This window comes from Epinephelus fuscoguttatus, linkage group LG14 (assembly GCF_011397635.1).
Source record: "Epinephelus fuscoguttatus linkage group LG14, E.fuscoguttatus.final_Chr_v1".
Taxonomy (NCBI): Eukaryota; Metazoa; Chordata; class Actinopteri; order Perciformes; family Serranidae; genus Epinephelus; species Epinephelus fuscoguttatus.
The window spans coordinates 30,996,999-31,069,087 of NC_064765.1; the positions used below are offsets into that span (position 1 = coordinate 30,996,999).

A 72,089-nucleotide genomic window follows, 5' to 3' on the forward strand; every position below is an offset into this window, starting at 1 on the left:
TGCACAGCATGCGCCTCCAGAGGTAAGTCTTTACTGGTGGAACAGGCAGCTGAGCTGAGAAAGAGAGAAAGATGACGACTGTGAGTGGTGGGGATGACGTCAGAGGAGCAGTAAATAAGAAAAATGCTTCTGCCCCTATTCGGGAGTATTGCCACATATAACTTAATCTTGATATGACTTCTTCCAACTGCAAAAGCAGTTAATTAGCCACATGATGTTATTCAACGCATCATCTCTGTTTGGGCGCACTGATGTGTCGGTATCCACTGCAGCAACAAGTGTCATCAGATCTTACAATGGGAGGGCGCTTACTCTCTATCTATTCATTATCACAGGCCATGGCCAGGTCTTAAGTAGCTAAATACATATTAGAAATAAAGCATAGTAAGCATGATACAATTAAGTATATCATCAGTAGCTCAGATTTTACATTTTTCTTTTTTTGATTTATACATATACCATCATATATCGTATACACTGGTGAAATATCAGGAAGGTATGAAAAAATAAATATTACTCAAGTCTAATTTTCAGTTTTTAAACAGAAACAAAATTATGGCTTCCATTAATGACTCTTTTCATATCTCATATATTCTTATTTTTGTCATTTAATCTTCCAGCTTTGGCTATTGGATTAATTGCTTGGTCTGTTAAATGCCAGAAAATAGTGAAAATGCCCATCACAGTTTCCTAAAACCAAGGTAATATCTTAAAACAGATATGTTATACAGATAAGATATTCAGACGACTTCACGTTAGACAAAAAATAATCAGCACATCCTAACAACTAAAAAGCTGAAATTGAATGAAAATAGTTGCCATTTATTGTCTGTAGATCAACTAATCAATTTATCAATGCTTTCAGCTATATTAATCTTCAACTTTATTGAAGTGGCGTATCTTGCCGTGTTGCTGGAGAAACAGCTTAAATGTTCAGTAGTTCTGCTTTTTATGTTTTAGGATCTGACATTTCTTCTTTTAGGGGTTAAACAGTGAGTCCGCCTTGCACTCGATGGTCACCATAAATTTGTGGTGACAGATCTCTGGATCAATCCGATAGTATGACTGTTTCTGCAAGTGCCTCTTGTTAGCTTTCAGTATCCTTTGGGTCCGAGCGGGAATCGAGTCCTTGCCCCGTGGAGAGGTGCTCCACTGTGGGAACTGGGAGCTGCCTGGTGTATCGTAACACAGAGTGGTCTCTGTAGACCCAAAATGGATGAGAAACTACCTTCACTGGGATCCCTCTGAACTAGGAGAGCCCTCTTTCTCTCTTTTTGTCCATCTCTCCCTCCATATCCCGCTCCCTGACAGCGAGGCAGCACTAGTCATCAGTGTGAGAACAGTTGCATCACAGCTTTCGCGGTTTCTTAGCCCCTGGCCCCTGTGTTTCTCGGTCAATCTGTGGGAACCCTGATTTTGGACGGCAGCCTCTGTTCCCACCACCGGTCTGGTTAGAAAATAGACTTCTGGTCATGTACCAGGCACCCAAACCAAGCCGGTTCTAGCCCGCTCCTTCTCACGGGTTTGGGGGAGGAGAGGTCAGTGGCTGCAGTAGAGGCCCTAATGGGTTTCGTATGCAGGTACCGCAGAGGCGACACGGGATACTGTGCTCATGAGAAATGAGAGGGTTTTAACGATTCTGTGCTCCTGCCAAAACACTCCCTCTCTCCTCTCCTCTCTCTCTTTCTGTTTTTCTCGGTTGCCTGCATCTCTTTCTCTGTCTGTCTCTCATTTGAATTTATAAATAGAGCTTTAATCTTTCTCATCTTTCTGATTAATTGTGGATAAAGTCACGTGAGGGACAAGGCTCGATTTTGTTACAGGAGAAATCAAAAGACATTGTGCAGTTCGTCAGAACACATGATTGACTTACCAAAATATTTTTTCCTCAATGATTCTCATTGTTTTAGTTTTTCTTTCCTGTGACGTTCACAATCATGCCTCCAGTTCTTTTTATATTTTATCCACTTAAAAAGCAATTTTCGATGTCGTCTTATAAACCAATTCATCATGCCTTTGACTACAATTACATCCAGACAAGCAGCCTCATCCAGGCAAACGTTTCCCCTCTTTCCAGGAGAGTTACAATTTTCGGAAGAAGAACAGCATAGGGGGAACAGAGAAAAGATGAAAAAAGCAACTCGGCTCATGTATGTCCATGACAAAGACGGAGCCAGATGAGAGCTCCTCTGCTCCCCACATGTGGACAAGAGAGCCGGGTCTCAGAGTGTGTGAAGACAGCTGGAAAATTCCCCTGAGCCCGGTCTAATTGAAAGCTTATCATCTTCTCTTTGTGCTTCCTGAGCGGTGGGGGATCAGCGGGGAGCAACGCAGAGAGCAACTCTGTGATGAGACCTGGAGGAAATAGTTGGGAATGTTTAAGACGGTGCAGATCTGTCATACACTCACACTGTGAAGTGGAGCTCGGGTTGTCTGGGCCGAGGGTGGTGTGAGATCTGTCAGCAGGGGGATTGTGAGTGTGCGAGTTTCTTGTGCGTGCGTGGAAATGCTTTGAATGTGCAGAGTTAATTAAATACAGTGTGTATCAAGGCTGCGTGTGTGCGTCCTGAGGCTTTGTTGTTCTGCCAGCAGTGCCCCCATAGAAGGCCTGACGCAGACACAGCAGAAGCCATACAGAAGGAAAGAAAGGATAATACTGAATGAGAAGAAAGGATGAAAGAGATGAGGAACGAGTAGAGATACACTACAGGAGGGTATAAACAGGGAAAACAAAAGAGTGACTAATTTGAAGAAGAAAAACAAAGCGTTTAGAAGTGAAAGCCCTTTCATCGTACATCAACAGGTGGCATTAGTTTAAGAGGGAGGAATTGTGGGTATTGTATTTCAGGTTAACCACATGAGACATCTGAAATCAGACCACCCCACAAGGTAGCATCTCAAGTGTTTAATCTTGTGGCTCGGCTTCAAATGGGCCAAACAGATGCCATCAGCGCCGCATAAATTAACAACCACATAGCTGGTAAAAGAGACGGCCGACATTCCAAACTTCTCCTGTATTGTTTTTAACAAGTGACAACTTGCCGACGTGCGCTAACATGGAGGCTGCCAGGGCGGTGTTGGATTCCTGAGCTGCGCTTTATTTACGCTCTGGGTACCACCGTGTTGACAGCCGAGGCATTTTCAAACCCCTGAGAAGTATGGGTAATTGCCAGTGAGAGTCTCAGTAATGGAAGAGAAGAGGATAATTATTAAAGGGGGTTATTGGGAACGAGCTTCCAATGAACTGCCAGGGTTATGAGACGGAGGTAGTGGCATGTATGGCATTTACTGTACAAGGCGAAAGAAGTTGGAAGAACAGATTTTGTTGGATCAGAATGTGCTGGCATGAGATTGGGTCCCATGAATGTTTATGGTGTTTTTTCTTTCCTTCTAATTTGTCAGCTGATGTGATGGTGTCTGGATTTCTGGAGGTGAATTACACCCTGCGCCTCCATGTTTAATGTTTTTACTCTCAACACCTCCCCCTGTTAAACCATAAAATACTTCACAATCCAGACTTTTTAGCATTGAGTTTCAAAATTAAAACACTATTATGGTATGCAATAGTTTTTATATTAAAGCGAATAATGTTAAAGAATGTGGCCATAAATGCTGAACTTAGATCTAATGTGGGTGTGATTATTCTCAAGAGGACAGGCGTTACTTTTAAGCTGAAAGAAAAATGTGTTGTCATAACTCTATCCTGGAGTTCCTTTAATTAAGATTTTATTTACGTAATTTTTGGTGAAGTTCCAGTGTGTAGGATGTAGGGTATATATGGGCAGAAATTGAATATAATATAATAAGTATGTTTTCTTTAGTGTTTAATCACCTGAAAATAAGAATCATTTTGTTTTTGTTACCTTGAATAAGGCGTTTGTATCTACAGAGGAAATGGGTCCTCGTCTACCAACATCACCATGTTGCACCACTATGTTTCCACAGTAGCCCAGTAGGCTACTGTAGGTAGCTGCCCCTCTGCTATGAGCTGAACAGTGTTGAAAAAAATGCTGATTTTTAACGTTAAATTACTTCATTCAGTGTTTTTACTGGTTAAATCTGTCTCTGGATAATTTGTCTCCCGGTCAAAACCTCCTAAGCGCCCGGGTCCTAAGTTACCAGAGCGCACATTAGCAGGTGCCGAACTAGTAGCCTGTCTATGATGAGCCAAACAGCGTCGGAGAAACACTGATTTTTAAAGTAAAACTGCTTTATTCAATGTTTTTACTGGTATTCATCCGTGGTCTGTTTGTCTTGGAGGACAAGACATCTGCAGATAATTCAGCTCCTGGTAAAAACCTCCTGAACAATAAACACTTAGGGAATCCTAACCAGGAGCTACCACTTGGCACATGGGAGAGGTTTCAGCTGGTTGCAATCTGCAATCACTGCTAGATGCCTCTAAGTTCTACACACTGTGTCTTGAAATAAACAGCAGGTTTGAAGACAAAAGTGAGACACATGGGTTTTTTTTTTAATTAAAATGATTAAAAACTACATTATCCGCAAACTTTACAAGCACTCAATATGGAAGCATTAATGATATCATTACATACATAGATGAGATTCTTAAATTAACATATCAGTTTCAGATGTACATGCTTTGAGCATAAGAGAAATGAAAGGAGCAAACATGAATTAAAGTTTTTGGTAAATGACAAGGGAAAGGGGCATCTTGTAAAAAGAAAAAGAAAAGAAAAAAGTATCATTGTGCTCTTTAATCCAATATACAATAAAATACAACTCACTTGTACATTTTGGCTTCCTAATTTTGCATAAAGAATGATGTTAGAGAGTCATCAAGACAGCATTTGCCACACATCGTTCACATCATCCTGACAGTATTACAGGCAGTTTGTGAAGGTCTTTGGTTTGTTTTTGAAAGAACCACACAAATATAAGTACATATGTGGTTTCTCTAGCTGCATGATTTTTTTTTGCCTATAATAAAGTAAGGTCCTCTACCGTCTAAAGGCTCCAGAGGAGACAGCAGGAAACATGCTTTTCCTCTAAATAAAAGGGAAATAGGAATGAGACATTGTTACTGATTGTTTTAAAAAGAACAATAAGGCAAAGGGTCTTTATCTGCAAAACACCTTGCATAATTAATTTCTTCCTGAGCTGCAAATGCAAGCCTTTTTGGATTCACTTAGAAATTAAATCTCACTTTTGTAGCAACTTAATCCCCATCATTCAGAGTCATGGATGCTTCCTTGTTGTGAAAAACTTTTCTAGTAGATACTAGACACCTGATACCTGCTTTCAATTCCTCAACACAGCTCATACCCAGATAATCTGTGCAGGCGTGTGAATTATTGGCAGAGCCGTGAGCCCCTGGCACCAATGATCAGTAAATGAGAGCAGAAAAGACAGAATCAGGGCCATAAAGGCTTCAAAGCACTCAGTGATTATAAAGAACAAAGAGACCTGTGCACAACAACAGAATTTTTTTTTTTTTTTTTTTTTTTTGCATAACTGCCCTTGGTGTTGGTAAGAAGATACCACTCTGACCCAACCTCCTCCTTCTATCCCTTCATCCTCACACTCCTCCTCCTCCAGGGATAGAGGGATCGCATGTGTAACTGCGGGGGAAAGGCCCTCCAGACAGGGGAATGTGCACACACACCTGTGGCGCAGGAATGTGTGTGTGTGTGTTGTGTGTCTAATCATGACATCATTCATTACTTGGCGAAGGATTTGTTAAAAGGACACTTTAAGTGTGTTCAGCAAAAACATGTGAAGGAATATTTTAATATTTAATTAGGCAGAGTTTCAGATATTTGTAAATACATAACCAAAAAAAAAGCGAAATGAAAATTCAAACATAGTGCAAAAATTAAGCGAATGGCTTATTTAGCGCAGGAAGGCAATTTGGAAATTGTTTAAAGGATTACGGCTCTAGATACACCATCTCACTAACAGAATCTGTTGGGCGTGGTTCATAAGGAATAAAGGTTTTTAGTGCATCAAAGCTACATTGGAAGACAAAATAATTACATTAAAGGTTTTGGGTTTTTTTTTATAATTTAGTAGCAATATATTACACAAATTCCAAATTTATACTTAACAACAAAATAAGGCTTATATACTGTATATATATAAAAAAGAAAAGGTAGAGAGAAATGCTTAAGGATTTTGGGTATATGCGCACATTTCCTCACAATTTGGCTCAAATAAATATCAAAAGTAAACTGTGTCATCCAGTTTAAAAATACCAGACTAGGACTTTTTTTTTCAAAAGGGCTTGGATAAGAAATATAAAGAAAAAGTAAAGAGAAGACATGACAGGACTTTAAATATTCCTGTGGAAAAAGAAACCAATAAACACTCCTCTGCCTTAGTCTTTTACATTCCTCAAAATATCAGCCATTGTCCTGTTGAAACTTGATACACTGATGACACAGCAGAGGAGAATTCATGTCTAACATGTGAGTCCTGACACATAAAAGGCTTTTCTCTCAAATATGCAGTGATTTTGTTGAAACATCCACTGCATACTGTAGCACCAAAGGCTAATGTGTCCATTTGGATAATAAATTAGGCAATAAGGTACTGCATGAGCACATGAAACAGCCCTGGATGCAACTGAAGATGTTTTCACAACTGACACAATATTTTCATGATATTCAACTTTTGCAGAAATTAAAGCTTAAAAGGGCTGATTGCTACAGCAGTGCAGCCATGCCTTGGAAGGTCAGAGTCACTCGGGGAGTAAACATCCAGTCCGACAGCTTGTCTCCACTGACCAAGTGAGTTGGATCAGTCTGAACAGTCTGTTTGAAGCCGTGTTTTTTTAGTTCATCACTGATCATACCTCCATTGTCTTTTGTTCTTTTGTCTTTCATGAGTACCTGTTTAAATCAAATGATCCTGAAACGTCACTATGGCTTCTCTGGTTTTACCCTTACATCTATTTACAGTTTCAGCTGAACATCCTCTCAACTTATATGGCTTTTATAGTCCTTTTAAGAGTACATGTTTTAGCACAGTGCAGGAGTTTACTCAAAATGTACAAAATACATGGAAGTCTTGAGAGAGTTGGTAAAACAGAAAGTCTTTAAAGCGAGTGCCGGAGAAATAAAAGACAAACATGCAGCATTTCTCTTTTTTTTTTTCTTTCAGTGTTTATCTTTTTTGTTCATCATCCTCTTTACTTTTTCCTCCCTCCCTCCTCCTGCACCCTCTGATTGTCTTGCTGTCTGTCAGTCAATAAGGCCTCCACACGGACTCATCCAGACGGCCCGAGGCGCTCATGGCAGTGGGGGAGTTGCTGTGGCTGCCATCAGCCTCCACGCCCTCGCTCTGGTTGTTCAGGCCCGGGTTCATCAGGCTGTTGGTCCCTCCAGCCCCTGTGGCCCCCGAGCAGGACAGCAGGCGGGTGGGGGAGCGCTCGCCTCCGGTATTCCCCGGTGCCACCATGGAGAACTGGTAGGATCCAGAGCCTGTGCCGTAATACAGGTAGGAGTTGGACTGGAAGTTCTGGCTTTGGTTATTTGAGTAGGGTGGCGGCAGATAGGTGTGGTATCTAGATGAGGCTGACATGCTGAGGCCACTGATGCCGGTACTGGAGGTGTTGGTGGAGTAGGGGAAGGCCCCGGGGTAGTGCATGCGGGGGTCTGAGAAGCGAGGGTCAGTTAGCGGTGCCAGAGACGGGAAGGTGGTTCTCTGGTTGAAGAGGTCTGTTGTCCCTGTTGGCAGAAACAAAGAAACAATTGGAAAGAGTCAACAAACATCGAGCCATGAATGAAAACTGCTGTTGTGATTATGAAACAAGGGACTCAGGGATTTCTCATTTTCTGTTATTCTAAAAAAACGACCCCCATCTCCTTAACAGCAAAACCTCTCCAAACCCCCAATTCTGAGCTCAGATTTCTTGCGATATGTCTGTCCATGGAAATGTTTGCTCAAAGTAATGAACTGAGACATTTTTTTGCTTAATAACAGTCATCAAGCACTGACAGCACATCATCCCACAGCCCCGTGCACAAGACTGAAGTTATGAAAAGGCCCCCTCGCCACAGCCCTCCTACCACTCCTTCTAAAGGAGAGTAACGTACAGTATTCTGTCTTTCTGAGAGCAATGAAAAGAGGCATTGTCAATGTTGTGGGGTGCTTTGTATAAACACCGATGGCTTGTTGTGCTGTTGTGCAACTCATAAATCATACTTGGAGGCAGTCAGTCACAATCAGAGACAGAGATACAGAGAAGGAAAAAGGAAAGGAAACAGGGAAGGAAGAGAAACAAAAAAAGGTGTGTTTCTCCATGAATATCCTCTAACCTAATGTGTATCACAGTCCAGGACCTGTCAGAGTTTACTGCTTAGTGTAATCTCACAGGTAACAGCGCGCTATGAACCCAGCTGTTAGGACTTCAATTTTACTGCACACTTTCTAATTTACTCAGCTGACAAGAGGGAAAGAGAAATATTGCTTGAGGGTTTGACTTGGCAGTGTGCTTCGCTGAGATTTGGGGCTGCTACTGTCACCAACTTAGTTCCTTAACTCAAACACCATATTGTCCTTCTTACTAAACTGTACTATTGGCTGATCTTACATCCTGAGCTTTGGATATGAACCCATTCACAGTTCTGCAGGCGTGTCAGACTTCTGAATGCCGCCTGCTGCCATTTTACTGTAGTATAATGGGTTTGTTCCATATTTCTGTTTTATTATGTAAGTTAGAAGGTATTATACTAATTTTACAAGTATAAAGTCACTAAGGCAATATTTAGTAAACATCTCTGGTATTAACCTCTCCTGATTTCTCTGGTCAGTTTGTAGTTTTTCACTGAAAAGCAACTTTCATAATACACTAGCATCATAGCTATTTGGGGTCCATAAACATTACTTTATAATTCTCATTTGGAGGTGTGAAAATTAAGTCTTGCCTGACAAGTTAAGTATGTCATGTCTTTCGCTTATGAAACTCAGATATTTTGGAAGAAGGTAAGGTGGCCGACAGCCAGGCCAAAATTCTCTGGAACTGTAAACGCCCTTAACTTGGTTGTACACCACAATGACTAGGCAGAGTTCCTCATACCTGATGTCAACATACAGTAAGCTCCTTCAGCACCTGCCGCTTGTACACATACACACTGATACACTTACACACACCTCTGTCTATGGTTATGTGTTTGTCCGCATGTGGCTTTCATGGGTCCAATGTGCCCACATGACTGCAAGTGTAAAATGTGGATTTGGATGGCAGAGAAAAGAGAGCTTGTATTTGTGAAATAGCAAGCGCTTGCACGCCACAGCCCTGAGGGGGGAGAATGCCAAACTTGCGTGCCACAGTCTCGTTGAAATGTCTTTTCCCTATGTCTGGAGAACTGGGTCCATTTTCAGCTGCAAAAAAATCTGTTCCTTTGCAATTTCCATGGCCCCTGCTATACTTTTTTTGACAACACAGTTCTGCAGTTGAATTTCCTCTTCTTTTTGGGATGAGGGAGTTTGGTGGTGGTGGGGGGGCTGTTTCTTTTTCCAGAGTCTACCAGGCACTGGAGTCGGCTCCATATCTGATTTCACGCGAGGAAAATCCAAGCCTTCAGCTGCTGTTGATTCGGGTGAAGTGGAGTCGGCCCACTAATTCCTACCGGACTCCCAAAAGCCTTTGCTCTCTATTTCTCTCCCTCCCCATCTCTTCATCTCTCTCTGTCTGCGCTAAATTTAGGCTTCAGGGTGAAGCTGTGGAGGGGATGTGTGGCGTGGGGACTTGATGGCTCTGGCTGCCACGGCCCACCCCGCACATGATCTCCATTTAATTGGAGTTGGTGGAAACGTGTTGGCTAAACTGCGGTGGGGATCGACTCCTGTGTTCTGTCAGGGGAAACTGGACTGGACACTTATCACAACACCTTAATGGGCTTGTGGAGTATCAAGCACTTGGCTCAGAGCCAGGAGGTGCCTGCTACCACCTTAAACTCTCTACAGTACAGTAGCTCCCTCTGGAGGAGAGGGCTGAACAAACTGTTTTGTAACTGAGAAGTAAAGTTTTGCAGTCTGCTTTTTCTCTTTCTTAACCATGTTGCATACCTTCCTGCATCCCCACCCTCCCCCACCCAGTATAAGTACAGGCTTCGCTGTTGTGGCTGTGGTAACAGTGGTGTATCTTTGGCAGAGAGGGTCTTCCTAACTGAGCCTGGTAGTAGCTGCCTGTAACCTCTGCGGCCCAAAACCACACATGATCTCCATTAGGCTCATCTGAAACGTGTTGACTAAATTGCAGGGACAGGAGAGGGGATGGACCCCAGAGGGCTCGCTGGCACAGTCTGCTGTCTGTGATGTTCCCAGTCTACGAAGTGGGTAGCTGGGAATCAGGGCTTTTATAGAGAACATAGTGTTCCAGCACTCTCTTTCCTCTTCTAGCTCTCAAGCATAGCGCCATGCACTTATTTAATTCTGCAACACCACGAGTGGAGTCTTCCTCCTCCTTTCTGCTCAGCTCAAGAAGTCCACTAGTCCACAGTCAAGCGTGTAACCCAGATATGACCGGAGGTTTGCCTCATTTGCATATGGGAGAAACTGATTTTGTTTGTTAACATAAGAGCATGTTTGAGGCAGCCACGTCTATGTGTGTAATTGTGCACGGAGTTATGAGTGTGTGTGTGCGTGCGTGTCCGCATGTGGTGGCCCTGGCAAAGGGGAGATGCAAACACAGACGCTCACCTGTGAAATGTTTACTCAGGCTTGATGCAAACTGTGACGGCCAGCGCCCAGGGAATGGTGTCTCAGGCAAATAAGTGGAGGGGAGGAAACGAGAGAGAGAGGGAGAGAGAGAGAGAGAGAGAGAGAGAGAGGGCAAGAGCAAGAGGAACCCTCATCCAGCTACACACACTGCGCTGTGCAGTGAGATTGTTTTCCTCAGATGATCCCTAAAGAAACACCGCTGCACTGCAACTCCTTTCAGAGGCAGAGAGCTTTCTCTTTGATTTACTGACTGGTTTGGTTGGTTTGAACAGCGTATGCCATTAGGATGAGTAATTATTGTTGATAACAGGGTGATGATGACAAGGCAACACAATGCCAGGGCAGAACTGCCAAAGAATAGGAAACTCAAATGAACACAAATGATCTCCAGGTGTTTTTTTAAGCGCCAAGGCTTTGGGCCGAAGCATCATGTCCAATGCAAATGATAATCACCTCTGTACTGTGACACCGTGGTCAACAGCCCCAAAGCCTCATCCATGTTAGGCACTTTATCATGTGAGCACAGTGAATTTTGCATGTCACCAACTTGTGACATGAGTACAAGCATGGGGAAAGGGTGTTTGTGATGACAAATAAAACCTGAGATTTTCCTAATGCATCAACAAACAAGGTGACATGATTAATATGTCTGTTTGTTAAGTAAATCCTTTTCTATTAGAGACATGAAACTTCCTCGTAAAGCCACTGATGTGATGTGTGTTTTGCTGACCCTAGACCATGCATACTGTTATTGTTAGGATAATGGTATTTGAATACAAGTAGCGTCATCATTTATTACACTTTCTTGCATCTCTGCCACATGTGCTTTACTGTCTAAATGTCCTGGCAATTCAAGTTTAGGCTGAAATGCCTCAAACATACGCTTTTACTAACCGTCACTGTCAATCACATTTTCCACCTTGTCATGAATGTTTTGCTCTGCAGTGAATCTGCCTCACACAAGTAGTAACACATGTAAATATGTAATTCCCCGGTCTCAGCTTCAGGCATTGTGCTATTTCTGCTAAACTGTAGAAAAGAGAGCAAGACCAGTGAGAATCTGAAAGTCTTTTTTTTCCTTTGTTCTGTGTGTGTTTGAATGTGTGTCCTCAGCACAGTGTGAGTGGATGACTCAGCATGTCTGGTGTTGTGTGGTGGTTTCTGGGTAGGGGACAGATAGAAGACTGTGGGGGCTGTTAGAAAGCAACAAAGGTCCAAATCTCCAAGAAACAAATAAAAGAAAGTGGGAGGGAGGGAAAAATAAGGCAGGCAGGGTGGTGGCGTTCTAGGAATGCAATGGGGTGTAGTAGGGCCCTACGGGCAAAACGAAACAGACTCCAAAATTGTCACAACGAATGGCACACCCTATGTTATGCCCGCCTTTCCCGCTGCTCCTCTTCAGTTTTGCTTGTTTCAATTTGAAAGGCTGTCGTAATGTCTAATTAAAATAAATACGTTTGGAGATCTTCAGTTTGTTCTGAGATGTTCTTGAAGATGTAACATTTGAAGGTGTGAACGCTCCTTGGCAGTCCACAGTGCCTCAATTATCTCCCCTGTATTTTTCGAGCCTGTTTGCTCACACTTAGTAATTAAGGCCATTACTTAGTAGTGACCTCACCTCTCATGCTGCTTGCTGATTGGGCCGCACATGATGATTACGTCTTAGCAACTAACAAACACCCTTCAAAACAATTTTCTAATTAACACACACAGAAGTACAGAGATGCATGTATATGCACTTTCCTCAAATTCACATCAAATTTGTGGTCAGACTTCATGTGTGGAAAGGCTTGAAAGAGTTGCCTGAAGCAAAGTTACACAGACGTCTATGGCGTGGTAAAAAAGTTAGAAAGAGGGGCATTGCGCTGTCTCACCTGGCCATGGTCTCAGGTCCTCCTCCACTTTGCATGTCTTCAGAGCGGGGGTGTCCATTTGCTCCTGCCACAGGGCTGTTATAAGACACAATAGAACGAAAGGTGAGCACTGGGATCTGCTTATTTGAAATAAATCAGTGAAGGAATTCTGTTTGTGCAGAAAAGCAAAATTCCTGTATTTTGTGGAAGGGAGAGAGAGTGTCGGATGTATATTTATGTGTATAGCAGGGGTCTTCAGATAAATTTGTCCAAAGGCCAGAATTTGAAAAAAGAATCTAGATCAAATTAGCCTATCATCATTTGATCATTTTATTAATAATTGTTTAACAATATAATACAGTTCTTTTAATGATAAACTAAAAGTGGATAAAACAAAATGTTACATAAGAGCATATAAAAAAAATGACAAGAAGATGTTCAAGAAAAGCAAGTGGGAAATTATTTTTTAGGTAAGAACTATTAGTTTGTCCCCATTGTTGTATGAAGATATGGTACAAGCCACTCCATTTAGAGGTTTCAGTTTTACCTATGCAATCTGCACTGTGCAACCAGCAAAAACATGGGTTAATCAATCACTGGACCCCATCCCAAGCTCAAACTGCCAGCTTTATGCATTATAGTAGCACAACTGGCAGGACTGAGGACAAAAATATGGACAGAGACACAGTCTTAGTGCAGCGGCATTTGTTTGTGTGAGAGTCGCAGAGAGAGGGAGAAAGGAGGTGAAAGATGGACTGTTCCATGCAATGTTTCTGTAAATAATTAATAATGAATGACCTGTGATATTTTCTAGTAATCTCACCTGAACCTGTGGGTCAATAATAAGCTAATTAGCTGACAGACTTATAAAGTACTTGTGGGTCAAACGCATTTATTTGGGGTTAGTAAATCACGACTACATTTTTTCCATCTCAGTTTTTTGGGGTGTGCTTTAATATAGGCAGAAAAAACACTAGATATTCATAATACTGAAAATCTTGTTTTCCTCCTCAAATTTTATTAATTGGTTAGTATTCTGTGGGCCAGATGTGAAGCTGTGGTGAGCTGTATGTGCCCTGTGGGCGGCCAGTTGATGATTGCAGGTGTACAGGGTGAGGAAGTTTCTGCCTGTGCCATAGAAATCTGAAGCGCGATCCAAAAAAAAACCTCTCTTTGTGACAGACCTGTCAAAACTGTCCTGACATCTGGTGGTTTGGAGATGTGTCTTCCTGTCACAGGTTGGCCTCTGCTGACTGAGCAGTGAAGATTGGGAAGAGGAGGGGATGGTTTTCTCACCAGAGTGAGATCAGGCTTGGAAAAACATGCTTGATGGGTGCATGAGAGATATTTTTGGGTCTTTCAGGCGAGACACTGGAGGGGCAGCGGAGACCTGTGAAGTGCAGGACTCTCGCTAGCCTGTCCAGCCGAGCTGTCAGGAAGCGAAGGAGGGTCGATGAACTCCTGGCCCAGCGCGTGGGACCCTGCTTCACACTTAACGGCCACACCACAGGAGGGCTGACACAAACAGAGGCTGTTTGCTCTCGGTCTGAGACGGGGTAGATGTTACAAGACAACTAGCACGGAGCTCTGTGGACATGGGCAGTCTCAGCATATTGGCTGTGCTGATATCTGGTCCCCAAGCCTCTGAACAGTGTTGTTAAGAATTTCTTCAAATGTATATCAGTATTTAAGACATAAACCTGTGTGTTATATAACCACATTTTTTTCTCATGATGCTCTGCCTTTAATGACAGCTGCGGTCAGTCATGTAGTATCACTATGACTCTGCCCTCCGCTGTTGAGATACCGCAGTATAGTAAACTCCTAACCTCCTGTAGTGGCAATTAGGATGGAGAAGGATGCCAGAAGCAGAGAGGGGGGTGGTGCTGGGCTGTTCACCTATAGCCGCACTGGGCTCAGCATGTGTAAGATCTGTGCTTCCCCTGGAGCTCCTCCACTTCCTTTGCAAAGGCCCAAATCAGCACTCAGTCACCGAGAGGTCCTGCACTATACCTCACAATGGCAAATTCTTACACATAAATGGCCTTATTCAGAAAGGCTTGCAAGCAGCTGGTGCGATTCGCTCAAGAAAATAAACATTTCCTTCAAATATTTTGATTGGCCGGCAGACAACGTCAATAGCAGAGGCACAGATTACCCCTGTTAATAAGAGGACCAACCCCCTGGGCGGAGCTGAGGAGCGGGGAGGGTAGGGGCTGGGATGGGAAGAAGCAGCGACTGCGTCACCAATAAGTAGCTTTGGGGTGGTGCCAGTGTAGTTTGGGGAAGGACACAAATAAACACATGCACTGCTTTTGAAGTGCATGTGTAGATGAAAGGACTGGCTAAGAAGATGTTTGAGCCAAAATGGCGTCCATCCTCGTGACTCCGGATCCAGCAACGCCTCTGAGACATGTAATGCGCCTGCCGTAATGAAGCGTGTCATTGAGACACAGTGAATGCCGGTCCTTGTGCTGGCTTCCTGTTTCGCTTAGGCCTTAGGCGTCGCAACGGGGAGAGAATGTGAGAGAGCAAGCAAGAGAGAAAGACAGACGCCAGCGAGGGAAGGAGAGAGAAAGAGAGCGTGTTAGAGAGGGGAGGAACACGGCCTTGGCTCAGCTATGTGGGACATTTGATATGTCTTTTGAGCCCTCACTTATAACGTGAGCAAAAACAAACACATGGGCTGAAAAATCCTATGTTCTCTTTGAGAGCTCGTCGTCCTCCCACCCTTCCCCTCTCCCCAGACTCAATAGAGACTGTTCATGGCACACATGTAGTTTCTGTAATTGCTGAAATGTAAAACTCAGCCTGACTCTGATGTGAAATTATAACTTACACAAACAGTTGAGTCTGGTAAAAAACAACTTGCTCTCACTTCTCTTTTTCTTTCTTTTTTTTTCACCAAGGAGGCGGCATCAAAAGATTCTTTTTTTTTTTGTTGAAGAACAAAAACATTTTCAGTTTGAATTATTCATCTCAGGGTCACAAAAAGAGAGTAACCACAAGTGAAGCTTTCAGGCACCATAACAAATAAACTCCGTGGCGGCCATTGACATATTATGTAAATAGTGGAGTGCAGAAGTAAAACAGAGTGTCTAAAGGACTGGTCCAGATTCCTACTCGTTTTGGTTGTATTGGCCTCAGAGGGCCAGCTTCCTGCTTGGGTTTGGCAGAAATCAGCATGAAACCCAACTAGCGTGACGGCTATACTCTTAAGTCCACACCACAGCTACCTGACGGTGCTAATTTCCTGTCTCGCTCTTGCTTCTAATTGGCTGATCATGTCATTCTGGATGTGTGAATTAGTGTGAGCCTCTCGGCCGCAGCAGTAGCAGAGTGCCGCCTCGAACCTGGGGGGGCCGGCCAGCTTGTTTACGTGGTGTAAACAGTGTGGTCACTGTGGACGAGGCGGGAGGGGCACGGCTGCATCGGGCTGGTCCTCCATCAAACAGGACTTTCTCAAGTTAAGTCCAGTCCAGATGCCACAGTCTGAACGTACTGGACAAGAGGGCCAAAGCACAGCTGTGGCAGATGTGTGCCAGTTGTGCAGGAAGAAGCCAGAGATACCAACTCTTGTGGAAGTGTCATTAATAGAAAAGGTTTGCTTTTTTAAAATAGAACTTGCCGGATAAATGCTGAGCACATTTCAAAAATGAAACGTGTATTATATTATTTCTGCGAGATTTTACTGACATTTTTAATAACATCACCACATGGGTGACACATTCAGACAGACAGGCACACACACACACACACACACACACACACACACTTCTGGGCCCTCATCAAAGCATTGAGCACTTGACTTGATGGCGGAACGTTATGCTAGTATCTGATATTCATCTTCAGAGAGGAACACACAGGTGTTGGAACAAATAACATGTTAAATGATACCACCTCAAAAGTGCCAGGACTTTTTTTTGGATGGTTAAATTGCTGCTGTATTTCTTTTTTTCCCCCGCTCTCACTGTTAAAACACATTTAAGTTAAAAGAGCCGCTTTCGTCTCGGCTGTCTGTTAGAGGCTGTGCCAGGGGCTTGTTGAGTTTTGTCTGCATTTAAAATGGAACAAGGTAAAACTGGAATCTGTTTTCCACTTTGAGGAAAATCAAATTTTCGTTCTTCTGTTTGCTTTTCTCAAGAGTGGAAAGAAAGAACTGTGTGTGTATTATGAATGCAGTGTCACAGTTAGATATTAAAGGATGAACTGCATTCTGTATCAGCGGTAGAAAAAAAAACACTGCCACCCACAGACACATATAGTATACACATGTACCTCACTTGAGGTTTTGAAAACCAGAATAACAATTTAGTACTTGATTGTCTGAGTGTCAGATTTGCTTGACTGCACTAGTTGAACCACGCATTTTCAACCACACACACACACACACATACACATACACACTCCCTCCACCCTCGCTGAGAATCATTCCACATGTCTAGCAGGCTTACCTGTGGCCACAGAAGAACAAAAACAAGCAGCGTATGCAGCGTCTGCCAGCGTGCAGGAATCCTGTCACTGCATGCACTGTAATGAGCTCTTAATTACCCTGTCTGTCTGGGGCACTAGCGGAGAACTTGCAACACTAGCGCACAATTGTGTATGTGTGTGCGTGTGTGTTTTGTATTTTCAATGTGCCTATGGTGCAATCGTCTGTGTGTGTGTGTGTGTGTGTGTGTGTGTGTGTGTGTGTGTGTGTGTGTGTGTGTGTGCGCGCGCGCGCGAGATTTAAGAATCCAGGGTAGCATTGAGCAGATGTCTGGAGAGGCGTCCTGTTGACAAGAAAACTGAGACAGTATTTCATTGCTCAGACAACAGTATGAAGCAAGGAGGCTTTAGGAGGAGATGACACTGTATTTTCTTATTTAGCTGTCTTCAAGGGGGGAAATGCAAGGTTCCAGCCGCAGATAATGGAAAACATCTTTTGTAACAGTGAGGCGGGAATCCATTTAATTATAACGTGTTGATGGGCGATCTATCACCCGGCAATTCTCAAACAAACAGGCTCCGGGATTTAAAGTATCTGCAAAATACAACAGCGTCTGGCATGGCTGCCAAAAGCAGAGACGTGTGTGCTGTTGATATGTAAACACTTCCCTGTGTGTCTCTGAATGGGATTTATTACAACAAGTCTATTTTTGTTTGAGCTTCGCTTGTAATACTGTAGCAGTGGCGTTGTTGTCTGTGCGTGATTCTTACACATACAGGAGCGCTGTGTGTGTGATGTGAGCATACGTTTCCAGTCTACTGCTCAAGACACTCCAACAGATAGACAAGGTGGGAGGGAAAAGGGCCCTACTGCTCTGTTATTTAATTATTTTACCACTCTTGCCCTGCGGTATGCCGTCATGATGGTAATACCACAGATTAAGGTGTGTGGTTTTTACAGCCCTTCCCCTCGTCTGCCTCACTTACACACACTTCTTATAGACAGCCTGCAGTCACTGGCAGCTGTAACATGAAGCTCAAGGCCTTTACTGTCTCTGACGGTTCCAACTGATATTAATGTGTTGTGTCTGCTCACCATGTATGTACTGTACATGTGTGTGTTGCAACATAGCAGCCCTTTGAAGTCTGACAAGGCTATGACGCTCTAATTCTTGTCCTAATCCCGTGCGAGGCAGATGAGAGCAGAGCAAAGAGTTCCTCTTCGTCTACTGTCTGGACCAAGTCTGTACACCTCTCCCTGCCGACCGGAGCCCCCACTGGTATTCAAGGCAGTGCTCAGAAACTTAAAGCTCCCAGTGTAAGCTTAGCTGCAGGGGGCTTTTTATTGGCAGACAACCTACAAAACTCACGCCAAACTCTAACCCATCAGAAAATTATCATCACAGTAGCTGTATTGTGTTGAAGCTCTGCAATGTTTATTTTCAGCGTAACCGGTCAGCGGTGTTTCTAAAATGGCTGAAATGTTTTCTTCTCGGTACAGGCTGTGCGATAGAACAATCAGTATCAACAGTAAGTAAGGGCATGGGGGAAGAGGGCAAAAGACCCCGTGTTCTCCGCAGTCAGCTGTTAGATAGGCCCATACTGGTGACTCAGCGCTAGCTAAGCTAAGCACAAGGCCAAACACTGCTGTATGGCTGTGATACACACTGATAGAGTTCCACCCACACACGGCCCAGCGCTCCCAAACAAGCCCTCCTGTACACAGCAACATGCTGATACAAAGGTAATGAGATTCATTAGCTAGCATGAGAACTAGAGAGTGGGTGGAAGAGGAGGGCATACTCTGTGTGTGTGTGTGTGTGTGTGTGTGTGTGTGTGTGTGTGTGTGTGTGTGTGTGTGTGTGTGTGTGTGTGTGTTTTTGTGTGCGTGTTTAGTCTGTATGCTTCCAGCCATGGCATCCTGTTAAAGAGGCTCTGACATATGACAGAGAGTGAACACTCATCCTCACTCCAACCATCTCCCACGCAGCTGTCCACAGCACACGCACACACACACACACACACACACAAACACACACACACGCAAGAAACAGCCCCCTCCCCTCTATCGCACCACCTCAGTCTGAGTCTCAGCACCGCACCCCCCACCCCCCCCCACCCCCGCACATTCGACCAGTCTGAGAGTGACGTGATTGCCAAGGTAGCGGGCGGCTGTTACATTCCTGAGGCTGTAGTGTGCGGTGTGCGGAGGCCAGCTTCAGCACCCAGGCCAAGCTCGGTTGGCAGCATCCGCCATGCCACCTGGCCACAGACTCAACTCTGCACGCTGTGGGGCCCGGACCCACCAACGCAGGGCATCCGGGGACAGAACTGACATGAGCTTCCCCTCGGACGGCCAACACACATAACAGCTCGCAGATTAGTGGAACAGAACTCGAAAGCCCCACATGGAGGAAATTCACATGAAGGGTTCTTGGCCTAATGCTGGGTGAACTGCATGTACTGTGTTACGGATTTGTATTTCAGATTACTTACCCACCGGCCAAAAAAAACTAAATATGTTTGTTTTATTGAAGGAGATATTTACTTCCATGTAATGGTGGTTAATGTGAGCTAAGTGTACAGTGTTGTGGTGATTTAGATGTTGGTTGTGGTTGTATGTATCAGTGGTCCTCACCTTGTGTGGTGCTAAGGTGGGTTTGGTGGCTGGGGCGGGGATTATTGCTCATTGGGCCTATCCGCATAGACCGCTGGTAGCGCTCGATCTCTGACAGCCTGTCCGAGAACTGCATCTTCTGGGGGTCTTCTATCTTCACTCTGTGCCCTGAAACAGCGACATGACGAGGACGGGTTAGAGAGAAATCAAGGACTTGCCAATTTACCACCTACACAACCAGGAAAATGGCACAAAATGGCACTTAATGTTTCCAGAGTTGTACAAAAATAGCAAAAACAATAACAAAGAGTCCTGTTGGAAAACCTTTCCTTCTCCCAAATATTCTTAATGAAGCTGGGCATGTTTGACATGTCCTGGCAGAAAACTTCTCTTTGCCTGTCTAAACTGTAATAAGTGTAAAATTGACTTGGACTGTGAGGACCATCAATATCCTACAGTGTAATTCACACAAACTCACACAGGATGAAATTATATAAGGAGAGAGAGACACTGTCACCTTGTTTTCAGCTTCCAAATGCAAAAATATTATTAGAATGTGAGCAGACCTTGACATACATCGGCTAGACGCTAAGTGTTACCCAAGCTGCACCTGCTGCCGTGTCATCTGCAGATAACGATAGCGTAAGTGGTTGAAAATAATTGCTTTAGGAATGCTGTTTTCCCTGAACCTCAAGTCGAAGAAATAATAAACTGTGAATTGTGAAATAAGGCATATCTATGATCTGCTGAAACTAAGTGATCTTTATCTTGCCACCTTGCTTAAAAAACAAGAAACAGTGAGTAGATCTACCCTCAATATCCGCCCCTCATTCTCACACACACCCACACACACCCACCCACACACACACACACACACACACACACACACACATACACACATTCAGGTCTGACTGACACAGCACTTAGTCAGAAGGAAACACCCAGACAAGGCTACCAGACCATGTAGTCATCAGTCTTAAACATAACGGATAAAGAAAGAGAAAGACAGAAAAAGAGCTTCTTTAGGTGGGTGGGTGGGTGTGTGTGTGTGTGTGTGTGTGTGTGTGTGTGTGTGTGCAGGATGTGAGAATTAACCAATAAGTGAAGCATATCTCCTGCATCTCTTTTGTCCAGACCGGGAAAACTAACCAACACACTTAGTGCCCTTATCACTTTGATGTCCCGTTCAGGGAGATGGTAAGAAAAAAAAAACCTCTGAACATGCCTATTATGTAGACACACATACGCAGACATGTACAAATACACATGTTCCCACACACACACACATATGTGCACATGCTGTACATGTGAACACACCTTAAATGTCAGACGTGAGTCCGGATGAGGGCTATGTCTCTAATGGGAGGAAGAGATTTTAATGTAACTATCAATGCACCAAAACTGTGTGTGAACCGGCATGTATACATTCTGTGGTTTTCTCCCTGGCATCTCTACAGAGTAGCCTAATGTGAAGTAATGGCTGGATTTGAATATTTTATCACTATATAAAGGGGGCAAGGCAGACGGACCAATATGGATTTTGCCCGTCCTTTCTCTCCACTGACCCATGGGCAATATATCTTCCCTCGGAGGCTGACCCATGGGTAAAGTTTCCTCTCGTTTACCGCTCTGTCCATTTGTTTGTGCCCACCGCCTCCCCTCCATCCTCTCTTTACGAACTATATAGAAATATCTAGCATTGACAGCCCCCCAACGCACATGCATACAGCTACACAGAGGGGACACAGACACGCACTGATGCACAGACACAGTGTCTGAACGCAGGCAGCCACTGGATAACCTCCTGTTCGCAGTCAAAATGCGGAATGATACTTTTTAAATTCACACCCTCTTCACATCCATTGCACTTTTATGTGTGTGAGAAAGAGAAAGACTCAGTCATGACTAATCTGTCTGAGCAGAGAGCAGTTCTGTTGCTGCTCTCCAGCTGTTTGTTTTCCCGAGTATTAGGACATTTGACGCCAAAGGAAGGGACGGTGTGTGTGTGTGTGTGTGTGTGTGTGTGTGTGTGTGTGTGTGTGTGTGTAAGTGTGATCCCACCCATCGACCCACCAGTTTGCTCCGTGCTGTTACTCAGGAACTTGGGTGGACACAAGCCGACACACACTCTGTAATATCTTTTTTATTCACGCTCACATGTGGCCAGTCTGTCTTCTCTTTAAACTGTGATGGAAGGAATGAAGGCCTGCGTTCTCTCTCTCTCTCTCTCTCTCTCTCTCTCTCTCTCTCATACACACACACACACACACACACACACACACACACACACACATACACAGCGCCAGGTCCAGGCTCCATCACCCACATAGACACTGTGGCTACTGTCTGTTCCAGGCCAGAGCAGGGGCGGCCAGGGGAAGCGGCCCTCCAAATATAGCCCCTATATGTGTCCTTGTGTAGTTATTAAGAGATTTACACCACCTCAAACGGCTGAGGTCAGGGAAATGATACATCCCACCGCTCTCTGGTTGGAAAAAAAAAGGCAGACGGCAGGGGGAAAAAAATGATAATTGGTCAGTTTTTCTGCGGCCAGTGGTGGTCTAAGATGAATTGGCTGGCTCTTTAGGGATGAAAGTGATCATTCAGCTGCCCACAAACACACATGTACACACACACTTGAGCCTAGCTGTGGATCCCGTGGCCCAGTTCCAGTTGGCAGGGACACACTGCGTTTGGCGACACACTGTTCAAAGCTTCCAGTAGGGGGTTTAGTGGGCTGCGAGAGGGTGATTTTTTTGGAGGAGTGGAGGCTTCATTAGAACGAGGCCTGGAGCTCATTAACCCGGGGGCCCAGAGTTGCTGTTAACACTGCTAATCAACTGGGAGGTGGCTCGAAACTTTCTTTTCCCCATTCCCTCTGTTTTTCTCTCTGCCTTTGTCTCTTGGATAAAATAAACCTATCAGGAGGGCAGCACACTCATACATACTTCCTCATCTTTTTTTAATCCACTTCACTGGGATTTTTAACTGTAGCTAGTAAAAAATTAAATTTGCTTTCTTTTAATTTGCATCTGTGAACATTTCACAAGGGATTTTAATCTATTAAAACTTTGTGACTGCCATAGGAATTGTGATAAGACTCCATATTTCTCTCTATGTGTAGTCCATGACAGACAAGTTAAGAGGCTGAACTATGTCATGATAATTATTTTCCCTTTTCTTAATAAGAATAATAATAATAATGATAATTACAGTTTAGTCTCACTTTCATTTGAATTTTGGACATGCAGGAGTTCTTTGAGTAAACTGATTATTTTTTATTGACATATAACTGCACTGGAAGTGATTTAAAAAAAAAATTAATCATGCAACAGGCCTCCTAAACTTTTTGTCTTTGCATTTCTCCCCTGCACATTAACTCTTGATGAAAGGAAACTTATTCACTGTATCAAAATTTTGTAAGACTATCTAAATCATTACAGTCTCTGCAATACATCGCCGGAGAGACTCAGCCTGTATCTTCCAGTTAAACCTCGTGTTAATGCGCTCTCTTTGGCCAGCTGACCCTGCCTACAGCCACAGTGTTTCTGCTCCGACCGCCAACATTTGACTTCTACTCTGCAGGTCTGTGGGCCAGAGGGGTGCCAGCAGCTCCACACCAGCCCCATTTCAGAGGGGTTTCTGTGGTCGGATGAATATTTAATGTGTCAGGGTGCACTTAGGAGAGAATGCCCTTGTTTTTTCTCTCTATGATATCATAACCACAAGATAGAGCTGGGAGATGGGGGCCCAATGCACACATGAGGCCTAAACAGCAGCGCTCAATAAGCACCCAGAGCTGAAATGGATGCTAAAGGTTGTAGATTTACTAGCCTCCTCTCAGAGTAGCGGTCGCATCATCTGAAAGCATTATGGAAGTCTATGAAGAACAAATAAAATGCTTGATATAAAATGTCTGGTATTAACGATGTACTGAAAGGCGATGGCTGTGTTTTGAAGAAATGGGTGTGCCGTTCTCAGCCCCGCTTTGTTTTGTGTGTGTGTGTGTGTGTGTGTGTGTGTGTGTGTGTTTGTGTGTATGTGTGTCTTTTTATTTCCTGATAGTGTTTTATCTTTGCTGCAGAATAACTTGAAATGTGCTTTGCTCTGCTGCTTTTGTGCTTTGAAGCGCATGCAGATAGATTCAAGTGTAAGGGATGTGAAAAGTGTGAAGCTATTTTTCATGAGATTAAACCGGGGGATTCTAAGGCTAGACCACATGAACAGCAAACGCAACCAAGTCTTGCCCTTCCCTCCACAAAGCCCATATCAGCTCAACACAGAGACGGTGTTTGCTCAGTAAGGTGACAGCCGGGCCTTAAACACTGACGCCACAGCTGAATGATCACCCAATACGACCTGTTTCCTCCCTCCCACCCCCCACTTCTTCCTCTACTTCTCCTCTCGTTTTCTCTGTCTGTCTCTGTCTCCATTGAAAGAAAGAAACACATGTTCCTGTCCAAAGGGAGACACATTAAACACAAGCTCTTTTTAGTAAAGGGCTGGGCGCTTTTTCAGGGGCAAAGTGAAACTCTATCTGGACGGCAAAGGGCAATACGTGCCTTGGCCCTGGCCCAAGTCTGCACTGAATATATTTGAAGTGTAAATATTTGTATTCAACATATAAATGGACTTGATAGGCCCCTGATAACAGACTAGAATTGATTTGGAGTGTGTGTATCTCACTTAACACTGAAAACTATGTCTGGACTGTAAAGTCTGTGTAAGTATGCTATAGGATTACTAACAAAAATGTGGGGACAGTATAAGAAGCATTTGTGAGTCCTATATGAAGTTACTGTGACAGCAGCTGACAGTGATATTTTTCTGCAGGTTAAAACATGTTTGAATGACGTTTTTGTTGTGTTGATGAGTCAGATCGATAGAACCACAAATTAAAATGCATCTGGCTTTCTTCTAGAAGCCCATGGGTTAAAAGTTAAGTTTTGAAAAGATGCAGCCTCCTTATCTAACTTTTGAATCCCCACACTGCGATGTGGGGTGACAGTTGAACACATGTTGCAGCGAGGCCTACTTGCCTGCAAGCAAACTTCCGTTTGCCCTCAACAGACACTGGGGGCGTTTCAACATCTGTTGAGCAAAGACTTGTACACCTGTCTTCCTCTTCCTCCTCGCTAGCAGACCTGAACCCCCAACGTTTTCGTTCCCACCCTGCTTCTTTCCGCCACTCAGTCTTACACTTCCCTTTTCATTCTATAACTGGCACAGTAGCACAGCTCAAAACGCATCTCTGCAGCAGAGTGTTTGGCACTCTGTTTCCCAAGGCCACCAATCGCACAGTTGGGTATTTACAGTGGGACGAATCAAAGTTCTTGTTTTGAGGCTGACCCTGAAGGATGTGGGTTTTACCCTTGGCTGGTGATTGTGGCTGTCTCGTCTGGGCCTAAATGAGTTGATGCTAGCCACACGCAGACATTTCACTGCTTTGCGCTCATTTACATAACACTCTCATAACACTTTCAGTATGAATGCATTAAGTTTTACAACTATATCATTATCATGGACGGAATGCACGCACTGTTTATTTCCTGGGACATAAACTATGTGTGAGTTGAGTCTGTGTCATAAACATGGCAGCAGTGAATATAGTGCCAAGTGGAGTTTTGTGGAAACAAAATGTCCATCTAATTTTTCAGGATGGGGTCAGCAAAAGTTTTGGCATGATGTTATCACTAGTCGGCCCTTTCTGACCACAGCTGGGGGATCGTCTGGTCCCTCAGGCAGATGCATCGGTCTCTCTAGGGACATCAGCAGTGCGAAAATCCCCCTCGCAGGTCTGAAAACAAGCTGCGTACAGCGGAAGTTGCTACATGAGACTGTTTGAGCAAAGAGCACAGCCTTCCTTTTCTGATAAGGGGATAAAGCTCTATGCATGTGTCTGTTTGTGTGTGTGTGTGTGTGTGTGTGTGTGTGTGTGTGCATCTGGAACAGAAGCAGTGCCACACAAAGACAGCCCTACAGTGAGGCAGGTTGAGGCAGGCAAAGAGAATGGGGGGGTGCCAAAATAAGACCCAATGCACCCGGATTCTCTGACAATACAACAAGGCCCGTAGCACATTGAGAGCAATCATCCCTCTTTTGTCCCTCCATTCCACGTGTGTGTGTGTGTGTGTGTGTGTGTGTGTTTGTGTGTGCGTGCGCGCATGCGTGTAACTGTCTTCTACTCTAGAGTCAAGGCGTGTTGGGGTTGATGTGAACGCTGCTGTTTTTCAGGCCTTTTTGGCTGCTTGCCTGCAGACTTTGTAGATTTCCCAGTGCTACTGCTGCTGCTTTGGCCTTGTCAAGGCACAGAAGGCCTATTTGGCTCCAGTGACAGATCATATTAAAGCAATAAGCTGCTTTGAGTGTGTTATTTTAGCTCTAATGGTGAATGGGGGTTGTTGTGCATATCTGTTTGCGTGTACATGGTAGTCAGGTTGTTCGACGCAGCGAGATGCCGGGGGAAAGGTGGGGGCCTTGCAAGGCTGTGGGAAAGGAAAGCAAGCTGCCGTTGTCACATACATCAATGCAACGCCAGCAGATGTGTCAAACGGCTTCGCGTTCACACCTTTGTGCATACTAGCTCGAACACTATAATGTGCAACAAGCATGCATTTGCCCCTAAACAAACACACACACAGTTCCACAGAATTGATATTCCAGGTGGGTCAGAGTAAATGTGTGAAATGTCAAATGTGTGAATTTTCCACTGTGAGGGCTTGCATGCATTTTAAGTACTTTTCTCTGAGGTTATCATGTTAGTGGACTGCTGCTGCAGTAGTAGTAGTTGAGGTTACAAAGATTGACCTCTCCTCCTTTTCTGTGATGTTTCCAGCCAAAGCTTCCCTCTGTGTTTACCCAAAGGATTACAACCTTCTCCGCTCCTGGAAGCAAAAGAAAGATCTCGCTACACCTATTATTTGCTCACTGTTCCTAACCATTAAGGCCCGAAGAAATAAATATCCAAAACCGCAGGGTGGTGGTACACAGCGTCTTTTCCAGTAACCAGCAGGTGCCTTCTTCCCACAAACTGTCCCTCCCCCCACACTCCACCCCCATCCCCACTGCCCCAACACAGAAAACGGTTTATTGTCATAATGCAGCGGGGGAGAAAATATTCCTCCACTCATGGGCCATTTATTTTTCTAAATGCAGAACGGAACTTTTATTGAATTACGGCTGAAAGGTCGTAATGGCTCCCTCCTGTATGGGTCAGTGTAAATAAGGAAGAGTGAGCACACACAGAGTGGGCATTTTACTTCCCTTCATAGGTAGGTAAACAGGAAAGACGCTTGGCTGGTGAGTTTAGAGGGGAGCGGGTGTGGGAGAGGGTGGAGAGACAGAGAAGGAGAGCAGAGTAGCGACGTTGGCCGAGCTCGACAGTGATTCTGAGAAAATGTCTTCTACTTGCATCATCAGAGTGAATTAGAAGCGCTGTCTGGGGCCTCTGTAAATAATTCGGTAGTACGCCCTGCTGTTCTATCTGGCGTCAGCGAATACAGGGTGGAAATTTTTGTCTGTGTGGAAAAAAGAAAGGGCATTTCATCCCGAGGCTATTGTGTGTGTCTCTGGCAGTCATCAACTGGCCTGAGGAGGGGGACATCTTGCTGTTTCAAAGTGTGAGACAATGTTCTTCTTTTTTCCTGTTTTTTGTAGGAACTTGTGCACTGAAGCTGCAGCAACATGATGAAGAGCAAACAGAGGAAGCTAGGGGAGGAGAGAAGAAAAATAACTCTAATAGCTATATTTTCTTTGTTTATATCTCAGTTTAGTTGAAGTATTAGACTAATTAGCTCTGCTTTCACAGGAAAGCCTAAGTACAAAAGCCTAAGTAGGATTACCAACAGCTGTGTGTGCACATGTGTGTGTGTGTGGGTGTGGGTGTGTGTGTGTGTGGCCCTCAAAGGGAGTTGGCCTCAAAGCTTCTAGATGTGGTTAAGGTGGCAACAGTGGTCAAAGAGCTTCCATCTCAGTCCTTTATTTACCTCCCACAAAAAAATTTGATTATATTACAGATGCTTTCATGTCTGTCCAATCACGCGTTAATGACTCTGACAGCATCAGTCATGCATTCATTCACATCTACCAAAAAAACAAACAAACATGAAGTTGTCTCACAAAATAATCTTAATAAACGACAGAGTGCGGTTGGTTGTCCCTAATACATTTTGCACAACTACTGGAGGAAACTGTCCTCATTCGCCACCCATCACAGGCCTCAGACCTCAGAATGTGGTTCCTCTCTGAAATCAGTCCAAACCTTTACAATATACACTGCTGCATTCCAGCGGATTTATCAGTTGGCCAATATTTGCTCTGCTTCTAATCACTAAGGCCAAGTATGACGCGTCTGGAGTGACCCCAGGGAGGAGAGCGTCGCGGTTGATGGCCTCCAGTCACTGCAGACGCCGCAGTGTGTCATTTCTCTGAAGAAGACATAAAATCTCCCCGTTATCTGTTCCCATCTGTCTGTCAGTGGTATTGAGGCAAAGTATCTTTTCTACCAAATCATAAATTAAGTGGTCATGAGTTTGGCTGTTGAGATTAATCACTATTTGTGTGTGTGTGTGTGTGTGTGTGTGTGTGTGTGTGTGTGTGTGTGTGTGTGTCTGACTGCGTTCATGTCTATGTTCTCACTATGTCTCCGGGTTAAACGTCTGAGAGTTATGGTGAGCCCTCAGGAGTCAGGAAAGCACCCAGCATCAGACATGCCACTGTTTTTCCCCTCCCCTGGCACTGATTCACCTGTAGGCCTTTCTTTCAAAGACACCCATCTCCATTTTCAAACATCAAAGTTGCCTTTGAGAGAGCAATTCGCACTGAGGGTGAGCCTTTCATGTGATTTGTGGAGCATGGGCGTGGCCCTGTGGGGGCCGACTTAAAAAGATGGATGCACCTGGCAGGTGTATGAGCCGAGCACCCGCACACGCAAATACATATCCATGCTATCTTTTTGTTTACTTTGCAGAGAGACTGCAATATCACAGGAAAAATAACACAGCAAATGTCATTGTTTGCCTATTTGCATACTTTGTACAGTCTGTGTGCCAAATGCAAATAGAATCAACCCGCCAACTCCAACATGCACCCCCGCCGCCCCTGCTCCCACCCCGCCCCCACGCCCGCCATTCTCCTGCTGGAGCTGTGTGAACACACCCAGCCGAGTAAACAGAGACAACAAAACACGACAGCGCTTGTGTGTGATTTCGGTGGATGCGTGGGCCCATGGGTGGGAACGTGTGTGAGCACTATCTGAATGTATGCAGGTATTGCATGTACGCTGTATAATTGTGTTAGCGGTTAGGGTGTATTCATGTGTATCATTTTCAAGTCTCATCAGACAAATTGCCACTCTGACCTCAATGAGGCAGCATACAACAGGCTTCCACATCCTTAACATTCAGCTAACAAATGTCTCTCCTTACTGTTTCTTTTACCTTCTAAGCCCTCAGAGCTGGGGGTGCAAACAAAAAAGGTCTCAAATATTTTAATGTTCAGGAATTTTTTTTTAATAAATAATAAAAACCAACCAGAAGTATTTACTGATTTTCCATGGCAGTTTGACTTCATTCTAACTGGGTTAAAAGATTGCTTGCTGATTGTTCAGTCAGATTAAGTTGTAAAATTGTTCCTTGTAACTTCAGCGTCACACACAGACTTGAGCTTTGAGTGTTGATTTTCACACACACACATAGCAGTTTTGAGTCTGTCCTCAGAAATGCACCAAAATGACAGTTTTTTTCTTACCTCAGTTTCGAAATCATTCATGAACAGACTTTCTTTTACGCCCACTTAATTATTTTGTTTGTCTTAACAGCTACATATCTGTAAATGAGATCCCTATATTTGTACATATAGTTTCTTACACATTTAAAAACTTTGTTCACACATTCAAATAACTCAGTGCTAATTATTTTTTTAGGCTCTAAAAAGGAGACACACACCCCCACACTGTGCAGATTATTTCTGAACATCATTTCACAAGCTCAAAATATTTCCGACCCTTTTTTGATCTCTCTAGCCAAGCCTGACCTGCGATGAGTTCATCTTTTCTTTCCCGGGGACAGATTCATTTCAGGTCGAGAGATACAGAAATACAAACGGCCCCTCCCCACCATTGCGTGGGTAAATAGGCAGCGGCTGATGTCATATATAAGTGAGGGAGTGAGAACGGCACCAAAAATATAGTGGTGGGATTAATAGGTGAGAATAACCCAGCACGGTGCATCAAGTGGTTGTGCAGTGATGAGGAGGCATCTGATAGCAGCGATGAACAGGGAGGGTCTTGACACTTAAGTCATCTGCTTTACTTTTTCAGTCTCTTTACATCAGAGTTCTCTCTCTTGTTGTTAGATGTGGCATACTTGTTAAAGCTGCTGCTTAGACAGAAGTGGAGGGAAAATTTTCAGTTGCAACAGTTGTGCTTCCAGTTTGGCCTCAGCAGAAGTTTGATAATATAGTATGACAGATACATCAGGGGGTGGCGGTGGAGGGGGGTATGATGACGAATGCCGGATGTGTGATGAGGAAATCAGCAGCAAGGGAGACAAAAATACTTAGCTGAACATTTAGCCTACTTTCTGTTCAGGAACAGAATACTGTGTATGTTTATATCAATTTACGTGTGTGTGTGTGTGTGTGTGTGTGTGTGTGTGTGGGCATGTGAAAATACATTAGTATCCACATTTCTGCCCATATGTGTGTCTACCGTATGGCTCAAGTGTTTTCAGAAGGCCTGGTGTCCTTTGTTACATTGCCACAGGCAAGCCGCCGCTGCTGCTGCAGTCCTGTCCATCAGGTTCTCCTGACTGGATCAGTAAACATTAATAAAACCTCCTCCCTGTGTGCCAACTCCTGCCGCAGCTCGGCTGGCAAGCATGCAAATGCAGGCCCTACACAAACAGCCCGTAAGGCCGGCGGACAGGTGAGCCCAGCGTAGCCAAGTCTGGCTTCAGGCTGTCTGCACTCGATGAATGATAAAACTGAGAGTGCACAGGCAACATTGGACGGCATTGCTGAGGAAAATCTAAAGAAAAAAACTAGGATTAAAGCAGTGAGGATGAGATTTGTAATGAAAAAATGCTGTTAGTTTTATGCGTTGGCAAAAGAGCCTCTCTGTTTTGGCTCTAGATGTTGTACTACCGATATAATGTAGTGCCTTGTGGTTAGAGAAGAATCTGATTATTTTTATGGGCCTAATAATGTCTGAATGAAAGTGTGTGTTCCTGTGCTTTGACTGTGTTGGGACATGACTGATATACTCTTAGAATGTGCTTCTTGTTTAAATATGAGAGGTCCTTTATTTCATCTCACGAGTGATCTCTATTTTGAGGCTACGAGTCTTTCAATAAACGGAAATGGAGTGAAAACTCATCTCAGCTTCAAATCTGACATCCCTCTCAAACCAACATAATGAACAATATAAATGTGCTGCATTTCAAAATGATTATTAACTGTGATCCCCTGTTTGAATTTCCTGGTTGTCGCTGGATCTGTTTTTGCTGCAGAGTAACTGGATGTATTATTCATATTTCAGATAAGCCTTGACTCAGTATTTCAGTCATCTTAACGTTTACACAAATCAAATGATCCCTTGTTCCAGGGGGTTCAGCTGAAGGAGCGTCTAGTTAGTACATGTTGAAATTGTAAGCGGATGATTTTTTTTTTTTTTTTTTAAATTAGCCTTTGCATGAGTTTATTTTCTGTCATTCTATGAATTCCCACTCAGCACCAAGTAACAGAGTTTAATGGAGCCCTAAATTCCTCCTGCCCTATATTAAACAGTGTCACTTTATAGCACCCAGCGCCAGTGTAAAAGTAGCACGGCCACTCTGACGCCTCAGCTGGAGCTGTAACATGTTGACAGACAGACATGGAGACAGCCTTAATGTACACAGTTATTTCAAGCTGAGGCACTCACAGATGAACGTGAGAATGCATTTATGCAGACACACACGTTTTTTATTTTTTAACAAAAGACAAATTGATACCATCCACACACACACACACACACACACACACACACATACAGTGTTTATAATTATCTCCCTCCTTTGCACTCACTGTTCTCTTTAATGCCTCTGCAAATAGCGTCCAGTCTGGCAGGTGGGGTGAGAGGGGGGTTGATGCCCCTCTCTCTGTGCCCCTCAGCTCCCTCTCTGCCAGCCTATATCCCCCCTCATGTGGCACTTGCTACCACTCTCGCCTCCCCTGCTGTGGTCTGTTTTGACTGGGCTAAATCCCCCTGTCCCAGATATTCCCCTCCACAGACATGAGCACTAGCCCCAGCTATCCACCCGTCTAAAACCCTGCACTCTACAACCATTATAAACACGATCCCTCCATAGGTAGATCATGAAACCCATCTCCTCCATGCACACAGGCCACCAGCCCTCAGCCCCTGACTCATGTAAGTAACACTACTCTCTCCACCATCCCTCACACCAGCAGCATTAAACCACATAAGAATGTAGCTGCGGCTGAATGGTGGCGCTAACAGCTTTAGCACGCCGGGCTTCCCTGCCAGGGCTAATAGTGGCCGGAGTCTGCCCTGTGTTAAATCAACGAGCCACTTATGTGGTCGGTCAGGTACGACCCCTCTGACCAGCACTGGGGAAGGTAGGGGTGAGGAGGAGGAGGAGGAAGAGGAGGAGAAGGAGGAGAAGGAGGGAGGAGGGTCGACTGAGCTGAGCCACCTGTGGCTTGGAGACTCACTCAGCTCCTCTTAGTGGTCTTGGGTTATGCCTTAATATGCTTTACAGTTTCCTCTGACTGGGCCCGTCCCTGTGCCACTGCTGCACACACAGACAAACACACACGCTTACATACACACAAACCTGCATTACTATGCTTGTAAGGACAATGCGCTGCCCTACATTCATTCTCTGGAGGCTTACCATAACCGCTACACACCTAACCCCAACCTTTACCTAGTCTTAATTCTAATCTTAACCCCAAAACCAAGTCTTAACCCCAAAATATATCTAGTAGAAACCAAATTCTGGCACATGTGATCGTGTGAACAGATTTTTACCTTCTCAATTTGATGAGTGTCTGGTACACACACAGACACACACTCACACTGTTAGATTTTCATATATCATCTGCATATGACTCATGCAGTAGTTTTAGCCTGCAGAGATACCGACACCCCCCCACTTTCAGAACCAGGAATAGCTGCTTCTAACTGGGTGGCTCTGCAACATTCACATCACACCACAATGCATTATAGCAACAACAGTTGTAGCGTTGGTGGGTATGTGCGTGTGTGTGTGTATGCGTGCGTGTACTCACTGCGTGGCTCTCGGGGTCCATCCACGGTGACTTTGATGGCGCGGTGGTAGGTGGCCACTTGTGGCGGTCCGGTGAACACGGTGATGGTCAGAGTGAAGCTCTTTCCTGCAGCACAGCAACATGAGATTTATGGAAGACTTGTCATTTCACTTTATAAACGGCCCTTTCCAATTATCTGTGAAGCATTGTTTCTTGCTGTTTGCAACAATACCTCGCTTGTTCAGCGTCAAATCATCACCGGCTTTTGTCCCGCTGCAGCCTTTGAATTAAAGAGAATACAAAAAGAGGCAGGGACCACCTCTTTTGATGGCCTGACTGCGGGTATGATTTCGATTATTGAGAGGATGTGTTCCAGATTGTCCGAAAAGGGTTTACAGCGATAGTTTATTGTTCAACAAGGCAGGATCTTGCTCCCATCTGCATCAAAGTCCGTGCAGAGGGAGGAGGGCTGTAGCATGCAGCGGGTCCGGTGCTCGGCAGCGGCTTTGAGAAAAGCAGCCCTTGTTAAAGAGAGACTGCGTGGGAGGAAAGAAGAAAAAGAACAATCCTCGGGTGGGGTAATTGGCTGCAGAAATGAGAGGTATCTGTGCTACTTTTTAAATTTGGAGATTAGATTTCCCATTCATTAAATCACGGTTAATTTAACATTAAAATGACATATGAAAGGCCAGAAGAGGCTCCGCGGGGACTTAGGGAAATTCCTCCTTTAGCTGAAGATTTTTTGTAAACAATCATGCTTTTTAAATTATTTTTTATTTCAGGGCATTTTATTAATCATGCCTGCAAATTTAGAGGTTTTGATTTAATCAATAGGTCCTACACAGCACAAAAATGTTGCAGGCCTACAACCACAGCATCATGTGCTGCAAACAGGCCTGTTGATGTGTGATTTTTTTTTTAATTACAGCAATTAAACACAACAGTCAAGATAAATACTCCGTATTAGGCTGTGAACTTTTTGGTGGCGCGGGTTGTTTGACAAATCGCCCCAGGACTTGAATGGCGAGGTGGTTTTTCATCCATCCCTCAGATTTACTGTACACCACGTGGATAATTATTTGTGTTCCCCAGGATTAAGAAAATTACAGTCACATCGACTGTTCACGGTGACGCAGGCCAGATGTTTCGGATGACACCCATGGACGTCAGTTGGCAAAGTGTGGGCACTCGCCGTAAGTGATTCCAGATCTGCGCTTTTTAATCTTTGTAATAGACAACAGAGATCAGAAAAATATTTCAAAGCTGTATTTTAAGGAGTACGCGTTTCTTATGTGTGCGTCTGTGCAACATATCTGGTGACCTAGACGTTTAATATTTTTCACATTCAGTAAAAAAATAATCATATGCTGTCACTTGTCAGTCGCTCTCCACTTAGACGCAGAAATATGATCCATTATATTATTATAACCGCGTTTCCAAATGCTGCTGCAAATGGCATTACAAGCAGTTCTCTCACTGCGTGTGTGTGTGTGTGTGTGTGTGTGTGTGTGTGTGAGTGTGAGTGTGAGAGAGAGAGAGAGAGAGAGAGAGAGAGAGAGAGAGAGAGAGTTTCAGCTCACCTCGTCCGCTCCTGCCCACGAAGCGCAGGTCGTTAAAACGGGCCACCTGGTTCTTCATCACGGCGGAGGCGTTCCTCAGCTCGGCCGAGTAGTTCTCGTCGTTCCCGGCCATCACGGTGACCAGAGTCCCGTCGGGGACATCACCGAGAGCCACGACCTGCGCATGAGAAAGCGGGCGGTCACTCTGGGTTACCATACCAAATGTACACAGCGCGCGTAAAACCGCATCCGACTCCCGTAATAATAATAATAAGCAGGAATATCTTCCCCGTTTCAGCAGCATGTCAGCAATAAAACACGACATAAATCATAAAGCTGGGAGGTTTCATTAAGCAGACACCCTTCAGGGCAGACTAAGACATTTAAATCTATTATATTATCATTATCTACTCTATTATTGCTATTTATTTTACTTGTATTCTCATCAGATCTGATCCAAATACATGATTTACAAAATGCAAGATTTGGGATTGACATAAACCACAAATATTCCCTAATAAAGCATCTACATATATATTACAGAAAAATATAATAATAAAAATGAGCTCAGATATATTTATTCAGACGTCTTGTAATTTCAGACCTCCCATCTGCAATATTTTCTGGCCCGATTTAAGGTGTTATTAATCTGGAAGGTGCTGTTTGAAACCAATAAAAGCATAGTTTATTTAATATTTTGATATACAAATGCAAAATGCAGAAACCAAAAAGCACAACTTCCAGAGCCCCCTCTTATTTATAGGAATTAATGCAATTAAATTCCCCCCTTAAAATATATGTAGTGGGTTTTAAATTATTTTAAACAGACTCATGCACATCCCGCAGTTAGAATATCACAGTGTGCGTCATTTAAATAAAAATATAATAAAGTAAAATGAGAGGCCATTGTGTCTTGCCTTGAAAGCCACGGGGAGCGTCTTGTTGCACCTCCAGTGAGACGGGAGGACTGAGCAGAGGAAGTTGGGGCTGTCGGTCCTGACCAGCTCGCCGGCGTGGTCCGCCAGGACATCAACCACGTTCCTGGTGTCCGGTCTTGACCTGAGGGGCCCCGGGGTGGCCATGGCCCCGTTGCCGTCTCCAAGCTTACTGCAGGGGAAGGACGTGGAGGGCGGCGTGAACCGTCTGGTGGTGGGCGGCTCTACGGGAATATGCATCACAACAGTTTGGGTCAGTGCCACCTGGCCGGGTTGTATCAGAAGAGCTGGACTCTTTTGGAGGAGAAAAACAGTTCTTTTTATTTCTTTCCCTCCAGACGCTGGCGGTGTCAGGAGTCCACGGTGGAAGCGCAAAGGATGGAGGCAAGAGCGCACAAGTCTGGCAGCCTCGCTACCTTAACAGAAACAATAAACTGTGATGACTGTGTGCTAGATCATCCGCACAGGATGTGTCAGCCTGACGAACATCAGGGTTGCTCTGGTTTTCTCTAACTTCAGCAAAAACGCACAAAGAAAGTCTCCCAAAGTTTCTCACAGTGCTGAACTTGCGTCTTGTATCGGCGCTCTTATCTGTCGCACACTTGATGGACAGTTTCAGGCGCGTGTATACAATATATCAACACCACAAACTACTTGAGCTCTCACTTTGAAATCAGTCAATGAATCTTCTAAATAAATTATGGCCGATCAGTGAAAATCAGTTGGCAGTAATCGGGTAATCCAGCCGTGATGCAAAGAGTTAAACAGTCCAGCTGACTGGCTTTCTGTAAGTTTAAAATGATCTCGACTAAACAGCCAAACTTTGCCAGATGCCTCTTCAGATCTCACCAAACTCCGCGTAAAACTAGAAGTCTCAAACCCGATTATCTACAGTCAAACTACTGTGCTTCAGCAGTGTCCTTTTCTTGCGTAAAAGTTCTTGCAACTTTATCCTCGGCGGATCTTTCCACACAAAAGACACTTCTGGGATAAGAGGAAGAGTTCCGTCGCTCCAGCTGAATTTCCTTTAAAGTTATCCTTTAGCGCAGGGTTACAGGGCGCGAGAAGGAGCCGTGAGTCTGAACGCAGTGCAGAGTGCCGCGATATTATTTTACCCGAGTCATTTTAGTGTTTAGTGGTTGGGAGTGTGGAGATGATTTCCACCAATGAATCTGCTGGGTTGGGCTTTCACCAGACCAATCAAACTCTCCGGTGCTCTTTCTTCAGCCCTGCACTGTTGTCACACACACGAGCTGAATTATTGATACATATCTGTGCCTTTCTCTCTGCTTGTGTTTTTTATACAGCTTGTAGTCAGACGTTAACGCGAAGCAGGGAGAAATTAGGATACAGTATGAGTTAAAAGAAAGGACATATGGTTTTTACATAAATGCATGAAAAATGAATTATTTGGGCTTTTTTAAATTACAGCCAGTAACATAATCAGTGTTGGCATGAGATGAAGAAACTCTATAAATCTGTAAGATATTGAATGTGATGGGTAGGCCTATAAAATAATTGACTCTAGTTTAGTGCAAAGCAGCCTCTGTGTTGTTGGGTCTTACAGTGAGACAGTTTAATTGATGAGATAATAAGGAGACTGGAATATCTGCACTTTTATCCTCATCACTGGTTCGTCACACCGCCTCTGACCTATTTTTACTTTAGTTGTTTATAATTTATCTATAGAAGGATTCAGACTGCAGAGGCCTGTTGCTTTACTCTCTTTTATTCATTTTGAACAGCTATCATATCTGGCGGCTTCGCATCTCCTCTCCAGGTAAATAACATTTTCATAAAGTGAAATTATGGGTGGCAGACAGATCCGTATCACTTTAATTGACTGAATTGAATTAATAAGTAAGATTATAGCAAACAGGCAAATGTTTGTCTTCCACATCAAAAGACACAACAGAGTAATAAGAGTGTGCGTGTGTGTGTGCCAGAGGCTGAATTCATTAGAAACCTTAAATGCTGAGGGTTCCATCAAATGACGGCACACCCTGCAGAGCCCTGCGCCATGCTGCTTTCTGACACTAGTTGGCGCATTTGCCTTTTCAATCGCTGTCAGCTCAGACAGTCTGAGGCAGACATTTCACATGAGAGGAGAGAGGGAAACTTTTATCTGTGCTCTGAGATAGTCGGAAATGTGAATTAATCTAAGCCACATCAGATAAGCGAACTCCATTTGTGAAGTATTTACGCAGGGTGAAAAACGCACCTGTCACATTTTTTGGCATCTACATTGAGGTGTTTGCCTCAATAACAACAATCTTTATTATTGTTGAAAAATAAAATTATTCTAAAAGCACTGATATTTATTCGTTTAATAACCACGCACTGAAGACCCCTGATGGATTGGACTAAATATTCCCGTTTCTAAATGCAATATTTAGAGAATTTATTAGTGCATTTTTTGTGTCGTTTACTGGAAACGCCTAAGCAGATGCACAAACATCGGTGAAAACACCGTATAACAGATAACTTGTTGGGTTTAGTGAGCACTGACAGAGTTGATTATTGAGTAGGATAATAAACATCACTGTGATAGATTTTGCGATACATCTGAGGCAGAAATTAATTTCAAAATTCATGCCAACTTTGATTTAAAATAATTGAATTGTCCATTGACACATAATAAAATAACGTGTTTTAAAATAATTTATGAAACAGGAAATTGGAAGTTAAAAAAAATATTGAGTTAGTTAGTTAGTTAAGTTATGTAGATTTTCGCTGAGGCGCATTTGAAAATGCCTCCAATCATCCGATGTTTCATTTTAATAATAACCCAATTTATTTTCGTGTGCGCGCGCCTCTGCGTGCGTGTGGCGGTTTTTAAGTTGTTTACTCGCATGAGAATAAATTAAGTGCAGTTAAGTGGCGTGAGGAGTCATCAGAGTGGCTTCACATTTTCCCTTAATTCCCCCCATCACACTAAATCAGAGCCAGATAGAGAGATGCAGGGGGAAGATTTAAAAAAAGCTAAAAAAAAAAAACAAAAAAAAAACAAAAACAAAAACAAAAAAACACACAGTTCCTAATTACAGAAATGTCCAAATAATGCTGGGATGTTAGAGCTTATTTGCACAATAGCTGTTTATGTAGGATCAAACCTGGCCACAAACCTCACTTATAAGTGGTGATGTGTTGCTGCAGCACTCATACTGAAAGGCAGAAAAAATGTAAAATGATTCAAATAAAGATATCTGTATGTGAATCATCTGCCCTGAGAAAGTGTTTCTAACATTATTTCTGTAAATCAAATCTACATAAAACTTACTGCTATGTGTCTCTTTACATTTTTGTTGTTTCATCCTGTTTTTTTAAATCATTTTTTAGATTGCTTTTTTGAGGTCACAGAAATATAAACCTATTCGCTCATATAACACTCTGACACTCCTTGTTTGTGGTTGCTTGTTATTTCGGTGATCTAGGACAGTGGTTCACTGGGGTGTGGTGACACATTTTTTAAAAAATCTCACTATTTTACTCACTAGAATTTACACAAAAAAGAATCTGATGATTGAGCAGCTACCGTCATCATCATCTTATGAATTCAGTGTAGATAACAGAAATCTTTCTTTATAAGTGTCCCTGGAGAAAGACTTAATTATCTGTGGCCTAATGTGTTTCAATTTTGGTGCTTTTGACTTGAAAATTAAGGGGAACCCCAAATCACACAAGCATATTCCACAGTTTAACTTTAATCCCTCCATGTAACAACAGCAGCTACTGTAAATCCCCACAGTGCTAACTGCAACAAATATCACCTCTGATCAGATCACCTATCATGAGGCCTCTATTTTTGAGTACAGCTCGACTGGGACAATGACACAGCCGCTGATATTTTAGTCATTCTCCTGCCCTAGTTCATTATTAATATGTGACCACACGCCCCAGCTATACCCTCCTTAGCCGTAATGTGCGCTCCGGGCTCCTGTCACATTTAGACCTCCACATTTCAACATGCAGTTTCTTCAGTTTCAGCCGCACAGGCATTGAGGATGGAGCCCGCCGTGCCCCTGAACGATTTTTAATGATCCGGGTGGGTTGAGCCTGAAATCAAGACAGAACTCATGGAGGATATGTGAAACCTCCGGACCCACCTCAAATGGGCCTCAGCATATAGGATTCTTACCATTGAAGGTTAAAAAGAAAATGGATCCCTCAGATAGAAACCAGGATATCACATCATTGTTTAGTGATGGTTACTGTGTGAAAACCTGTGACTGAGTGGTTGTCTTCATAGCTGTATTTCAGATCTGAATCATAATGTACGCTCATTACTAAAAAGGGCTTCCCTGTGGTATTAGAAAATGGTTTGTTGGCTATAAAAACACCATGAAGCAGCACCACGCTCAAACGGCTCTAAATGGGACCCGAGCAAAATGTTCAAAATGAAGTTTAACTAATTTTTCCTTGGAGTCTTTACAAAGAAGCACTTCCTCCTCTGTGTGTATAAAACCGAAGGAAACTCCATTTACTTTAGGTTTTATGTGTAATGAGTCACATTGTAAAGACTAATATGAGTATGATCCCCATTAGCAGAGAAACCAGTGGAAGCCTTTGGGGTGTGTAAACTTATACCTGCCTCTAAAATGCCACCCACACTGCTTTCAGTGCCACTTAAAAGTCACTTTGAAGATGGGGACAGTCTCCGATATGTGAAGATCCCTCTAAAGTTTTTCATCTTTTTTAACTGAATATGATCTATTAGCCTGTGTAAACTCCCGGGCTATTTTCAGACATGCACACATAAGCCTTTGGATGGGTAGCTATTCATTTGGAAAAGGGGGCTATGGGGGCAATTAGAAATAGTTTGAGGTTCGGCGATGACATAAGACAAAGATTTCTATCTTTAGAGGAGCTGTGGCGGTCACACATTTCTGTACATTCACAAATTACAGGGCAAGCTTTGGCCCTCAACCCACCGAATGCATTCCTTCCGAAAAGTGTCTGCTCGAATTTCAGCCGGGGGTTTCTGCTCAGTGGAAATATGAGTGTTCTGAATGGACGACTTCTATGAAATGGAGTTTTATTCCTCTCGGATTAAATTAGCTCTACTTTGGGGCTCGGGGTATTTTTTTGTATGAATGATGAATTCTGCGGTGGCTGTGGAACGCAGGGCTTGTTTACCCTTCCCTCCTCTTTTTTTTTGAGACGTAGCTTGCTATGAAATGGACTTTTTCTGCTTGATATGACAAGAGTGTCTGTGATTAGACTTCCAAGCATGATGTAAGTCACCAAAGCCATTTGTGCCAGTCCCCTCAAAGCCAAATCATATTCTAGCGTTGGGAGTGTTTATATACACAAGTATATGGAGAAACTTTTAAACAACAGTGAGTGGGTACAGACTGTTTGGGTTTTGGGCTCTTGCTGCTCTGATGGCTGATTCTCTCTCAAATTTTGATTACATAATGTGTCAGCACATCACAATTGGTGGTCATTTTTGTCCATTTTGATGTTCAGACAAGAAAATAGGAAACACATTGAACAATTTTGATCATATAAATGTGTATGTTATTTTTTCTCCACCAGGGCTGTCTCTGTTAGTTTTAATGATCACTGGAATGCACTTGTGTATTCAGACTTTGTTTTAGCTCTTAATGACACCAAGACACTTTATTTTTATTTAAATTTCTATAGTTTTCTTACATAATTTGCCCCTTGTAGTGCTTTATATACCCACTAACTGATGAGAGAGTCAGGCCCCAGTTCCAGATCCTTGAAGGCGTTTAGAGTATATGTTATCCTAAAAATGATGTAGAGGACGGTGACATTTCCAAACCCAGCAGCTAATTACTATGTAAGCGTGATGAGCTTAGATGCAGCAGTCACCAGAGGAGACAATGAGCACATTCATCTCATGCATCTTTAATATTCTGCTTACATTTTTATAAAAGGTGCAGAGCGGAGCCAAGGGCTTATAAAAGCCCTCTGAATCAATTGAGCAGCATAATGGCTGTTGGGGGACGACTCCAACTACATTTTTATATCTGTCTGCTGAATGTAAATGGACTTCTTAAAGACTACATTCATTTTCAAACATACCAAGCATGTATTTGTCTGTCTGACACTTCATTTCATATTGAATACATTATGGGATGAGTTTGGTAGCGGTGCCGCTTTGATGTTCTCCAATCCTCCAGAGCAGTGGTGGAAAATAAGGAAGAACAGTTAACTCCATTTCCGTTTTATACGACTTTTTACTTCTTCTTGAGCACATATCAGAGGGAAATATTATTCTTGTTACTCTGCTACATTTGTGTGACATTTTAAGGAATTAGTTAATTTATGGATTAAGATTTTACATTAGAAAAAAACCTATAAAATACAACACATTGTTGAATATTAAATTAGTGGTTTCCAGTATTTTTGGTCTGTGGCCCCTTAGAAAAAAAAAAAGTCTGTGACTTCAGACATCAGTGACTTGTTAACAGTTCCACCAAAGACAGATTGTCATATTGTTTTATATAGATAACTGTTCCATACCCAAAGAGAGAGAATTAGCAAGAATTTACTAAAAAGGTAAATTTATCGCAGTAGTTGGAAAAATCAATACAGATGTGTGTAACAGAATTCAGTATTTTCCTTTTTTGTACCCCGCTAATTATCTCATGACCCCTCAGCTGTGATCTTGTGACCTTTTGGGGTGGGGCTGATTACCAGGTTGGGAACCACTCGGGTAAACTACCTGTATATGAAGTTGGCGAAACCAGCGCAACCTCAACCCCCATGCACAGGGGCCATTTTTCTGCATAATGAGTACTTATTATACTTTAAAGCAACAATGTGTAATTTATGATATAAAAAATAACACAATCTTTGTCCTACAGCTTAAAAGTTTAACCTCACCATTAATAAAATGCACATTTTCTCAATTCAGGAAAGTCAGGAGTTTCACTGCTACAGCCTTATTTGGTCTGGTATGACCAGTAGCTCATGGTGACTAATGTTAGCTTGCTTAAATTCCTGTGTAACTGACATTAGTTAATGTTTTCGGACTCCATGACTCTTCTGTACATTTGCACTGACTGACAAAAGTAATATATGTAATATAACTGGATGGCGCTCAGTGTGTGATCCTCAAAGCACCAATAAATAAATAAATAAATAAATTGAAAAACTCAGCAGTAATGTCTCTTTCCAGACATCATCATCATCATCATCATCATCATCATCACTGCACAGAAGGAACACACACTTGGTTAGGTTGGAGAAAAACGTTACAGTTTGGCTTAAAATAAGTATGTCACATATGTGTCACTACCATAGCATGCTACACATACTAGCAAACTTGGTTATTAAAATAATTCGATTGACTTTTGGTTTCACATGGGAAATCCATGACCCATCCACCTCATGCATTTCATTTCATTTCATTTCATTTCAAACCTTTATTTATGCAGATTTTCTCACTCTTTACAGTACGGCAGGGGGGCCAGATAAAACAACGTGAAAATACCTGGGGGGCCGACTGATTCTCGCATCAAATGGGTTTAAAAAAATAAGAAATAAAGTGAGACAAATGCAACCATATTTATCTTTTAATGAACTATTACTACGTGATGCCTGTCTGCAAACTGTATTATAGTCCTATCATTGTGAGGTGAAGGGTAAAAATGCGAAGTGATCTTGCTCGATTAACCATTATTGTGAAAAGGGCCACATATGGTATATTTTGAAAGTCAAGCCAAGGGCCGATTAAAATTGGTTTTTAGATTAAAATCTGCAGGCCACAATTGGCCCCCGAGCCAGACTTTGGACATGCCTGCACTATGGCAATAGCTCAGAATGTCAAAATATGTCGCCACTCTGTGCTCCTCATACCACTGCTAAAGTAGCTTCTGTGCTTCTGTGCTTCTGTGCTTCAGTGTCTGACACTGAGGGCCACTCACCAAGTGTCAGTATTTGATGGGTTGGAAGTGACACTGGGTTGATTTTTTCAAATGTATTTTCTGGCGCTTTGAGCACCACAAGCCGAGTGCCATTTTGTTCCGTTATATGAGAGACAAGACAGATATCTCGATGCCAATATCTCCAACTCTTGGCAACTCACACCCAAACAATCTTAGCTGATAAATAGCACTACAGGTAAGGAGTGGGTAAATGAGGAAAAATATGTATTTTAGATTTCGGGGTGAACTGTCCCTTTTAAGTGGGACTTGATATGCATGACTTTTACTTATAATGGGGTATTTTTATATTGTGGTATTAATACTTTTATTAGGGGTCTGAGTACTTCTTCCACCATCACTCTGGAGGAGGCTGGGTGTGTGCACATCTGATTGCACAACCAAATATATATAATACCCAGAAATCAGGACTCACCCTTTTCCTGTTCACAATAAGCAGAGAAGTCATGAAAGTCACAGTGAGGCACTGATGTGTTCACTGTGATCGGCATTCAGGGGTTGAATGTGGTCAGGCCCCCTCCCTGTCCTTTCAGTGGCAGCTCTATGGCACACACCACACCCGAGTCAGGCAGGGGGGAAGGGGGGAGGGGGGACTCTCCGTAAACCCCGGTGTCACGGTCGCTCCGCCCTCACATCATCCGTCGGGTACACTCACCCAACGATGACAGTCAGCAGTCTGTGATGTGGTTCCTGGGCCTGTTTATTCTTTGGAAAACCCACTAAAAGTAGCATTGGATGGTAAGCTCACCAAAAGGCCCCAGTGCTATTATAGGAGCACTTTGGGTTGAGTTTTGATCTGGTGGGTTTGTAAATAGGGCCCTGCCTTGCTGCGGGGCACCACTTTTGGGCTATATTGTTTAGTGTGACCTGAAGGAAGCTTTTTGATATTCAGTGTGATTTGTAACCTGGAACAAAATGTAAAGTCCAAAACTGATATGACTTGTGGCATTCAGGGTTGTGTACTTCATGAGGACATCAGTGTATGTTTTTCATAATGTTGATGATGATAGACAAAAGCCTTCGAAATGTACCCTGCTCTAGTTTTTTTTTTTTTTTTTTTTCATTTCACTGAAGGACAGATTGTATTTTTTCCCTGGCTCTTTATTTACCCCTGAAAGTCAGTATAACTTTTAAATCTAAATGAGTCCCATAAATACGTCAACTCCTCCATTTTTTTCAGTTGTGGTTTTTAGTGTGAGCTATAATCATTTCTCATCTTTCTTTGTCTCCGTGTCTGTCTGTCTATTTGTGTGTAACGACGCACACACAAATCCACATACACACACAAACGCACTGTGTTTCTCCTTTTCTAGCGAGAGCTTCTGATGCAAGGAAGGCAATCTGTAATCTGTAGTAATTGCATGTTGCAGAAAAACATTTTTCCGCTGTGGTAATCGCTGCAATATGTGCAGTTGCGTTGCCAAAGTGACAGCACCCCCACCCCCTACAGACACACACATACACACACAAGAGTATCCTGACTCACTCTGACTCTGCCAAATGTGTCCAGCTCAAAAAATTTTGGAAACTGCTTCTCAGGATGGCTGAGAGACAAAGACATACAGACAAGTAGACAGTATTGTGACAAACGTGCAACTGGTAAACACACACACACACACACACACACACACACACACACACACACACACCTGTGGTGCTGTCGTGCTGCATTCACCTTCTGCAAAAGATTTACAGTTCCTGCCACTGACAGTTTAACTGCCATGCAGCCCCGGTGCCAGAGCCCTGCCAGAGCCCAGCTGCCACACACAGATCAGGAGACGAATCTTTCACAGGAGCCACATTAACTCACCCTCGCTGCTCCCTTTTAACAGCGATCACACAGTGCAAGCAGATGAAATTAAGTCTTATACTAATCCTCTAATATTACTTGTAAATATGTCTCAGAGAATTGAGTCATTTGTCAGAGTTCCTGCTGATTAGTGGAAGTTGTAGCCACATTAAATGTAGGGAGTGTAGTGACGGTCTGTGGCTGAACCATTGATGCATATTTATCAAACCATTGTCTACCATTTCACCGCTCTGACACAAGCGTCCTCTCTACTTGGTTAGACTGTGGCGCAGGTTTATGAGGTCATCACCACCGTGAGACTGAGGGAATGCTATGGTGTGAGCTGAAGAAGACAGCATGTCTTACTTGCTCTACTCACAACCTCAGCGAACAATCTCTCTCTCTCTCTCTCTCTCTCTCTCTCTCTCTCTCTCTCTCTCTCTCTCTCTCTCTCTCTCTCTCATTGCAGCTCAGCAGCGCCGCACATTTATGATATCATTATCCACTGCGTCATCACCCCTTTGCCCAACAGAGCCCCAAAATATGTCAGCCCAGTTGGGCTTTGTTACGTTGCACTCGTCAACGTGTAACCACACACACCTAGTATAAGGACAAGTAATGCTCAGAGACATTTATAGATACACAGCGAGACACCAAGATTGCAACCAGACTGTGTGTGCAAACCTTTTCCTCTCTGGGCTGCTACTCTGACTGCTGAAGCCATCCAACCTCCCAGCAGTTGAACTTCCCTGTGTCTCTAATGGAGTCTCTCTGTCAGATCAAACAGCTCCTACTGACGAGGAGAGGAGACAGATCGCAGTGCTGGAAGCCTTTCAGTCTGACAGCCCGAACACGTTTGACTGGCAACGCAGCCTGTGTCTACTCTTCCATCGCTAGAGATCCCACACAAATATAGTAGCGCCACCAGAGAGGGAAAGAGGGGGTGAAGAGCGGGGAGGGGGTAAGGGAGCCTGAAGCCTGTCGGCTCAGAAAATAAGTTGTGAGGCGTCCCTCTCACACAAAGGCAAAGCCCCATAGCTCAGTCTCCTCTCAAAATGAAATCGCATGTGAGTCGAATATTAGGAAGTGCGCATGGCTTCCAGCAACCACCGAGCCATTATAGCAGAGCCTGTAAACCACATTTTCACCAGCAGACAATGCCCCTTTGTGCTTGTTGTGTGGCTGTCCCCATCTCACTGGAACCCAAAGAGAATCAATGTGCGTTAAAAAGTGTGGAGATTGGAGTGAAGATGTGAGAAAAAGTGATGAAGATGAAGTGTCAGTTTTAGATCACTCGTTAATTAGTGGCAGTCATGTCAGGAGGGGCAAGCAGGACAGTCTGCCCTCATTTAGCCCCATGGCGAGGGGGACCTTTGATGTGGTTGCACATGGAATGCTGTTGTTCATTCCTCTCTGCAACAAAAGCCACATGTTTTTATTTTTTGAGACTAGGTCCTTGTTACTTTGGACTATGAAGGAACACGGTGAGGTATGTAATGTATGAAATGAATGGCATGAACGCTAACCAGCAAAACACGAGAGGGCACTGCCAAACAGGCACTGGGCCAAATGTATTGTTCTTAGCTGCATTGTGAATTGGTATTCAAATGGTTTTAAGGAGACAAAGTTTCTTAGTCGTCCCTGCTGTCTGTGCACATATAACACTACTGCACACACACATTCAAGCATGGCCTTATGTAAACACACACAAATACACACCATGTACACATTTCCAACTTCTCAACTATTGTCGTCAGTGTTTGTCCCTTTCAACTCCTTTCATCACTGTTAAGGGACTCTTTCAGTAGGGGTCATTCCAGGTTCTGTCACACTCATTCAAGTGCAAATGGACTTCAAAAAGCCCCCAAATATTGAATTTGCATTTATTTCCCTCTTCAGAGGGGTTCAGCCTCCCGAGCACCATCTGACTCACCGCAGAATCCAACCAGATTCGAGCAGGAACCCGGTGCTGGTTTCCTGACAAGTGTCCATGCCACTTTCCTCTGCAGACGTGAGACAACTCTTGGAAAGTACTCGGCTGGCCCTCTGGGCTTTTTCATCGTAAGGAAACAAGGGTGTGGCGACTCTCAGCCTTCAAGCCAAGGAGCTCAGGAGAGCACTCAGACACATAGTATTGTCACAACCTATAAATCGAGTGTTTTGCACAGTGAGAGATTATTGTCAATCATTGCGATTGATTTCAAATGAAAGAAATGAAAATGAATCATTTCCAAATGTCACTGAGCCTTTCTGCAGTGACTGCAGAGAGTCGGTGTGCTGCATGCAGCTCTGTGCCTGTGATGTCTTTGGGCTTGATTCCCAGTTCTAGATTAAGCAAACCTAATTGGAGACTAAAACTTATTTTCAATGGAGTCCCTCCATTCAAATCATTGCCTGAGTCAAGGACTTGGCTTAATTGGAGTCCGGGAAACCACCCGTGTGTCCGAAGTGACTGAATGTTTCCTCTCATCATCTCCATCACTAATCAGTAGTGGCGTTGCCCATGTACAGTTAGCACCCTGGCCACGTGGAGCTTGCATAGTAAGGCAGGACTTTCCCTCTTTGACTCAGAGCCTGAGGCGTCCATTGAGGCTTTGCTGTAGCTGCACACTAATCCCCTGATTGCTGTGTTTAGGCCCTGCACGTCGCTGCTCCACGTCAAGGCGGCCGCGGCTAACGACGAGCTAATGACACAACGATGACAAGGAGCGTTTGTAAACCCAATCAGTAGCCTGGAGTCTGGCTGCCTGGTGATTAGGTTAATCAAACTCTATACTGGCTGAATGACTGGCTCGCTGTCTGCCTCTTATGTCATCACACTGATTAAAGGGGAAAAGTTGCGTTCAGGTCCGTCAGGCCCTTCTAACACAAACGTCTCTCTGCCAGGTTGGCAGTGTTAGCACAGCTAGCTGTCATGCTAAAACAGGAGTACTGAGGGGACACCCTTGTTTAATTGAGGACCAAGTTAATTTCAGTGTTATTTTACCCATTTTGACATGAGAGGACGTGTATGGATGCTGTTACCTTTCTGCCATTATTACCAATAATTCTTTAAAAAATCATATCAAGCTTCCTAGTGCACCTGATGTTGCTTGACATGTTGAGTCTCTTTCTAAGTTGCAGTTAGATTTTGTGACAGTGAATTTAACAAGGTTATATCTCACAGGAAGGACTCACTGGTTAGAAACTCTCACTCCTGTCAGTACATGTGTAACTACAGTAGTCAGTTAAATATTTTTTTAAGCACAAGACACAAATTGGCACTCTTATAAAATCAAGAAAGCAGTCACTGATATTTTTCAGTTAAGTCCTCTGGTGTTTAGTCACCATGTGGGTAATTCTGCTGGACTAAGGCATCAGGAGACCATATGTTAGTCCTGACCAGCTATTACAGTGAGGTCAGACAGCATTTAGAGGGGGAGAAACGTCACGGTCATCATGTTGACATGCACTGCTCCTCTCTGACTCAGCACGAGGAAAAAACTCAGGCGATTGACTTCTGTGTGTGTGTGTGTGTGTGTGTGTGTGTGTGTGTGTGTGTGTGTGTGTGTGTGTACGTAAGCTATATGTGCCAGCGACAGTGTGTGTATACCGTAACGTCCCCTGTGCGTTTGGGCTCGTGACGACTTCGTCTGTGACCGTGGGAAGAGTGTGTGCAACAGGCGGAGTGACCTCACAGCAGACAGACTATGGAGAAGAGATGGAGGGGCCACTTCTGCTGCGCAGCTGAGGGGGAATCCCTGGCATGGTGTTTCTTACTGAGCCAACAGAGAAGTGAGCAGCTGTAGAGAAAGCAGGAGCTCACTAAAGTTTACTTCAGGGTAAAACCTACTGCAGTACAGGGTAATATCATTTATTTTAGCATGAATTTATATAATGTGGAAAGGTTGCAGAACAAGCAAACTCTGCATAGAATATGGAAATATGGACATTAGAGAAGGAAGTAGTAATGGAATTTAAATTATTGATATTATTTATTTTGGGAAATAATAAAGCCACAATATAAACCAGTTTGTGGTTTACTGGGGTGTTAAATGTGGGATTATCTCTTGGCTGGGCACAGTGACTTGGCAAAGTTTTGTCATTTTTTCACAGACCACCAGCACACAGCCCCTCCATGAAACTACAAATTGTCATTTTTAAACTTTGGTTTTTGTACAGATTAAATGAATGAGACATGATGTGTTGAGTAGTGAGCTTTAAAGATAATGATAGGAAGATTTTTTTATCTTTTCTTTTCTTACCTTTAGACAAAGTCAGACTGACTGTTTGCCCCTGTTTCCAGTCTTTATACCAAGCTTGTATATTATTTGCTCACCATGTGTTACTTTGAATTCATGAAGAAAACTTTGTTTCCCTTGCATGCTTTCTCGGTGAATTGAGAATCCAAAAAAAACAACATTATCCATGAATTGAAGTAATTGGGGTACGTGTTTAACAACAGCAAAACTTTATCAAAACATCCATTTACAAACTCTCAAACAACTCATGCAGTATGATTCAAGTCTCATTTATCCAGTCATATGCACAGTACTTCCAAAACCTGTGCATTATTGTTAAAACCTGTCAATGTAAAACACCTCTGCCTATGAGAGCCATGCCTTAAGCATGCCTGAGCACATGGGTGCATATAAACTCCACTTGAGCAAAGTTCAAATGCACACACAGCCCAGGCAAGCTACTCAGCTGTGCATGAGAATGTTTTAAATCGTAACTTTTTAGTGAAAATGTAAGTGTTTGGGAAGCACTGAGCATATGACTGGATGAACGACACTTGGATCATACTGCACAGGTTGTGTAAGTTGTAAATGAATGTTTTGATATAGTTCTGCTATTGTTAAATGCAGTCCCTGATAACTCCAGTTCATTCAGAATGTTCACCTTTTTTGGATTCTCCATTCACCATGGAGGCATGCAAGAAAACAAAGTTCTCTCGAGTTCAAGGTAACGTGGTGAGTAAAGCCCCTGTCCCTCAGGACAAAAAACTCACTAACACTCAGTAACATCTGGCCTTTCTGGTATTTGATGGGTAAGGTTAAAATTAGCATTTACTCTCAGGACAAGTGACTCCGCAGTTGTCACAGGTATTTTTTGGCTCCAGCTCCGATTGGCTTCGATCGGCAGTGATGAAAATAGGACACCCAGATGGACACACTAATTTTAGCCCCTTTGCCGGTGTTGTGTCAAGGACTGTTTCCCCGTTGACATGTTTCCTTCTATCTAAACCTGATCCAAACCCACTGCCCTCACCCTAACCACTGAGGGGAGCGCTACGCATTAGGAAAACACTATTAGAAGAGGGAACACATTTCGATACAACATGATGATTACATCTGTCCCCATCGCTCAAACGCTCGAGAGCTCAAACAGTTGCTTTGATGGGATAGCTTTAAATTTTAGCCTGTACAGAGTTTGAGAGACTGAATACATAACAGATATAAAAAGTAAGTAACCATTGTCACATTTTCACTGCCCTACACGCTGTATTCTCATGTTTACTAACCTGTTTTCAGGACCTTTCATGACGTCAGATGTGATGCACCAAGCAAACAAAAAAACAGAAAGGCATACTTGTCTACTGGCAGTGGGAAAGCAGTCTATATCCTGTTTTGAACAGGTTTCCCCACATTTGAAAAACCTAATGTGCTAATTTGAAATGGTGAAAAAAGGGTATAATTGTTATACAAATGGTAATTTTGCGGATAAAGCATTCTTTAAACTGACATGAGAGTGGTATCAATTTTCTCATCTAACTCAGCAAGAGAGCAAGAGAGCTTATTTCCCAAAATGTCCAACTATTTTTTTCACTCATCTCTCAGTTGACACATAGATGATAACACTAACTGCTCAGATTTGCACGCTTCCTCTGCAGTACTGAGTCAAAAAGCACAATTAGGTGGCCCATTACTGATGCAGTCAGCACAGTCAGTTATTTATTTGTACCCCCCAGTGAATAGCCAAGAGAAAACTAAAATCCCATTTTTGAAATGCTGTCTCCACAAAAATCAATTCCCTGTGGTTAAAGTTATGTTTGAGGGGAGGGAAGAAGCAACCCAAAAACATGTTTTATTGCAGCAGCAACAATTAACTGTATGTAAACAAGTTGAAGAAAAAAAAATTCTGGGAAAATAGAGAATCAGAAAACATTTCATAGCCGGCAGCCTCTCACATCCTATCATTATCTGCATTTTTCCTCCACCGTAATTAAGTTTTTTTTCTTTATTGCTTATGGGAAGAGGGATAGGCTATAAGGATGTTTTGAGGATGATTAAAGTTGCTCATAATGACGTGAAGATTCAGTCCGGAGGAAGGATATTTTGTCTGTGAAAAACATTCCTTTTAATCCTTTGATGGTGACAGAATGAGTTCCTCTCTGCCTCAGATCTTTGCTAAACTTTCACACATGATAAAATAAAACCCTCTGTTCCTCCTGCGTTCCATCTTATGTAAAAAAAAAAAAAAAAAAAAAAAACCTGTCTGCTGATATGTTTCTGAACATGTGGGATCTCCATAAGTTTGAGTCATTTTATGTGCTGCCGACCAGATCCATGCCCGCCCATTAAAGTAATTTGTGGCTTAGAATGCAACTGTAATGTTAAAAACAAAAGTGCACAGCAATCGACATTGTGCTTAGTCACAGGCAGTTTTTTGCTTTTCCTGCTGCAACAGAAAGGATGTTGTTGACAACATCTGTTTAACGATACAGGGAGGGGTCTAAACAATAAGTCTTCTTCATCTGAGTCAAACTCAGGTCACAGCTCTCTAATTGTAGCCAGAGTTTCTGAAAACAAACCTGTGATGACGAAAATGTTTCATTTCAGGTTTTACCTTGAATTGTTTACCTTTTGTCCAGCTTTGCTGAAAATTGCAAGAAAATTCCATACACCAGCGTAATTGCTGCATAAATTTAGGTTAATAATACATAAATTAGCTTACAATAATACTTGTGTTTTTTTCTGCAACCCCAGCCTTACCATGTAATAAGCTGTGGAGCTGGCCTGTGGTTTAGGGCGTAGCTTTAAAACAAAATTAAGAAGCAGAAATTGCGAGAAAGGCTTTTACTTAACTTAGTCGTCCACCATGCAGGACGAATGAGATCATGAAGAGTCTAATAACAGTGATGTGGGTTTAATCATTTTAACGTAAGGGTTTATATGAAATATTATCAGCTCGTAAGTGGAGCAAATTAACCATAAAGAAATGAGTCATAGAAATAGAAGAGCTTCATCCGGTATGGGCATTACTTTTAAAAAAAAATCAAACTTAAGAATTTTATACTGTGATCATTTCCACCTCGTTATCCAATTACGCAAGCACAGTCTGCATATTTTCCTGCCAACATGTAGTTTGTTCCTGTTTCAATTTCTTTTTCATGTCAGACGGTCCCAGTTAAAGAAGCTCGTCTAGACATTATGAATTTCTCTCACGTCACTTGCATCATATTTGGACATTTATGTCCTTCATACCAATTCTTTTCAGCCTCGACTCTTTAATTATCATGTGAGACTATAGTACATAGTCACAGTGAATGTGTTGAGCATACATCCCCCCTGAGTTCTCACAGCTGCCATGCACAATCAGATCACAGAGTTTAACATGCAGACTAACTCTGGATGAACTGTGTTAAAGGGGGCCAAGACGTCGAGTATTCTTCCTGCCTGCTTGGCTCGACACCAGGTTCAGATCACATTCGCTCCTCGCTGGATGCCCCTTCAGAGTTGACGCACCTACAGTTTACTTTCCAGTAGAATTACAGAAACAACCCCCCCCCTTTGAGTGTTTGTTGAAAGAAGTTGCTCAACCTTTCAGAGCACTTTTCCCCCCACAGTTAGAAACCTGTACAGCATAAATCCATATTATCAGATTGGCTGAAAAGAATCTGGCCCCTGTGGTTGCTCGTCGACCACCAGAAAATTGTATTTACTACTACACTTAGCGCGACTTTAACCTTGACCAACGCAACGCTGAGCATGGTGGTTTGAGCCAAAAGTGTACAAGGGCGGAGGCAGGTTTGGGATTAGTCGACCACATAATCAGCACGCCCCTCAGCATACTCTACCTGGAAGCCATCTTACTGGCAACCCCTGAAAGTGTTCCCCATAAAGTCGTGTTGACAGACGGTGAAAACGGCGAGACGGACCAAAAAGTAAATAAGTACCTCCAAAAACGTTTACAGCCCTAATCAAGTCCAGAGCGTTCCCTCTATCCAATATGCCTTCAGAGTTTTATAAATAGATATTATACTCGGCTAAATTGGAGACAGGATTTCGCCGCTCTGTGGCTGTCATGAGTTTTCTATTATTTGCTTTCACTTTAGAATATTGAAACTCTTAATATCTGGTTACAGATTTCAGCCCGCTCAGCCAGTCTTCATGTTTTGGCGTCAGTCAGGGGCCTCACACTCAGCAGGATTTTGAATGGGCTCCAATCAAGCATGTTAATTTAAGAGAGGGTGAAAAAAATCTTCACCATATGACTTTGTTATTAATAAACTCACCAGGCCAACAGTGTGTTCTGTCAAATTTATAGCCCTTTTCTTTGTGGAGCTACTGTATAGCGCCTTTTTATTTGTCAGTGGTTCTTAGCTTGGAGTTCGTTTTGAGTTTTATCCCCCTGTGAATGATTCATTTCAATGCATTTAAAGTGTCTTTTTCCTCACACTGTCCATGTGTCTCTCAGGCTTTTTTCCCTCCCAGAAACTTGTAGAACAAACCAGACCACCTCCCAGAATCCTCCAAAATAACCTCGCTACAACTGTGGTGAGGCATGGCGCGTTTCTCACACACAAGCCCTCACTTCCATTCATGCAGCGCAATAAGCCAAACATATAAAACCATTCCCACCCTAATAAACCAGGGGCCTTTTTCTCTGCCACAAAGGGAGCTGGCTCCCAAGAGCGTAATGCTCTAAAAAAACGGACCCCTGTATAAAACAGCCTGCAGGGAACACAGCAGCCCTTCCAAGCGGAGGGAAATGCGGTGACAGAAAGTGAGCCAAGGATATGACCCACCACACAGGCCCAATCACAGCTGCTATAAACCAGGTACCCCACCTGATGCAAGCGCTGCCAATGCGTCAGGATCGGAAAACTCAGTAAAGTTTATACAATTCTGCCTCACAGGCGGAAAGTCCGGTGCTTTTTTTGGAGCCTTGTGTGTCTTTAAAAAAGTGTCTCAGAAATGCTGCCTTCTGGTTAAATAGTGGTGCTGCTGTGTGAAGGTTAGCAGGTGTATAGCCTCATTGTGGTTATTATCAGTGAACTGCAGCAGCACTACGAGTCTGCATCAGATTAACGCCTCGTTGATGCAAAGCTCACCAGCCCAGTTTCTCTTTCTTTCTCTAAGAACATACCAACCGTCACACTATTGGATTTTTTCTCACTAAATACCGAATTGGAGGCCATGAGAACGACAGCTGCTCTGTCAGTTCTCTGTGTGTATATGTCATATGTTATACGTGTGTGTGTGTGTGTTTGTGTGTGTTTGTGTGTGTATGTGTGTCTCCCTGAGCTTGTGCAGAGAACTGAGGTTTCTGAGGTGAGGCGTTCTCTCGCTTCTCACGCGAAGTGCATCTGATGTTGCAGATCACATGCTTACATGTGTTCTCTGTCTGCACTGTGAGATAGGCTGACACATATCAGAGATACTAATATAACACCTACAGTAGACCTACAGATTGATAGAGTTTTTTTTGTGCTGATGATTGTTATACTGATGTCTTTCTAAGTACAAATGAAATGACAAGTTGGCAAGTCTAAAAGTTAAATATCTAAATCCTTTTATTTTATGAGGTTTTCACAAATTGTTTTTATTCATTTAGAAACTTTGTTGAGTGTATTTTCGATTTGCGTCATTTTTTCAAATGAATGAGATGACTTTTGAACAGATGAATGCATTATTTCCATAAGCTTCATGTCACAAGGTATTAAAGTCAGAGCTCGGGAAGCCAGACATTTAACAGTCTCCTTGATTTTCTGTAACCGTTCCTCTTAATTTCAGTTTGATTTGAGTCTTAAAAAGAGAACTTGCCAAATTGCTTTGCCTGTGTAATGCAAGTTGTTAAACTAACCACTGGGGTATTTTGCTTACATGAGGTAGTCCCGATTTGAAATGCTTTCAGATTGAACGGGCGTATTTAATGACTCTTGGCCTTTGTTCTCTTGCAGTTCGGTTTCAGTCTCCTGACAGAAGGAATTGTAAAGGGATATTGCATATTCACTAATGATTTCCAATGGATGATTACAGCTTTAACTGCTTGTCTCTTTTCCCCCTCTTGACCCACTGTCTCACATCCCGTCTCGCTGCTCTGGTAGGGTTCAAAATCAAAATCAGGCGCCTGAAATGCACATTACGTTAGAGGTTAAATCGCTCAAAAGCCTGATAGACAGCATGCATGAAACCTGAGGTTGGTGACACTCTGATCTGTAAACAGTGAGGAGATAAAGGGATGCAGATCCAGCGGTTACAGGGAAGAAAAGGGGGAAAAGGCCTGAGCCTTGTCAGGAGGAAACTATAAATGCCTGGATGTCTGTAGAAGCTGCAAGAACACTGGAACATCATCCCCTGTCACTGCGGTTCCACTGAGGATATCAGGGGATTGTTCTCATGTGAGGCACAGATGTACTGAGTGTGTGTGACTGTCTGTGTCTGACTGTGTGTGTGTGTGTGTGTGTGTGTGTGTGTGTGTGTGTGTGTGTGTGTGTGTGTGTGAGAGTGTGTGAGGCTCCAGAGATTTTAAGATATACTCTGCAAACAATTAGGAGCTGGTAGTGCTTCTCCCGTGGCTGTCTCTAATTAACACTGCAACGAGACCTTAATTGGGAAGGAGATTTAGTCTTTTTTTCATGGTGCCTTTCGGTGGCTGTCTCAGTGGTTGTGTGATGAACAGTGGGAACAACTGAGTCCCCTGGCCGCCATCAGATTAACAATGTCAAGACTGACTACTTCATGTCTGTTTATCATCACTTACAGGAATAAACTCAGCAAACGTTCTAGTTAAAACCAGGTAAAAGTTTCAACCTTTCTCCCTTTGCACACTTAAGAGCTTCGCCATTTGCAAGTAAAAGCTGTCTGATTGGAATTACCATGGCAACAAATGGCTTCTTCATTGAGGCTGGCGTTTAGCGTCACCAAGTATAGTGCACTCACCTCACCACACAGACCAAAAGTACCTCCTGGAAGTAAAGCAAAGTGAGAGAGCCTAATATGTTTTTTTTTCTTTGCTCTTTTATTGTATTGCCGTGTTCCAGTAAAGGGCCCAGTCACATGGAGCCTCTGAGCTCGTATTCTCACAGAGAGAGCGCCGAGTTTCACTTGATAATGAATGTCTGTGGTGAGAATCCCATTATGGCGCTACTCCATCAAGCCTACAGAAAACACAGGAGCGCAGAGGCGAAGGCATTTAAGGGCCATATCAGTCAACTAGATGAGGTCTACCGTGCAAATCAGATTGTGAACCTCCCTTAGAGTGTGTGTGTGTGTGGACAGAGAGATGAATGCATTCACACACTGCAAGATGTACTCAGCTCTCACATTTGAAAGAAACAAGTTATCAAAGCTGTACATTCAGAACACCCTAAAGACAGAGAGTGGGATGGTGGTGGGAGGGGGGGGGGGTGGGGGGTGGAGAGGGAAGAGGGGAGGGGAGGATCAGCACTCACCTCTGAGTAGACTGCTGCTGTAGTTGGAGAAGGAGTCAAAGATGCTGTTTGATGCCATGACCGGGAAGCCTGAACGGTGAGGAGCCCGCGCTGCAGTCGATCTCCACCGACCTTGAAGAAGAAAAAAAAAACAAAGACACAAAGTACGAGAGTAAGAGAAGAGAGAGGAGGAAGGAGAGCAGAGAGGACAAAACTCCTGGAGCCCGTTTGCAACCAAGAATCTAGGGTTTGTGACTACCGCAGGAATCCCAAGCCACAAGCCTGCAGAGAGAGCAGCAGCATGTGTTAGTAGCAGCACCAGGAGACGTTTGAGAGAGAGAAGTGGAGAGAAGAGGGTCAGAGGGAGAAAGAAGAGAAGAAACTGAGAGAGGAGGCAGTGGAAAGAGAAACAGTTGAAAGAGAAGCAACAGCAGCACTGGTGTCTCCAGGTGTCAAGGTGGACTCACCAGGGCTGGAGATGAGAGGAGGCCCAGGTAACGGAGCCCAGGTAGTGGTGGAAGCAGGCTGGTGGGGAAGGCAGGGCTTGTGGTCCTCTGTCACGCACCGGGCTGAGGGTCTGAGGTTAGCCAGCTAGCTTGATAGCGTGGTCTGTCTTTCTCTTTCTCTTCCACGATGGTGGTGGCCTGACTGAAGCGTCAATGCTAGTAAAAGGCTAAAAGCCACAGTCTATCTGCATCCTCCTCGCCATCCTCCACACAGAACACACACTCCCCTCCGTGAGTGGTGGAGCCCACGTCACATGTCACGTGAGGTCACCGGGCCTCTCCCTCCCACCATCTCCCTCTCCTTCCCCTCCCTCCCCTTCTACTCCTCTCGTCTTTGCTTTTGCTCTGGTTTCTCTGCATCTTTTTTTTTTTTTTTTTTTTTTTTTCAACTTTCCATGCCTTTTCTTCTGTGACTGGCCGTCTTCACTCTTGCTTTTGATTGGCCGTCCAAGTTTTGGAAACATTCTATTTTCTTTTGAGTTCAAACCAGGCAGCGGCCCGCACCACTGTGGCTCACTGAGGTTTGCAGAGAGGACTGAAACCACTGTGGAAGAGCTGGAGAGGCATTAAAATGTATTAAGATAAACACACACCCAAAAGAGAGTAACGGGCAGAAGCGAATCAGAAGAAGAGAAAGAGAAAACGAGAGATAGCTGTGGCTTTAGCTGCTGCTAGAAGGCAGGAAAGTGTCAGTCTAACTGAGCGTGTTCTTCACTGTATATGTATGTCCTGTGCTAGTTTTATGTTTGTCTGACTCACAGCACATCTGTGTTTGTAACAACCGGTGGTTTTTGGGCCTGCAAAACCTCCACCCTCCCTTACCACTTGATAGTATCATAATCTTAGCCTCATTAGAGGCAGCACTGCCAGTCGCTCGAGGCTCCTTTTTCAATATCTCTCTGGTTTTATCCTCCATCCCTCATGCACAGTTCTTTTTTTCTTTGGCACTCTCTCTCTGTCTTTCTTTGTGTTCATTATTTTTTATATTTCATCATATTTATTTAAGCTCAATTTCAGTTGGCTTCACTTAAAACATTTACCTATAAATTGTATTTGGGATTTTTCCCTAAGCCCCCTTGTGCATATGATAAATCAAAAAAAAAAAAAGAGAAAGAAATCAGTATTTGTGGCCTAGTGTAGTTGTTTCCCCCCACTATGAAAGTGCAAAGCGATTTCACCTGGTTGTGGTTTTCACACTTTTTTCATTTTCTAGGTTAATTTTCTACTTGTACTGTATCACCCTGAGATGTGATTTCCTACCGTTACTGCATTTTCTTTTTCAGTATTTTTTATGCTATTTATTGAAAGTTTCTTCAGCAGTTGTGCGAAAAACAGGAAATGATTCATATTGCTTCAGATTCATGGAAAAATGAACTAACGAGCAAAGTGATAAATGTCCAGTTGGAGAGACAAACTGTTTGCTGTGGTACTGTTAACCTGACAATCTCGCAGTACTACATGCATATGTGTGTGTTTTTGCCTGTTTGTGTGTGTGTGAGGGAGAGAGCGCACAAATCACTGGCATTTGCAAACCTGTGGTATCCACACTTCCTCTCTCCTTTCTCCTGTCTTTCAGTGACACACTGACCATGTCTGGCCACGGGACAACAGACCCAAACCACCGTCTGGTCACTCATGTGACCCAATTGCTTTCCCTGGAAACCTGTGTGTCTGAGTGTGTGTGTGTGGCTGTATGCACGTTTCTGTTCTGTTGCTGCTTCAAACTGCTTTGAGTACGGACGTCAGCCCACGATGTCCTCTACTAATTGCTGGACAGAACTGCTGCATGGACCACAGCATGTGTTTGTATGTGTATATACAGTACCATGTTCTGAGTGTGTGTGTGTGTGTGTGTGTGTGTGTGTGTGTGTGAGAGAGAGAGAGAGAGAGAGCTTGCCGCTCTTGCTGGTAGCCCGCACTGCCCTGTAAATGAGCAGTTGCCGTTGAGTTAGGCGGCAGCGCGGGCTAAATGACACGGCGTGTCGGCAAGTGTGGCCGAACGCTGAGGCCACAGCCGCGGCCCCAGGGCTTTTATCAGTCCGTCCACGCGGCCACTACAGGCCTCTGACTTAACCTCACACACAGCGAGGCTTCCTCTTCTAACACCTCTGCTGCCTCTTGACATGGCCTCGGCCCTGGCCTGCCAGCCCAGGGACAGATTACAGCTGTGTGACTCTGCTGAACAAGAGGTACTGCTGTCATACAGGCCCGCAGGGAAACACTGCTCTCTGCAAGGCCACGGACATGATGCCCGAGCATCTGTGCCAAATTTGATTGTAGAGCCTTTTGACAGGGTGTCTACAGGTATTAGACATTTATATTTAATGCTCTTAGAGACCTTTTCAAGACAATTTTTAACCAGATTGAAGACAGATTTTTGGACAAATCATCTCTTTCTTACTCAGGTGATGTGGTCCCATGCAGAGGCAGGTTTTAAGTAGGAATATGGTTGTTGGAGTGAGTTAGACTAATTCACATTTTACCAAGAGGTAAGTGCAAGCACGAAGCTTAAGTAGGTTTAAAGATTTGTAACATCAGAAATGTGGATTTCCACACGAAAAGCTTGACTTATTTTGACAAAAAAAAAAAATTAAGAAACGGATAGATGAAATTAGATAGAATATTTCTGGCGATTAAGACCTCATAAATTCAAATTTAAGACTATTTAATGACCTTTTAAGACTTTAGTAAGACTTTTTAACCACTCCATTCACTTAAGAAAAATTTTGTAGCTGTAAGACATTTGTGACTTTGTTTTTTGTGCCTCTCCTCAGTTCTGCTACACTTGGTTGGGTTCTGGTCTCATCTGTGTTTGTTTAGAAACTGGGATGCTCGTGGGTGCTGCTTTCAGAGCACAGGGGCTTGTGGTTGTTTCAGTTTATAATCATTTTACGTGCATGTATTTGTGCAAGTGTGACATGTTGCTGGTAATAATTCATGTTGTTTTGTTTTTGAGATTTAATTTAAGTGTGTAGTATATTTTTCTACTAGCTGTTTTCACAAGGGGAGATTGTTTCAGATTATTGTCAATTTCCTTATTTTTGCCCATTTGTGGTGAGAGACCTTGCATCCGGATTTTCAGTGAGGAATAGAGAAAAGCAAAACAAACACAGGACCGTCCCACAGCATTGTGCAAGAACGGGAATTGGCTCCATTGTAGTGTAGTCCAAACTTGACATTTGAAGAAAGCGCTGGAGTCAAGGCCTTTTTTCTCCGTCCTCAGTCCGCTCTGTGTTTTTTCTTCTTTGTCTAGGTAAACATCTGCTTCATGTTTTGAAATGTATCTCATGGCTTTGCACTGCCCATGACCGTGAGGGGAAAATAGTCTGAAGATCATTGTGGCCGTCTTTCACTCATTTCTTTTTTTTCCCCTGCCCAGGCCTTGTTTATCAAGCCCCTGTATTTAAGCTTAATATAACTCCTGTTTTGCTGAGAAAACTGTGGTGGTTTAATCACTGTCAGTGGTCCTACGCCTCTCGGGTGTGGCTCGCGAGGCAAAAAGGACCCAGTGCGGTCGTGCGTCCAGCTGCAAAGGGGCTTATTTTGTGGTCTAAAAATTGCAGGCTTCCCCATATGTTCCCTATAAACGTGGAATGCAGCGTGGGACTTGAGGAGGCTTTTATAATGAAGTGGCCGTCATTGCATCAAACACCATGGTCCTGCCTGCCTCCAGGATAGGCCATGGGAGCCTGTTTTAGGGCTCCATGCACAGGTCCAATGTCCTACATGCTCACTCACACCTCATACTGCCCATTTTCTTCTAATTATAATACCCTGCTTGTTGCATCTGAGTACATCATACTCACAGTCTGTTCTTGTGATTTATGACATTGAACAGATTAGATTCATACACACATTGAAAGAATCCCCACTTCCTTAGCATAAAAAGTTTACATATAACTTGTACTGATACACTTTTAGGAGACAGACGTTTACTGGAAATTCTCAAGATAATTCTCTTCTCAGAAGCATCGGCATCTCCAAAGAGGAAATTGACACCAGACAGTGTAAGAAACACAAATATGAAACATGTAAAAATACCTTACTTGTCACATTTTAAACACATCAGTGGAAACAGTTCTTTTAAAGGGATCTAACTTTGTAGAAAGTTGTGGCCTTATGAGAACTGACTTAACTTTTACTGGCGCAGCATTGATCTGTGTGTCTACATGTGTGTGTCTATGTTGTTGTTTGCATTGTAAGCGAGGCACTCCCAGATGCAGTGGTTTTAGCTTGCAGTATCACGGTTGGAAGTGATCACCGGGCCCATTATTTATTTATTGGCTCCAGCAGACATGGAGACTTGACTGTGGTAACCACACAGAGAGGAGGGGAGTGGGAGCGCCGTGTCGCCACTCGCCACACACTGAGAAGGCCGTATCCCAGAGTTCCTGAGAAGCTCTACGTGTATACAGTAACCTGTGGCTGGACCGAGGCAACTGTAAGTCTGTGATGGGTTGTAACAGTAGGAGAGCAGTTTTACTGTAACATGGATATTTATGGACAAAGTCGACACGGCAGAGATCACTGTCAGGAGCAATGATCGTAGATGAGATGAGGACAGATATGATTAAAGATCATAATTAGTGCACAACATCTTTACAACTTCTGGGTGAGGGATGTCGCCGTACTCCTTCAGAGCAATGTTACACCTCTGGCACCTGCTGCAGCTCTTTAAGACACAATTACCATGTTTACAGGTAGTAAACCCTCCAATCTTCTCCCTTCACCCAAGCTCTTCCTGTTATTCAGAAACTGTGCCAACACAAAGACCGAGCATCCAGCTTCCTTTACAGCGGGTCGATTCAAAACCTTCACAACCTGGCAGCGAGCTCCGTCAGCTTATTGGACAACTCGTGGCTGTCAAATACTTACTACTGTGTACCTTTTGAAACACAGGGCATGAGAAGTAAGTCTCAAAGCTGGTTAAAAGAGAAGAATCTTCGGGGCGTCGGTGGCTTGGTGGGTGGGGCAGGCGCCCCATGTGCAGGGCTGTTGCCGCGGCGGCCCAGGTTTGAATCCAGCCTGTGGCCTTTTGCTGCGTATCATCCCCTCTCCCTCTCCCCCTTTCACGCTTGTCTGTCCTTTCCATTAAAGGCAAAATGCCCAAAAAAATCTTAAAAAAAAAAGAGAAGAAAAGAGAAAAGAGAAGAATCTTCACTTTAAAACCATACAAACTGGTTCAACTTCATAATAATACATATTACTGATAATAATATTAAATTATAACTTGTCTGCTCTATCCAGTAACTTACACCCTGACTTTATTTCTGGTAGATAAAATGATGAAGCTGAGAAAACAGTTTCCTAAATATAAAAATAAAAGATTCAACTAAATATTTTCAAGAAGCGTTTACTTGCAATAATGAGTTCAATCAATTATGTAATTCTGTGCAGCAAGTTTAATTTCTTCTATTTATTCCAAGCAAACCTAATAGATTTATTTATAAATGTTGCTGATTCTTTAAACACAAAGACAGCAACACACACAACACATAATTTTTCTTATGTTAGACAAAGGTGATTCATGTCTTTTTTTAGAACAGTGTTTCTGAACTTTGCAGTCATACTGACTCGTGGAACTACTGAGTAGTTTTTTTGAGTCTGGGATTTTTCTGTTTCCTTTATCTGTTTTTAAGACATAACAACGCTGCTTTCAAGTGTTGGTGATAAGATGCAACATGTGTGACATATCGGCAGCTAAATGTGCATCCTATTCAGTTGCTATTACTTTGAAAATTGAATCTGGAAGACGAGAGATAAAACAAACTGAAGCGCCTTCTGGTTTTATCTTGTTTTGATTCTCAGTGCCTATCACATTGTGCCTGTGTGTTTTGTGAACCGCTTGTCTTCACCAGAGTGGTAAATTTACACTCGGCTCTGAGGTACACAGAGGCACCACATCATGGCAACAGAGCAGCTGGAGGATGAAGTGCTGCAGCCTCACATAAAAGCACCCGTAAACCCGAGACCTCAGTTACCCCAAATGCCCCAACGCTCTACACACACACACACAGCTCAGCCCCAGCCAGACCAGAATAGAGCAGACCATGGTCTTGCCACAAACCCAACTGATCCCATTGACCTCAGTGCATCATTAGGATCTTTTGAGCTAACACAGGTGGAATGCTGCAACGTTGCAATGTCTTTTTATTTTCTCTATTTGATCATTACCACTGAAATGTGAAATGCATATTCTCTGCGTTGCTGAGGGTTTCGCTTTGCAGAGTTGCAGTTAGTATGTCAGAGTGCTACTCTCATTTTGTTTTATTACCTGTGTCTGAATGCACGCATGCGTCAGTGTCTATGTGTGCGTGTGCATACGTATTTCCTGTGGTTCAGACATGGGTTTTGGAAGTGACAGACGGGTATGCTCGTCTGTGTGGGGCAGGATGTTCCTCTCCAGCAGACGCACAGTGGTTAACTTAGACACTGTGTGCGTGTGGGCATGTGTCTCTGCACTGCTGCGTGAAACAGTCATATGTCCAGTGTGCATGCAATGGCCTTTGTCCACACTGTAAAAAATGACAGCAATTTGTAATGCTAATTTGTCTTGTTACAGTTTTCTAAAGAAACATTGAGCTCATTTACCTATGTAGAAATTACAATAACACATAATGTATTCTGTTACAAGGCCTACATTTAAAATACATAAAAGTACTGAAATAATATTGGCAAAATGTACTCAGGTATTCCCTGTTTTATTGGAACGTTATCATATATAACAAAATGCCATTATTATGACCAATACATTTATGCAGCATTGTAATCTGAAACTTGTCACTGTGGACCAAATTGTAATAATCTTATATTCTGCTGTGGTTTAATCAATATCAGTGTATTGGATTTTATGAAATGATCATATGTTTTGCATGCAAGTTATTATTTAGGCAAGACACTAGTAACTGTAGCTGTGAAATAAATACAGTAAATAAATTAAAATTGAAATTTCCATCTAAAATGTAAGTATAAAGTCACATTCAGTGAAAGTACACAAGTAAAATCTAAGTACCTCAAATGTATTGTAAATGTACTCTCTCAAAATGTCTGGATCGTTGAGGGTTTGACAGCTTGTACCAGACAGAGTGTTTGTTGTTTTGTCTCATGTAGACAAAGTAACGACCACAGCATGTGAGAGATAACATGAGAGTCTGCAGCATGATAACACATGACTGACTGTGCATGAGAAACAAGTAAATACAGCAGGTTTGACCAGATTAGTTGTGTGGTTTATTATTTACTCACATCTGAAACTAAAAACAAAAAAAAGCTCTAATATTCAATTTTTTTTTTTCAGATAATAGAAAAAAAAACATGAGAAATATTGGGGCTACCCATTAAAACTTGTAATAAGAAATTTCTCTGTGTCCAACAGTCAGTTTTAATCTTACTCATGTGTTCACATTGACTGATCTTTTTAAGGTGAAATAGTCATTGTAACTCTGTTGAGTACAAATTTTCTCTATCTCCACGATAACTAACAGAGTTAATAACTATTGTGGCTTTACAGTTGCTATCATCAAATCTGACCACATAAAAATGCATATGCATCGTGGGAAGTAAATAAGTTAACATACTGAAATTAACATTGCAACCTGTTATAGTGGTCACATCTGTCTAAGTCAAATTGTTCCTTGTTTGTTTGTTTTTCTTTATTTCTAGTGCAGATTACCATCTAATTGACATTTGTATATTTATTACTTGAATATTAAGTAATGAGAGGCATTACGTGAGCAGGCATTATTAATCCACTTGACGGGGGCAGCTTCAACCACAGGTGCTTTCGCTTTGCGCATTCGTTTTCTGTCTCTGTCTCTAGCGGCCATGACTGTTTCTTGTTGTTTAATTAAACTACACAAGGTAGCCTAAGGAACACCAGCGTTCACTGCTGCATCTTGTTGGCTCAGTTATGACAGTTTGGCATAAGCTTCGAGGAGACGACTTTTCTTTAATGAGAGAAAACAATTTTCCTTTTCCTGTCATGATTTCAGTGTGCAAAGTAATGTCACGTATTAAGAGACCCCAAATTGAAAATGGAAGTAAACTACTTGATTACTATCAGCAAATTATTTAAACAGCACCTATACAGGAATGATTTTTTTTTCCTTTTGTTTCACTTTGAGAAGTTTCCACTGCATTATCATATAAATTATTGGCAGGTTAGGAGATGTAATCAGAAAGGTCATGTTTGTCTTCCCAAGACTTTTGTGACTCAGTGCCATGGGCAGCATCAAAACCATATTTTTTTAACCATCCTTTTGCCACTGATTTGTGTGTGTGTGTGTGTGTGTGTGTGTGTGTGTGTGTGTGTGCATGCGTGCGTGCATGTGTCTATGCTTGCGGCAGTGACCTGCTTTCATATGGCAGCTCACGCATCTCAGTACCTCGGTGGGTTTTACTGACCTAGAACAGGGGAAGGGGGCTCAGGAAATTCACAGCTACATTTGAGCGTTTGTGTGTGTGTCTGTGTGTCTGTGTGTGTCTGTGTAACTGTAAATGTAGGCATATGTGCATAAGCTTTTTATAGTCTTTTGAAAGCCAGTAACATAATAGTGCACTCCATTTTTCTCTGAAATGTCGTTCTCACTTTCTCTTTCACCCCTCCCTCACGCAGTCTCTCTTTCATTTGTCTCTCTCTTTGACAAATAGGAGCGACGTCCATTAGGATGCTTTATGAGGTGATGGTGACACAGGGCACTCTTGACGGCCCCTAACATTGTCTCAACTCCCCAAACACACACACACACACACTCTCAAGTCTCCCCATCTCTCTCTGCCTGCCCGTTCATCCTCTGTGCTCTTTAATATCGGAGGTCATTGCTCTTTGTCATCCATTGCAGTGCGTGCCTGCACTGTCTCTTTGTGTGTGTGTGTGTGTGTGTGTGTGTGGCTGAACCCTTCAGCTCTGGCGGGCCCTCCTCACTAGTCGAGAACCAGACTCAGCAGACGCTACACATTTCTGATCTATGATCCAGGGCTGGCTTTTATTCTGAGGGAGACATACAGTGTTTCCTTTGTGGGAGGGGAGTGTGTATGTGTGTGTTGGGGGGTGCTGCTCCTAATGAAGGCCACTCAGGGCGGCCTCTCCCCCGGCCTCTAATGTATCCCAGGCCCCCCGGACTTGCTGGCAGGCTGGATGACTGGTGAGGCTCAAGGGTGCACACCAGCACTACTGCGTAAACCTGCTTCACTCAGACTCTCAAACTGCTCTCCCCCTGTCTGAGGACATATATGCTACATATAGTGCCTGTACTGTCAAAGAGCACCTTGAGACTACCTCTAATGAATCTCCTGCTCAGACTGACGTTTGATATGGAATGGGCTGCTCAGGTAAGAGTGCTGTGCTCACAGGAGGAAACACAGAGTGAATGGATCTCTAACAGGGGCCTCATTACAGAAACCTTCTGTCTGAAATCCATTGTTATCTCTTTAATATGACATTCAAGATGTCTGGTGTTACAGCAACATCTTTTCTAACTGGATTTAGGAGAAAATCTTATTTTAGTGGAGGTGTGAATTGACGTAGACTTTAATACCAGTGACTTGTGACTTCACTTGGGCTTGAACCCTTTGACTTGAAAAGAACTGATATCTTCCCCAAACCAAAAGATTAAAAAGTATGTTAAGGTCAGTGATATCATATATGGCATCAAGGTACTCTATTTACTATTTTTACAGTGTTTAAATTTACATTATACAACAAGACAGAAACACACAAATCTACAAATTTCATTCTGTTGTGGTACTAGTCAATAGTGCTGTATAATACATAAAACTGCAGTGTCAGCTCTCCTTTTTAATGATTAAGTTCAGTTGCACTTGTTTTAACAGAATTGTTTTAACAAATACAATTTTTAAAAAGCATTCATTATTTTTTTGATTTCAGATAATATTACTCTGTTGTTAAAATGGCATAGTATTTGGTGAAGAGAACACTTTAGGACATGAAACTCAAAGTTTAGGATGTGGGGCTTGTTAATCTTGACTTGGTACTTGGTTGTAAAGACTTGAGACTTGCTTGTGATTTGCAAAACAGTGACCCACCTCTGTATCTTAAGATAGGAACCGTCCAAAGTTAGAGATTTCCCAAGTCAGAAATCCTAAATTCATATCCCTAACTGTCCTATGATAACTGCCAAAAATGGCAGCAGCACTGTCATTGGGCCTGATTGGCAATGACAATGAAGATGGGGAACAATGTGAAAGCCTAAATATAATGACTGAAAGGCTACTTACACTGACACTCTGAATTTCAATATTTAAAGCTATAGTGCGTACACAGAGTATCACTCGCCAGTCGCCACACAACATGTACACAGAGTAACACTGGCCAGTCGCCACACACCGTGTACTCAGAGTAACACTCGCTACACACCGTGTACACAGAGTAACACTCGCTTCACACCGTGTACACAATGCTACACAACGTGGCGAACACCAGGCTGCTAACATTACATTACGTTCATAGCACCATTTCCAAGAAAATAATAAAGTACTAGGTCCAGTACATGTAACAGCAGCTCATACTACTCATAATATAATTATAAACCAAGTCACTTACTTATCCAACAGCAGCAAGGCAACATTCGTGTCTGCCCTCAGCCCAGTTTCTTCCTTCAGGGCTCTCCACCGAGGAAAAGCGACGCCAATACAAATCCTTGTTTACCTTCTCCGTCGGTCACTTTCCTTCTTTGCTAATAGACCTTCAGCCGAACTTCTAGGCTTTTTCTTTGTGGTAGGATCCACTTCTGAACTGTGTCTCGGCCGCTTCTCCGCCATGTTGCTTTCTCTTTCTACCTGCGCTCTACCTCTTGCTATGAGACTCTCCGCTCTTCCTCCCCCTCCCTTCTTGTTGTGAGGAAGCATTTCCTGTGCGCCAGCGCAGGAATGTCGCCGGTCTACACGCATACTAAAAATGATATATATTGAAAAATACCGCGAGATGTTAGAGGAGCCGATCGGCTTAATCAGCATTGTGTCATCTCCTCTAGTAGCGGCTTGGGTGAAACGGACATTTACGGACCTGTAGAAGTTACGCACTATCGCTTTAATTCAAATCATTCAGAAGAAAACCTCAAGGATCCCTGTCTTTCACCAACATGATAAATGCCTCAGACTCCTCAAAACTACAACTGAACACCCACCTTTTTTTTGTCCATGATAGCAAGCTAGCCAGTGACAGGTGAGAGCCGATGATATAAGGGTTTGTCTATCATGAGTAGTCTACCAGGCCATTGTAATCAAAGATACAGGCATGACATGATGAGTAAAGAATCAAATTTACAGTTCGTTGGGGTTTCTTAAGATAAGAGTTTAGGAATTGCTTCTGTAATAGGAAGATAGGATTTTTTTCTGTCTTTAAAAACTTAAGATAGGACAAGCAGTGAGGATATTTTTCTGCAATGAGGCCCCAGGTCTTTGTCCAATTAACTTGTCGCACAAGGGAATATTTTTAAAACACACACTATTATAAAACACTGTTGTACACCAGTTGTGGTTTACATGAAGCAATGTCCCACAATGCCCTCTCAAGGTCACAGACTTCCCCATTTAAACACTGCAGGTAAAATGTCACTCACTGTGAGCCTGACCTTCAGTATGAAGTCTTACAAAAAGCAGTTTGAACATGAGGAATTCCTGACATCTCTGTGGTCACACCAACAGCCAGTTGATCCTACTAACAACTAGCTGAGGACTAACATACTTATTTCTCTGTGCCATATTGTCCATTGTTGTTAAAAAAAAAAAACACACATCATTGAGTCACACCATTGCACTGGGTGCCATGTTTGCTCATTGCCATGAACATTGGGACTGTAGTTTATTTAGAATAAATCCCACATACACAATTCTGCTGCTGTAAACACTCACTCTGCAACTGAAAATAAACATACATGATTTCCCCGTTTGAGGAACTATTGCTTAGACTACAGCCGTTTAAGGAAATGATTTAGCCTATTTGGAAATTGGACTACGTATATGTGACCGTTTTAAGATTAGCATCTTTAGCAGAAAGGAAAGGCAACTCAGAACTGAGTTTGCAGTGTGGCTGCAAATGTAGAAATACTCTAATGCTGCATACTCCATTACAAGTAATAGTCCTGCATTTAGAACCATACTTAACTAAAAAATATGTGTAAGTGTAACAAAATTTACTCATTTTAAAAGGAAAAGTAGTCATTGTTTAGTAAACTGCTCCCTGTCAGTGTTTTACTATTATATACAATGTATTTGGATTAATATTACTACTGCAGCAATGCATCGTATCGTATAAGGTGATCATATGTTTGTAGTGTTGCAGTCCTGTTTTCAGCTTTGTGACAAAGCATTTCCACATGATCCAAGATGGTTTTGAAATAGTTGATTTAGCTTAAAAGGAAATAGAATTTTCTCAGCACATATCAGTTTATCAGAAAATTTCAAAATAGGAGATACATGGGTATGAAGGGTGTGAAAAATTGTAACTTGAGCTGTCATGTAGTGGAGTAGATGTATAAAGTGCATGAAACTGAAATATTCCAGTAAAATACAAATACCTTTGTGCTTAAATACAGTACTTTAGTAAATGTACTTAGTTACATTGCACCACTGCAAAAAAATAGAGAAAAAAGAAAAGACAAAGAAACAAGATCATTTTGGTAATGGGGACGTCGAAACACATACATTTGTTGTCTAGAAATTTAGCTCCATCAATTCATCAATACCACACAGCATGTGTTCCATCAAATGCTGTGTGTTCCATCAAACGCTGTGTGGTATTGATGAATACCACATGTTACTGTCTTTGTCAACTTGTTTATTCATATGCAGCAATAACAAATGAGGAGCTTTGAATGTTTGCCTTTTAAAACATCTCTTGAACAGAAAGTAAGGGAAATGCACTTAATTATTTTTGAAATAATGGTGCTACTTATTTGCCACATCTGTTGGGTTTCAGTGCTTAACTGGTTTAGACCAACATGGAAACGAGAAAGTTGTGAATACCCGTGTGGTTTTAACACCGTGGGTCTTGACTATAAACTGCTTACAGCGATAAGAAGGTTTACAACGATGCAGAGAATTTCCAGAGCAAGTACAGTCAGGGCCAAATATTTACTACTATAAAACTTTTAAAGGAGGGTGAGCAATGTGTGGAGAGAGATGAGTGAGAGAGACATCCTCTACAACATGCTGGTTTGAGCCAGCGTGTGTGAGTCATTATCGCAACACTGGCAAACATTTCCACTCTATCTAGTGAATCTATCTTATCATCTAACGAGACTATAGCTTGTTTGCCTGTCTGCGTGTGTGCAGATGTCTGCACATGTATTTTTCCATATGTGGATACATGCCTATAGCTGCTTGCCTGTGTCTAAGCATGTGGTGCATTTAAAAACTAAAATTCCTCAAATACATTAAATATATTAGTGTCAAGATGCATAATCCTGTGGCGTAATATCCATCCAACAACTATAAAAGAGAGGAATTTTAGTGACATAAATATCTTATCTAGTATGTGTGCAAAGGACATATACAGAGAAAGATGTAGATGTACAATACATATGCAGTTCTGTACATGTAACACATGGTAGTGCTTGAGTACGATCTCTCACTTTTGAAGACAACACTTCTGATGTTTCCCACGCTCATCGCTGTAAATAGGTCTTGAGGCTGCTGCGTTCTTCTGTAACACACACACACACACACACACACACACACACACACATGCGCACACAAACACATCAACACACACTGGCATAGAAGCTCTGACTCCCACTGCGATCCATGCATTGTTCCACCTATATACATCATATGGCCCGGCTTTGAAAGAAGCAGGTGCTTTTTGCATCTTCTTCCATAGAAGACATAAAAAAGTCAAAGTGTGCATCTTTTAGTGCTTGTGTGCAGCTTGTTTTGTGTGTGTGTGTGTGTGTGTGTGTGTGTGTGTGTGTGTGTGTGTGTGTGTGTCTGCTGTCTGTCTGGGAGCGGGTGTATAGCCAGGTGCTTGCTGACATACTGGGGCTTTGTGGTTGTGGTTGGTGGCTTGCTTGCTGTGCAGACAACCGAGAAGGAACTGCCTCTTTTTTTGCTGTATTTGTGTGTGTGTGTGTGTGTGTGCGTGTGTGTGTGTGTGTTTGTATAAAACATGAATATAAATTCTATATTGCTGGCAGACTGAAGAGCATTTCGTGACAAGACTCGGGGATTTGGTTTCCGCTGTAGTGCTACTTGAGTGCATATGAGTGTTTGGTGCTGTCTGCCTGTTTGTGTTTGCAAATTTGTCAGTGTGAGCATTTATTCTGCACTTCTAATATATTTTTAAAACTGTAAATGCAACAACAGGCACTCAACAGTGACCTCTGTGTTTGTCATTTTTCAAATGTAACTGTAATGTAAAAAAAAACAGCAGCAGGCAGTTTTGCAGACAGCAGGTGATAGATCAGAGGATATAGTAGCACTGGCTTTATCAAAGGCCCTGTTCCAACCCACATGAGGAGCTTATTGCGGGCTCACTACAAAGGGAAACAATGGTTGGAGTGGGAGTAGATAGCGCTCTGTCATTCCCGCAGCTTTGGCTCAGGACCCATGGTGGCACGGTGTCACATGATGCCCGAGGTGAGTATGAGCGCAGGTCCGTGGGCGCATGACATGGATGCGGTATGATAAAGCTTGGCTAACCAAGACCCAGACACTGTGTAAATATCTGCTTTAATCATGTGGTAAAATAGCAGATTACTTAACTAGATATTATTGATTGTGACTATTTTCAGCTCACCATGATCACCCACTAATCAAGAGTGATTCTGAGTCACATGTGTCTGATGAGTGGCTCCGCATGGGATTTAAATTGCCTTTTTTTTTTTTTTTTTTGTCCTTTGATAAATTTAGGCTTTCTACTGATGAGTGA

The 72,089-nt window shown here is 43.0% G+C and overlaps 1 protein-coding gene across 3 annotated transcripts; it reads right to left on the reverse strand.

The window, feature by feature from the left end:
• Positions 1-4,453: 4,453 nt before the first annotated feature.
• runx3 (RUNX family transcription factor 3) lies at positions 4,454-57,348 on the reverse strand. Of its 3 annotated transcripts, XM_049595847.1 has the most exons (8): positions 57,164-57,345; positions 56,718-56,828; positions 35,336-35,577; positions 34,440-34,596; positions 32,881-32,985; positions 19,609-19,755; positions 12,561-12,635; positions 4,454-7,688 (listed from the first exon to the last, which is right to left on the reverse strand). In XM_049595847.1, exons 2-8 carry the CDS (start codon positions 56,773-56,775, stop codon positions 7,207-7,209), a joined length of 1,266 nt encoding a protein of 421 aa, XP_049451804.1. In that variant the 5' UTR covers positions 56,776-56,828; positions 57,164-57,345; the 3' UTR covers positions 4,454-7,206. The 3 variants fall into 3 exon arrangements, with proteins under 3 accessions (XP_049451804.1, XP_049451807.1, XP_049451805.1); XM_049595850.1 differs by lacking the exon at positions 19,609-19,755 and having other exon boundaries at positions 57,164-57,348; XM_049595848.1 differs by lacking the exons at positions 56,718-56,828; positions 57,164-57,345 and adding an exon at positions 45,743-45,899.
• Between the last annotated feature and the right edge of the window lie 14,741 nt (positions 57,349-72,089).

Coding starts and splice junctions, on each gene's coding strand:
- runx3 (XM_049595847.1), bottom strand. CDS start 56,775: ATGGCATCAAACAGCATCTTTGACTCCTTCTCCAACTACAGCAGCAGT. Junction 35,578..56,717: donor CAGCAGCAGTCTACTCAGAG/GTGAGTGCTGAT, acceptor ATATTCCCGTAG/AGCCGCCCACCACCAGACGG. Junction 34,597..35,335: donor CGCTCCCCGTGGCTTTCAAG/GCAAGACACAAT, acceptor TCTCATGCGCAG/GTCGTGGCTCTCGGTGATGT.